The sequence below is a fragment of the Pseudochaenichthys georgianus genome, chromosome 6 (assembly GCF_902827115.2).
Source record: "Pseudochaenichthys georgianus chromosome 6, fPseGeo1.2, whole genome shotgun sequence".
Lineage (NCBI taxonomy): Eukaryota > Metazoa > Chordata > Actinopteri > Perciformes > Channichthyidae > Pseudochaenichthys > Pseudochaenichthys georgianus.
The window spans coordinates 42220689-42292777 of record NC_047508.1 but is presented as its reverse complement, the minus strand read 5'-3'; the positions used below and the strand labels follow the sequence as shown (position 1 = coordinate 42292777).

The window sequence follows — 72089 nt, the reverse complement described above, 5'->3', positions numbered from 1 at the left end:
CGGACGAATGTAATGTTTTCTTATCACACTTTCTTAAGATCTGGGAAGAAACACTCTGATAACTGAAACTGTATAGAAAGTATATCAACCAAACCCAAAGGACCATCTTTTGAATACTATAAAAACATGAAACACAGTATACAAAACAGTTTTTCCATCCTGTTCAGTCTCATGCATCTACGATACATTATGAAACTATTGTAAACATGACATGTCACTTGTTAGACGCTTTTATCCAAAGCAACTTACATACTCAATACTGTGGGCAATCCCCACAGGGGCAATTTGGGGTGAAGTGTCCCAGGGAAACAACGACATGCTGACTGCAGAGGCGTTTGAACCTGTGCTCCCCTGATCCCAACACCAACGCACAACCCATTGCGCCACATGCCGAGATCCCTGCAGGCTCCTTAGTGGGAGGCAGTCAGATGTGTAAACGTTCAATGTTAGACGAGCAAAATGCACCTGACACTAAACTGGTGTGGTGGAATGGAGAGAATGTCCTCGACTGACAGACTAATAGAGTGGAGCTAACATCATGAAAGAGACACGCTAATCAGCCGGGTCTGCCGGGTTCATCTGGAACGCTGGGTGTGGCACAAACACTCATTCATACACACGCATTAGGTGCTAAACTAGTCTAAACCCACGAATAAACACACATTCATGCACGCATTCAGGGTACATACACAGGCACCAAAGACATATACTGTACACCCTATTCACCAGCTCTTCAAGCATGCACTACACAGATTGATCGTGTCCACAGTCGCAGCCTCAACGACCGCGGAAAGACCTACTTTAATTCCTCCTGTGGCTCCATGGTGCTGCGCATTGTCAGCAGATAGGATTTATTACAGCGAGGGGCCGAGTGTGTTCTCCAGCAGCCAGACAGACACACTGAGCCTCCTGTTCGTGTGTCATGTTGGAAGAGAAATGGTGGAGGTTTTACAGTGGAGCGAATAACAACCCCATCTCACACACAAGCATACATCGTGGGAAAAACACAGCGTGAGAGGGACCAGCGCACAACGAGTTAGGTACGTCTTCACATTGAATATCCATCTTGGATGTTACCACTTGTGACATCCCAATGTATCTTGGTTAGGTTAGTCCAAAGTGAACAACAGCATGAGAACTTTTGGTCCTTCCCCATTAAGATATGCTATAAATAGTCAAGATTGTGGAGCAAAGATCGACATTTAGCTATAGGATCATATGATGTACTGTTGTATTTCATAATTTTTAATCTTATGTTGTACTTTATGCGTTTAGGTTTTTCTAAGTGGCTGCGTTTCAATGTCATGCAATCAGTGTGTCCAATTAGTTGAACAACACCGTTGGTATACTGAGTTTCTGCGGGTGGTGCTAATCAGGAAAAGCGGCAACAATCATGGATGACTTTAGGCGCGTTCACACCGGAGTACTTTTCCCGTTTAGTTCCGTTAGAACCCCTGATATCGCGTTCACACCAAAAAAGAGGACTTAGTGCCGGGAACTTTTACCCCCAAAAGTACCAATTTCGATTGGCTGGGCGAATTGCAAACCACGCCCCGTGAAACTCTGAGTTTTGTGAAGCCGCCATTGTATTTGCTGGCATTAGCATTATTAGCATTAGCATTAGCTCCTCGCACCAACGCAGAGAGACTAACTTATGGCAATACAAAAAAAAACATGGGAGCGGTGGAGATGAGGAGGTGTCGGCGTTCTGGCGATTTACTCGGAAGGCTTCAGTGGAAGCTGCTGGGACTCCCAGCAGCTTCGACTGAAGCCTTCCCCAACTCCGGGGACTTCCGGCCGGGGACTTTGGTGCGGCAGTATACGCCGTGAAGTGGTTTGCGGCCTGCCATTAAACCCAAAGCAGAAGAAGACGAAGTGACGTCAGCGGCTCATTTGCGTAATCTTCCGTCAGGGAAAAGTACTCCGGTGTGAACGCGATTGGTACTTAGTGCCCTGGGGTAAAAAGTGCGGCAAAGTACTTGGTGTGAAAGCGGCTTTTGGAAAAAAAAAAGACACTTTGACTGAACTGAAGTCAATACTAACCAACCCCAACATTGTGGGCTGACAGTAAATCATGCTTTTTTATCATGCATTAAATATCTCCTAAATGTGTGTGTACCCTACCCCTACCCCTACCCCTAACACATCACTAATTTCTTGCTTTGTCAATCCATAAATGCAGACTTGGACACTTTCCAGTGAATCCCTTCTGGCAATTAAAACAAGCCGTACAACACTGACAGTTTCTATTTCAGGCTAAATATTCTGAGCATGAATTGAAATGTGTTGAACGTCGTTTTTGCACATATAGGCGTTCATGACTACAGAACCATCCCTCCCCTAATCCCCTAAAAGCCTTGTTGTTATTCGACCGCTGCATACCTTAAGTACCAGAGTAATCCTCTCAACGGTCCTCATAACAGCTGCGTCTTTTCCCCACCACAGCTGGCCACCTACTGATAGTGATATGTTAGGACGTTCCTAATCTACCCGGTCCATCCCTGAAGCGGGAAGTTCACATCCAGTACCACCTCGAGACGGGGCGGGAAAGGGCAACTCGATGGCAGGGTGGGAGCGGGACATTCCTTTATCCTGATGATCTTCTGTATGGATAATGTTTGGCATAGTTTCAGATCCATTAGTCCATCTAGGGAATAACGTTCCTCTCAATGCTTCTTTAGATATAGCACCTTTCAACACAAGGCATTTAGTTGGTTGCAATAGGAAGTCGGATGGTATCGAAGTTAAGACTGAATTACACCCATTTGATTTATAAGCTCAGTAAACATGTTTGGCTGCATCTCACTTCGGTTAAATGGATGCCTTGCGTCCCTCACTTGTGTCGTTTCCCTGCCGCTAGTCCCTCCCACCAAGGAAGCAAGGAGAGACGCAAGGAAACCACGAGAAGCAGGGAAATGAGTTTTAAGAGCAATGGGACGTCCGTTTGTGATGACGCCGCACAGCTGATCGTCTGACAGCAGCCGGATCAGTGTATGCATCCAATCGGTGAGCGATACACAGTAAGGGGGCGGGGCGAGTGTCTGAGGATTTCACCGGAGGATGGTCTGGTAGTTCCTCGATTATCGCTGCTCGGTCCTCCGGCAAAAATAAGGCCACTGGGACCAGATGGCGCAGACAAATCAACTTCCGGTGATACCGAGACCGAGGTGCGAGGAAATAAAAAATAACCGAAGTGAGACGCACCCCCAGACAGTTTCCAGTGTCCTTAAATACAGCATGAAATAGACGCTAAAGCACGCCATGCTTAACGGCATGGCAACCTTGTAATTGACAAGCTTTATGAAAAGGTCAAAGGTATTACAGAGGAATGTTCCGGTGTCAAATAAAAACACAAATGACTGTATTAACGACTCACCAGTTGCACTCAATGTGTTACAGTTTATAACTTCCCAAACAATAACTCTTGGGGATTACGATAAACAAGTACTTTTACTTTGACTTTTTAAGATTATTTTGATGCCATTTTAGTAATAATAATAATTGGTTAAATGTATTTAGCGCCTTTCAAGAGACCCAAGGCCGCTTTACACGGTGAACAAACAAACAAACAAACAAAAGGGGGCAAATAATAAAGTAAAACAACAATTAAATAAATATCTGTAGGAGTGGAAGCAGGCGGACTGTGATGGGTTTGGGATCGAGTATTTTTACAAATAAGTATTGCTAATTGTACTTAAGTATAACATCTGAGTACTTCTTCCACCACTGCTCAACACATGCACACATTATATATCGGTGTGGGATTTCCATGCTCCTGGGGCCGTGCTTTCAAGCCTCAGTGGCTTTAATTGAGTCCAATCGTAGCAGGAGAGCCCACTTCGACATGAATCAGCCCATGACATGGTGGAAAGTGTTGGTCGGCTGAATAGACGGCTGTTTTCAGGGACACCGGGGGGGCTGTAACGGGCTCCGAGCGCTCGCTGTCCGTCTAGACGGCTGGGTGGGAAACACATGACCCAGTCAGAGTCTGCCGGGTCGCCTCGGCGCTGATCTGCGCTCCAGATTCACACGTGGAGCGATTTGTCAACTTGAGTGAGATCCATTTAGAAAAGAGGAAACATTTTCCGCCGAGTGCTCGAGCGATCAACGGCTTTCATACAAAGGAGTGCAAACAACTGCTGAAACACATATGGTGCTTATTGGTAATGATTTTAATTTGTTCTACTTCTCATCCAATTACAATCCTAGCCCTTACCCAGAACATGTTCATTAATCTCAATTATCTCAAGTACTTAGATAAACAGAGTCAACATGAGCTCTGTAGAAGTCGTCCGCTGCACAATAACAGCACCATATTATTCAGAACGTGGTTTTAACTCCCTTGTTTTTCTTATAAGAGATATTCGACACGATTTAGATACAACATCCCACCTGGGGGGCTGAGCCACTCTCAATGTGTCCTTTCCTTGATTCAATGTTGGTATCCATGCTGAGAGGAAGGTCCACATTCATCTTTCTTTTTCTGATCAATATTCAAAATTATAATTATTCATTTGAAGACATTTTTATTTTTTGTTGAATATACAAATTATTACCATGACTGTGGATAAATACTGTATTATAACAATACGGTATTCTGTTTTTCACATTTATTATTTTTTAATCTGTTCGAAATAAAGACTGAAAGAAAGAAAGAAAGAATATATGAGCCAAAAACTTGACTTTGTTCTGCTCATATAGGTTTTCTGTCGAGGGACTTTATTTGACGTTGAGAGAACTTCCCCTAAAACATCTTTGTGGATATTTCTGTACTTCTGTAAAGTAAGTGAGTTTCAAAAAGGGGAATGTTTACTTGTAGATCAACTGTATTAACGTTATGTACGTTTTCATTTTGAGTACGTGTCTTCTGCCAAAGTACAGTTGAGGACCATCTAACTTGTTGAGTTGAAGCCACAGAAAGTTAAAGATGTAGGTTTTGTACGACAAAGGTTTACTTTCTCATGAATTATTTGCAAAGGACCCGAAGTGATAAAACTAATAAAGATGTTTATGTTTCTTCTTGTTTTGCCGCTCTGAATACATTTTGTTTATCTGGAAAATCAACATCGGCCTGTTAGTCAATTCTTAAATAAAGATAAAGATAAATAAATTGCACGATTCCCCTCGTATTGCACGGAAGGCTTATATAACTTAAATATTAGCAGCGTTTAGTGCACATATGGCCCTGGGAAAGAAACTGAATTTGAGTCTGTTTGTCCGGGAAGACATGGTGCGGAAGCGCCTGCCTGAGCGCAGCCGTACGAAGCGCTCGTTACGTTTATCATAACCGCTGTCCTAAGGATGAAACTACTAAAAAAGCCCCCAAAAAAAGCCATAAGAGTGAAATAAATGGTAGTGTGGTAGGGTTAAGAGTGCTTTTAAATAAGCACTGGTAACACATTTGAAAAATAAGTCTGATCTAATTTCTAAATACATTTCGTGCCAAGAGATTTCGCGAGAAGGAGCCATGGATCTCTTCCTGTCGTCTTTGAAACTGTCACGATCACGGGTCCAGATCAGAACCCAATAGCACGACTCAGATACAACCAGTGTATTGCAATGTTCAGTTTATTCAGGTCGGGGACAGGCAGGGTCAAAACCAGGAAATCCGTCAAACAGGCAAGCAAAAGCAGACAGGGAGCAGGCAGGACTCGAGATCCGTAAACAGGCAGGGATCAAAAACCGGGCAGGACAAACATCTAGGCGAGAGAACACTCACTGGAGAGCTTGGCGGAAACGACGAGACAACCTGGCAAAGGACCAGTGATAGTGAGGTGGTGTAAATACTGTGGAGTGATGAGGGCATGAGTCACAGGTGAGGGGAAGGGCTGAGGAGACCAGGTGAGGGGAAGGGCTGAGGAGACCAGGTGAGGGGAAGGGCTGAGGAGACCAGGTGAGGGAGGTGAGCTGATTACCTGGGCCTGGAGGAAGGCGGGATCTGAAAGGACAGGAGAGTTTAGACGAGCCACCAAACAAACAATAATAGAAGTGTCCGAAACAGCAGTTTTACTAAATGAATAGTTAACGCTGTTGTCTGTAAAGCTCTCTTGATGCCTTGAGGAAGTTATGCAGCCGATAAAACTGTAGACAAGAGACACGCTGAGTTCTGCCGATCAAGCCTGAATGTGTCCTGACGATTACGCACAAAGAACGGCTGCTGGGCTCACAACCGGTGCCAAGAGAAAGCTATTGATACGTCTCGCCTTCATCAGAGCAATGCGACGCTGGCAAAGTCCAAGATTTTCCTCAAGGATACACCCTCTATTGTCTCAGATAACTCGTTGTTGTTCTGCCTATTCAGAGGTCAGAGGTCAAACCCAGCCTTCACCCCAGAGAGCTTTCTTCACCTCTCGAGAATGAAAGCTATGCACGAGGAAGCGAACGTTACCCATCCCAGCCCTGACAGCTGATGCAGAGCAGGTTTGTCCACATGTACAGACACCAGCTCCTCGTATGTAAGACGCTTTGTAAACACGAAAGGCATGCTGCGAAATGGGCTCGAATCAACCTTAAATAAATTAATTAATTTGTTTTGTGTTGAGTTCGTAAAGATTATAATAATATGTGAAACATTTATTTTGAAACATAACATTTTGTTTGAAGGGGCCTTTTCTTCACATTTTCATATTTGTATGTCGTGCCTCTATTGTGACATGTCTCCATAATTAATGTTCAAAGCGCTCTTTATTTTTCGTACAATGTGTTGGAGCGCTAGCCAATAGCAGCGCGGAGGATACATAGTGATGTCACTATGTTCAGGAAGTAAATGGAGTCCAATGGAGTCGTGTCAGGCAGGTGGGGACTGTGTGGGTGTAACTTGGGGATTTGAGCATTTCTATGCACAGACACCTATCTGACACGACAGGAAAGAGACATCTCAAAAAGCACAATAGGGCCTCTTTAATAAAGTTTGCATCTCAAAGGCTCCATTCTTTGCATTCCTTGGGGTATGCCAGGGGTTTTTAAGTTTGCATTTAAACAGTTTTACTATTCTGAATTTATAAAAAACATCCATCCAAAAGTCACACGGACACTGACTCCTAGCTGTCGAGAAAAGATGAACGACAACATCCACTTTCTCTGCGCTTGCTGTAGGTCAGAGTTCGAGCATCCTTGTTCACTTTCCTTTCTTTTGGCCTTTGTTTTCCTGATATTTTTTGTATGGAAGGAAAGACCAGAGTGCAATAACAACATTCCCGTGAAGACATTCTTTCAACAAGTATCGACCGGCACACCAAAAACCACACAGACAGAGTCAGACCCAGACGCTGAAGCTGTGTTGAAACAAGCCGATCGTTTTGATGGGATCACATCCTCAAACCGTACAGCAAGCAGTCATGTAAGTATGAGAAATGAAAACTCGTGTTGTGACGGACATGAACCAGGAAGATGTCTAAAATAATTACACCGTGTTTCCCTCATGGGTTGAGGGCGAGTGAGTGTAATCTTCTTATCTGTGGCTACATTTCTCTTTATATGTTTACAAATGATTGCTGAATGAATGATGTATGTTTACTTTGACCCATTGTATGTTAGCTTCCTGCAGCTATCCATCAAAGCACTCTCCGTGGAAATGTTCCCTCACTCCATCGGGAGAAGTGTTGATGTTGGCACTGACCGGAGGCTCGGAGGTCAAAGGTCAGACGTCAAATGGTGAAAGTCGGGCGAGGGCTGAGATCAGACGTTACCATTCGCTCGTGGAAGTTGTGAGAGAGTGTGAAAGGATGAAGGAAAGTTTGTCTTTCCTCTTCCGATTGTGCTCCAGTCAGGAGAAGAACAAATAGATGGATGTGTCTGTGAGTAATGAAAGCAAGACGGGTGTAACTGACACTTCCACATAATGCTAACTGTATCTAACCCTGAAGTACAAGTTCCAAAGTAAGCATGACAACAGTGTACATATACTTACATTTCCAGTTGGTATCTCTTGTAAAAGTAAAATGTTATCGTATTTCTAAAACCTTCAATGTATCCTTACTGCAGTGAGTGAAATGTGAATATACAGATTCACAGATAATGTGTGACAAATCAGGGACTTAAAGGTGGGGTAGGTAAGTTTCAGAAACCGGCTCGAGATACACTTTCTGTTATATTCCATGGAATGCTCTGAACGTCCCGATAGCAATGAATATCTGAAGTGCTTTGACAACAAATCCATAAAAAAATGTCATCTGTAGAAGCCGTGATACTGTAAAAAGTACAACCAACCGATTGGATGGCCTACCTGCCTGTCAGCCTTCCATCGGGGCACACACTTATCTCGTGCCCTCATTGGTCATGTGTGCGTTCGTGTGTGTTGGGGGAGGGGCTCTGTGAGGAAGTGGCAGATTTTCTCCGGTTGTGTATTTTCAAATTCAAGCGATCTGGAGCCGGTTTCTCAAACTTACCGACCCCACCTTTAAGGTTCACTTTATTCAACCCTGAATAATTAGTACAATTTCCACAGCAAGCATTACAACAGTGTACATATACTTAGTATCCAGTTGGTATCGTTTATAAAAGTAAAATGTTATGGTATTTCTTAAGACCTTCACTGTATCCTCACAGCAGTTCATGAGATATAACTAGAGACCCACAGATAATGTGTGAAACATCCGGTGCCAAGATTTGATGGTGCCTGAAGGAAAGAAACAAGACTCTGTAAAAAAAAAAAAGGTTAGTGCATTGCCTATTTACTGCTTCAAATGTTTTCAGGAACATATTTTAATGAACAGTTGAGCTGTTAAAGGAAAAAGTTTGTGGCCCGGTTGCCATGCTGGAATGTCAACAAGTAGACCTTCAAAAACATAATCACGTAATCACTGCACCGGTCTATTTGCTTCGTTTTTAAGAACCATGGGTTGCTTTCTGTTTTGCTTTCTGTTACAAATGAATCGTTTTCTGTAACTAAATAGTGGCTTATTCAATGGCATTTTTGCATTTGTACGCTCACAGATTGCATGGTCTGTGAAGTCCAAAATATTAAGGCCCGGACACACCAAGCCGATTTTGGCCGTCGATGGGCGTCGACACGCCCTACTCAGAATGGTGTGTCCCGCACCGTCGTGTCTTTTCGGCCGAAAACCAATCGGTGGGCAGTCGGCCAAAGGCTGTCGGCAAAAGAAATCACTCTGATTGGCTGTTCAGCTTAGCGAATCAGTGCATGAGAAGCGAAACGGAAGTGAGGGACCCAAACAAACGATTAAGAAGGCAAATGTGAGATTTCATTGAACTCCAGCTCTCGACTCAGGTTCGGGAAAGCCCCGTGAGCTTCTCGCTGTAGAGGGAAAATGGAACGCACACGCTATTTGTTGTTTGTTTACATCACGCAGTCTGTTCTTCTTCTCTCGTTGTATCACGCAGTCTGTCTTCCGGTTGTTGTCTCTTTTGAATGACGAATACACACTACCGCCGCCTGCTGGTAAGGAGAGGTATTGCCACTCACGCATGCGCAGTTCGTACGTGCTTCTTGGCCGTCGGCTGAAGTCTTTGCGGTTCCAGTGCGACACATGGCCAAGACGTGAAGCGACACAACAGTCGGGTCCGTCTGTGTCAGTTCTTTGTTGTCAGATTGGTGTGTCCGGGCCTTAAGAGAGAGAGAGCTATAAATAAACTGAACTGTCCGAAAGAGGCATAAAATGGAGATTTAAGCAAACTTGTTTACAAAGCTCGTCATTGGCCTAAAAGGAGAGTAAAACCAGAGGAGGGGAGTTACAGAGCAATGACCTATAGGACAGATATGTAAATATCACACTCTCATTACCACACACACACACACACACACACACACACACACACACACACACACACACACACACACACACACACACACACACACACACACACACACACACACACACACACACACACACACACACACACACACACACACACACACACACACACACACACACACACACACACACACACACACACACACACACACACACACACACACACACACACACACACACACACACACACACACACACACACACACACACACTCTACAGCTTGGACTCGGACCAGATGCAGCTATTCTCTGATCTGTGGGAGGGTTGATGGGCACGTAAAGGGAGAGAGTGTGTGTGTGTGTGTTCCTGCATTTGTCTATAGTGTAAATAAACCTAATCTATCACTGAGCTTGTTAGTTTAGGTCCAAACCAGAGCTTGACGATGACCATCTATCTAAACCCTCTGGTCTGCTTTCACCCGTTGTTTACTACAGTTTCCATTGGTGGTACGTTCACTTCCTTATCTGTAATAACTGTTTACTTTCCATTGGTGGTACGTTCACTTCCTGTAATAACTGTTTACTACTGTTGGCAGGAGATGTTGTGATGCCCATTCTTTCAAACAAAGGCAAAACAACCAGCCAGGTGATAAAGAAAGAAGCAGCACTGTCTGTACAAGCAGCAAAGAAGAGAACAACAAGTCTGCCTCTTCCACGACACACCAGGACAGGTGTTTTGTCTACTCATACACTGTAAAAACCAACCTATAAGATCTACTCAATAAAATGGGGGTAACAATTTGCACACACTTCTTTTGAGTAGATTTTACCCAATATTTTTGGGTAAAGGTTACACATATTTAATATATAAGACTTACTTTAAGAAATTAAGTAAAATCTAACTCAATTACTTAATAAAACATATTATTTATAAATGAGTAATATTTACTCTCAATCATAGGCAGCTGGGTAAAGATTACTAATATTTAATATATAAGACTTACTTTAAGAAATTAAGTAAAATCTATCTCAATTACTTAAAACGTATTACTTATAAATGAGTAATATTTACTCATCATACTGTAGGCAGCTATATAATTGATCCATATTACACATTAATATTAGTAAGGCTACCAGTAAACAATATATTGCCACACACAAGATTTTATTGATCATGTTTTTTTTGTGCAATATGGTCATACATTGAGATTATTTAAACAGTTAAGTGCATTTCAATTGTTAACACTGAGCAGAATCTTCAAAATAGTCATACAATCACATTGTTTTAACAGTAAAGTGCATGGAAATTGTAAACATAATCTTCCAAGTGCAATTTACTCAACTATTAAAACCTTTAAGTGCCAGTAAACAGTCCACTTTTAACAGAAAAAGGTTTCTCCACATCCATTACATTACATTATTTTGTGTTTGAGTGACTCGGCACTAAAACAAGTCAACATCCACTTCAGAACAAATTGTTTATTTGAGGCTCTGGACCTGTTTGAGCAGCTTGGCTCCATCAAGCTCCAAAAACAGTTTTTAGAATACCTCAAATGTGTATTTGAGCATGTTGGGGTATTCCAGGTTGAGGGCGTAGATGAAACCCATCAACAATGCGCATGCCTTTGTTTGGTTTCCGCACAAAACTCTGTCTCCCTCTATGACAATGGACACATCTGCTGGTCCCCAGTCCCTGGCATCACAAGCACCTTCATAGTTTGGTCCACGACGTTGTCATGCTTCTCCTCCATGTTGAAAAGAAAGAAAGAAAAGCATATTCACATTAAATTAGGCATATTAACAAGAAGCGATTATACAATATAGGCTTTGTGGTCTAGCATTAAGCCTAATCAATAAAAACAGGGATTGACTTTTTTTTTTTTTAAATGATTTGTACACCAAAAGAAGGTTTTTGTTTTTAGGTAGTTTTATATGTTAAGTAGCTAAGCACATCAGTAAATAATCCCTAAATCATTTTCCTGTGAATGCTAAACCATTTATAAAAACAATAAGATGTTTAGAGATTTACAGCAATAAATTGCATATTTATTTGTTAGGTGTCAGAGTGGTTAATCACAGAAATTAAACAATGGTATCAGAGCAACTTCCGAAATAACTCCGTTAAAATCTTGAAGTGATCAGTCTTTAATGACATACCTGCTGTCTTGAAAAAGGTCTTCTTGGCGTCCCCCAAGGTCTTCAATCAGGCACCTGGCCACTGCATCCCTTTTTTCCAATACTCTGGGCCTGTGAGGAAATGCATTTTAGTGAGAAGACTTATTTCTGCATTTTCATATTCTTGAATGAAACATTTAAATAAATGTACCTCATCAATTGTGCTCAGAAGAGGGCGCATCCTGGAGCCGGCATCTCTTCCTTTGGCACATCAGCTGGAGCGAGTGGTGTTAGTGTACCCATCCAGTTTCAGCATCAAAGTCTCTTCCAGTGAAAGAGTTGTTATGTGTCGGAACTCCTCCTTGATCTAATAAAAAGCATAGGGGACAACACTCATTACCAGTGTTGTGCTAGTTACTGAAAACCAGTAACTAGTTACCATTACTAGTTACTTCATTTCAAAAGTAACTCAGTTACTTTACTGATTACTTACACCAAAAAGTAATGCGTTACTGTGAAAAGTAACTTCTTAGTTACTTAGAAAAAGGGCTCCCATTATATTAATGCCCTAAGGCTTATAGTCTTCATTTCAGTACTGTTATGGCATTGGAGAATAATACAATCTGTTGATCAACTTGACATGCATTATATGCAATCTGGATAGCATCGATATTAGCTGGCTTTCCATTTTTGTATATTCTTTCTCCAGGTAGTTGGAAAAAGTTTTCCGTCCCATATGCCGTGTGCCGCCCGGACATGCTATCATGCTAACTAGCTCCCTGAAAGCGGGTGACTCCACTGTAGCAATAGCCTGCATGTGTTCTACAACATACCGTGCAATGGCTTTATGGACTTTTCCCTGGCTAGCAGTCCCTTGGTTAAAATCCAGCCGCTGTTGCTTAGGTGGAGGTGGAGGTGGAGTGGCGTGGGCTGAGTCTCTGTGGTCTTAGCTACTAGCTTCGTCCCAGCATGTTGTTTCTGCAGATGTTTTAAGAGATGTGAATGACTGGTTCGGGCAGTAGATAGGCTCTTTGACCCGCCAGGACACAACTTACATTTAACTAAAACGTTCTTTTCTTTGTGCTCGACAAAAGTGAAACAGTGAGAATATCTCCAGGTGGAGAAACTAGACTTGAGCTCCGCCGCCGCCGCCATGATAGTCTTGTTGGTAAACAACACAAACACGCCCACAGCCCGTCTCCGCATGTGACACAGGAAGTATCTAAGTACATTTACTCAAGTGCTGTACTTAAGTACAGTTATCATCTCTGTTCACCTGGCTGTTGACTATATAAAAAAACAACGCAGCATGTAGTAACGGTAACTGAGTTACTGAATTTAAAAAGTAATGCGTTAGAGTACTAGTTACTGCCAAAAATAACGGCGTTACAGTACTGCTCATTACTCACAACTCTGACAACAGTGAGTTGAAATAATAATAATTAATAATTCCTTACATTTATTATAGCGCATTATCAATGACTCAAAGCGCTTGGAAATGGAAACAAATAAACGTAACGTTCTCACCTGAGCCTCATTGAATAAACCAGGCCATCTCTCCTGGAAGACACGGACACGTGGGCTGAGGTCACTCACCAGCTCCACTCCACTACCAATTGTCTGCAGGATTTAAAACGTATAGGACTTAGGTGCTGTCTCTGAGGATGTTACACTTATATTCACATTTCTTACACTGAACATTACCAACAAAATAACACAATTAAACATTTATATGTTGAACAATCCTAAAAGATATAACAATGAGCTTTGGCTCTGCTCCGTGGTAATCTATCCAGTCCTCACGATAATATACAGTAAGCTTAATGTAAACATAAGTCTATAGGCTATTGCTGCAGCTATACCTAAAAAAAGACAAATGAATCATAAATCATTATTACTGTGGCTTGGCAGAATATACGATGGTTATTTTTCACTAAGAGATAGTCGCAAGATAGTTGTCTCAGTATTTATCGTTTCATGCACGCTCATATGAATGCTCCTTGTTCACGCGCGCCGGGGCTGGAGTTTAACAACACCGTGTCCCATTCATCAAACGGGACAAACGGTATTTCACTCTCACCATTGTTAAGCACAGAGCGACCGAACACAACAATATATATAGTATATATTACCCGGACAGACCCACGAGGAAACTGACGGTCAACGTTAGATAGACTAATTGAGATGCTACAAGCTAGCTTCAACTTAGTTATTAGCCTTGTGCATCATTTGAATGTGTCCCCCGCAAACCGTTACTGTACTCAATACTACTCAACCGGGTCAGAGTTCGTCATATTACTTGAACTGACATGCTATTTAATAAACGGCTACTGATTTTTGCAGTGTGCATCACGTATTCATGTCCATTGGATACTGTGTGGAAAATAACATTGGACAAACACACATTGTATAGAGGACGACCAACTTCAAAGGTTGATTTAAACGAATGCCGCCTTCCACGCGCTGTTCTTGTTGGTACTTAGCTAGCAAACATTAGCCTTCTCTGCTAAGCATGCTAACGTGAAACACAACTTGTCTGGTTAGCATACATTAACATACAACTGTCGCCGTGACGCTTAACTCATTTCAGACGGCATGCCGTCAACATGCACATTATTGCTGTAATAACAATTATTAACAATATGGAGCTAAACATCATAGTGCTTTACTCTTAGCTCCTATGTTAGCTACAGCTATCTAGCATCAGTGACCGACTTCCAGTGAGTAATAGTCGAGAACAAACTTAAATTCCTTTGTCTAACAGTGAAGCAAGCAGACAACAAGTCTTGTGATGAACCTTAAAACATGTGAACATTTATATGTAGGACATGATAGACACAGTAATATCTTACCTTCCAACATTTCCACACACCAGGAGGAGGGAGGCGCGAAAGAGAACCGTTCCTCTGGCCTGCAGCCAAGAATCGCCGCAGACGCATGCGCAAAGGGGCAGTGTGGGCCTAATGTCTTCAAGTAGATTTTACCCAGTTGTTTGTGTTTCAGTTGGTACTGTCAGAAATTAGGTAGTGTAGGTAGAATTTACCCATTCATGTATACTAACAATGCTCACTTATATATCTTGAGTACAATTTAAATGATTTGCTTGGATAATATATACTACCCTCCAAAATCCTTTTTTATAGTGTACCCACCTGTGAAGCATATGACCTGAATTACACTAATAATTTAGTTATGACATGAACATGACGATTTGTATCCCTATTATGATTTACTGTAACTTACCGTACCTTGTTGCTGATTGGCTAATGGTTACACAAGCAAAATAATCGTTGTGACATCATAAGGTGGCCAAAATCTGATCAGCTCATTTTCAGACAGGTGTTTATAGAAATGGATCAGGACAAAAAGAGAGAGAATCTTTGTTCCTGAAACTTTCAGAGTCTCTTTCCACAGAGGGGACACATGTTGATGTAGAAGAGACATGAAGAAGAGGGGACACATGTTGATGTAGAAGAGACATGGAGAAGAGGGGACACATGTTGATGTAGAAGAGACATGAAGAAGAGGGGACACATGTTGATGTAGAAGAGACATGAAGAAGAGGGGACACATGTTGATGTAGAAGAGACATGAAGAAGAGGGGACACATGTTGATGTAGAAGAGACATGAAGAAGAGGGGACACATGTTGATGTAGAAGAGACGTGAAGAAGAGGGGACACATGTTGATGTAGAAGAGACATGGAGAAGAGGGGACACATGTTGATGTAGAAGAGATGAAGAGGGGACACATGTTGATGTAGAAGAGCCATGAAGAAGAGGATTTTGCATAACAGGTGACCTTTAAGTTGCTGCATTTCTTTTTAAATTCCTATTCATAAACAAGGCTGCGAAAAAGCTCTCAGAATGGCAGTTTACCTAAATACTTGGCATGCTCTTTCTGAACGTCTTCCAAGAAGTCTATTCACATTGGTATCTAGACATGAATCCTCAAGCTGAGCAAACGTAACATTTAGTTTCACCAGCATTGATAACAGCAGAATACTATTTCCTGCTTAATTTAGTTTTGTTTTAAAAATCTGTGTCATGTCTGTTTTCCCGCCTTTTTTGGTCTTTTAAGTTTCACCTGTTTTCCATCAGCCTTACAACCACCTGATGTTCTCCTTGTCATCGTCAGATTCTTGTGTTTGGTCTATTGGGAATTCCTGTTCTGTTTTGCCTCGTCTGAACCGAGCCTAAAGTAAAAGGTATTTTCCGGTCTCCTTGATCTGCTTTCCGTGACAACAAATATGAACTTTAATAAACCTGTTGAATTCAGTGGATTCCAATACGTACGTAAGTTGGGCCATTTTATCCATAGATATATATAAACACTAGATGACTCACCCGCGATGCTGGCCAATGGAGACCGACGTTGCCACATGGCGGCCATCTTGCCACAGGCAGCTCGCGCATTCATAACATTATGTCTCTGGTGCACTATTGAAATAACCGTAGATTGCTCAATTCTCAACCAATTTTCAAACGGTTTGGTTCGTTATAAACATCAAAGATGTAGTTATGATACTGCATAATTATAATCATGAACTTGTTTTTTTCAACATGTCTTGTTGTCTCCTGTATCATAGCCATGATAATAACGTTTATAATAAAGCAAACCGTTAACCTGTAAATCAGTCAAGATTTCAGTGAGTTAAGAGTATTTTTGTGCAGATCACTCACCTCACAACAGCTGTAGCAGTAGTTGTTGACTGTGGCAAGATGGCCGCCGGTGAGCTACGCTGGCGACTCCCCCTTGAGCCATCTAGTGTTTATATATATCTATGATTTTAGATATCTCATAGGAATGAATGAGGCCCCGCCTCCCACGCTGTATCCAGTTCTTATTATACATCCATGACTGGAACACACCGCAAAGACTTCAGCCGAGCACGTACGAACTGCGCATGCGTGAGTGGCAATAACTCTCCTTACCAGCAGGCGGCGGTAGTGTGTATTCGTCATTCAAAAGAGGCAACAACCGGAAGACAGAGAAGAAGAAGAACAGACTACGTGATATAAACAACCAACAAATAGCGTGTGCGTTCCATTTTCACTCTCGTCCATCGAAAACATGTTTCGTGCGGTACTGGAGCTATCAGCCATTGGACTGTTGCTTGTGGAAGACATTCTCAAGCAACCGTTTCGCTTCTCATGCACTGTTTCGCTAGCTGAACACCAATCAGAGTGATGTATTTGTCCGACTGCCTGTGGCCGACGCACGGCCGATTCAACATGTTGAATCGGCCGTGTGTCACCCAATAAGGTGTGTCGCGGCCGACGGTGCGGGACACACCAAATTGAGTTTGGGCGACAGGACACGCTTCGTCGTCCGACTAACGAAAACGGCCGATTTCGACCTGGTGTGTCAGGGCCTTAAAGTAAAAGACAGAGAATCAGCACTTTGGAAACAGGGCTGAAACAGAGGGGATTATGGGATGCTGCAATGATCTGTTTGGTGTTTCAGCCAATCAGAGACAGGCTCTGTATATATCTGAGAGCTATAATATATTGATGAAAAACAGTATGATAGGGGACCTTTAAGGTTGTGTAGAGGAACTGGTCTTTAATCTGAGCTTTCACTTGATGAAATAGAGGAATGGTAATGACAGATGTATCGTCCATTTGCCGTCTATCACCCCAACCTCTAGACCTTAAAGGGAGTATTCAGGAACCCCACCCTCTATCTTCTTCTCCTCCTCCTCCTCCACCTCCCTGTCTCTGTTCTCCTGTGTGAAAGTGAATCAAAACAAGCCTAGATCCTCACAGGGAGAAAACAAATACATGAGTGAGTATAAAAAAAGAATCAGCAGTCAATTCTTATGACCATACAAGGCAGCCTCACATTCCTGCCTGGACATTTACAGGCCTCTTAAACTCGCTCGCCAAAACTCTAGGGAGGGATTCTTATCTAGCTGCAGTACAAGAGACATTTATTCATCCTCTTTCAACTGTAATGGAAGGAGTTATGGGAGTATGGTGGAAGGAGGGATGAGTGTATGTAAAAGGATAATGGGAAGAAATCAGGGGGGACACTAATGTATGAGAGTGTAAGTATGGAATGAGAAGTTTCCTCTTGACTCTGATTATTATTGGATTGAGTGGAAACATGCTAGATGATGATATTAATCTTATTTTGTGTGAAAAAAAACGATTGTCAACTTCTGCTAACGGCAATGCGTCCACACAAGGGGAGTTTGGCATAAAGCGGGATTTAGAAAGGATTTGAACACATAAAAAGTGATTAAACTGGCATTACAGAATATTTATTAGGTGTTTGTCCTACCCATAAAGTTTGATATCATCAAGATTTATCTGAAGGGGCCCTATTATGTTTTTTTTTTTTTTTTTCCTGTAGTGTGTTATATCGGTTTTTGTGCATGTAAATTCTCCATTGGACTCCTTTGTTTACTTCCGGAACACAGTGACATCACTATGTAACACTCACTTCTATTGGCTAGCGCTCCATCACATTGTACGTGATAGACTAAGGGGCGGGACATCTCTAAGCGGTTGACCAATCACAACAGAGCCGGCCAGCTAACCAATCAGAGCAGACATGGGTTCTGGTTTCAGACAGAGGGTGAAAAGAGGTGCTGCAGCACAGGCAGTATGAGAAAAATAAAGACCTTTTTGAACATTAAAGCATGGAGACATGTAGAGACACTACATACTGATATACACCTGAACATCAGCAGGAGAGGACTCTTTAAAGTAGAGACACTACATACTGATATACACCTGAACATCAGCAGGAGAGGACTCTTTAAAGTAGAGACACTATATACTGATATACACCTGAACATCAGCAGGAGAGGACTCTTTAAAGTAGATACACTACATACTGATATACACCTGAACATCAGCAGGAGAGAACTCTTTAAAGTAGAGACACTACATACTGATATACACCTGAACATCAGCAGGAGAGGACTCTTTAAATTAGAGGCACTACATACTGATATACACCTGAACATCAGCAGGAGAGAACTCTTTAAAGTAGAGACACTACATACTGATATAGACCTGAACATCAGCTGGAGAGGACTCTTTAAAGTAGAGACACTACATACTGATATACACCTGAATATCAGCAGGAGAGGACTCTTTAAAGTAGAGACACGACATACTGATATACACCTGAACATCAGCAGGAGAGGACTCTTTAAAGTAGAGACACTACATACTGATATACACCTGAACATCAGCAGGAGAGGACTCTTTAAAGTAGAGACACTACATACTGATATACACCTGAACATCAGCAGGAGAGGACTCTTTAAAGTAGAGACACTACATACTGATATACACCTGAACATCAGCAGGAGAGGACTCTTTAAAGTAGAGACACTACATACTAATATACACCTGAACATCAGCAGGAGAGGACTCTTTAAAGTAGAGACACTACAGACTGATATACACCTGAACATCAGCAGGAGAGGACTCTTTAAAGTAGAGACACTACATACTGATATACACCTGAACATCAGCAGGAGAGAACTCTTTAAAGTAGAGACACTACATACTGATATACACCTGAACATCAGCAGGAGAGGACTCTTTAAAGTAGAGACACTACATACTGATATACACCTGAACATCAGCAGGAGAGGACTCTTTAAAGTAGAGACACTACATACTGATATACACCTGAACATCAGCAGGAGAGGACTCTTTAAAGTAGAGACACTACATACTGATATACACCTGAACATCAGCAGGAGAGGACTCTTTAAAGTAGAGACACTACAGACTGATATACACCTGAACATCAACAGGAGAGGACTCTTTAAAGTAGAGACACTACATACTGATATACACCTGAACATCAGCAGGAGAGAACTCTTTAAAGTAGAGACACTACATACTGATATACACCTGAACATCAGCAGGAGAGGACTCTTTAAAGTAGAGACACTACATACTGATATACACCTGAACATCAGCAGGAGAGGACTCTTTAAAGTAGAGGCACTACATACTGATATACACCTGAACATCAGCTGGAGAGGACTCTTTAAAGTAGAGTCACTACATACTGATATACACCTGAACATCAGCAGGAGAGGACTCTTTAAAGTAGAGACACTACATTCTGATATACACCTGAACATCAGCAGGAGAGGACTCTTTAAAGTAGAGACACTACATACTGATATACACCTGAATATCAGCAGGAGAGGACTCTTTAAAGTAGAGACACTACATACTGATATACACCTGAACATCAGCAGGAGAGGACTCTTTAAAGTAGAGACACTACATACTGATATACACCTGAACATCAGCAGGAGAGGACTCTTTAAAGTAGAGACACCACATACTGATATACACCTGAACATCAGCAGGAGAGGACTCTTTAAAGTAGAGACACTACATACTGATATACACCTGGACATCAGCAGGAGAGGACTCTTTAAAGTAGAGACACTACATACTGATATACACCTGAACATCAGCAGGAGAGGACTCTTTAAAGTAGAGACACTACACACTGATATACACCTGAACATCAGCAGGAGAGGACTCTTTAAAGTAGAGACACTACACACTGATATACACCTGAACATCAGCAGGAGAGGACTCTTTAAAGTAGAGACACTACATACTGATATACACCTGAACATCAGCAGGAGAGGACTCTTTAAAGTAGAGACACTACATACTGATATACACCTGAACATCAGCTGGAGAGGACTCTTTAAAGTAGAGACAGTACATACTGATATACACCTGAACATCAGCAGGAGAGGACTCTTTAAAGTAGAGACACTACATACTGATATACACCTGAACATCAGCAGGAGAGGACTCTTTAAAGTAGAGACACTACATACTGATATACACCTGAACATCAGCAGGAGAGGACTCTTTAAAGTAGAGACACTACATACTGATATACACCTGAACATCAGCAGGAGAGGACTCTTTAAAGTAGAGACACTACATACTGATATACACCTGAACATCAGCAGGAGAGGACTCTTTAAAGTAGAGACACCACATACTGATATACACCTGAACATCAGCAGGAGAGGACTCTTTAAAGTAGAGACACTACATACTGATATACACCTGAACATCAGCAGGAGAGGACCTCTTTTATTCCTCTTGATCAAAGCATCATCATAATATTTGTTATATTTAAAACCAGCCTATATTTCTGCACCTTCCATTAAAATAACTTGTTTCGAATCAACAGGGACCTCTCTCTTCTGTGCGCGTTTTAGATATCGGCTTTTTTTGTCATGATGTCAAACAGGTTGTGATTTCATATGTGCATGTCAGCAGGTTAATTTGTGTTAGCTTAGAGAAAGACATTGGCATGTCGGCTGAAACTCCCCCACACACCTCTGAGTGATTTTTCCATTGCTCTGTTCTGCTCTGCCTGGCACAGCAGTGGAATCCCCTCATTAGAAACAGATGTAAAAAAAAAATACAAATCCAACAGCCGGTCACACACACACACACACACACACACACACACACACACACACACACACACACACACACACACACACACACACACACACACACACACACACACACACACACACACACACACACACACACACACACACACACACACACACACACACACACACACACACACACACACACACACACACACACACACACACACACACACACAGTCACGCACATGCTTACTTCTGACCATACATGTCTACGTACACCTCGTCTCATTAGGATGTGCGTGGGACATCTCTTTCACTTTCCTGCTGCACCTGTTGCTGGAAGACACATCATTCCTTGTTGCACCCTTCTCAGTAAATGTATATCCTTTTCTCTAAAACCCCTGAGCTGCCTCTAGTTCTAGCCTTTATGTAAATGTGAAATTGAGAATGTGTTTCTCTCAACACTTAACAACTAATGAATGTATACTATATTCACTATATGCTTTAGTTTTACTATTAAGTTCAATTCGAGCCTTCTTATTACACTTGCTGGTTCTTCTTCTTCTTCTTCTTCTTCTTCTTCTTCTTCTTCTTCTTCTTCTTCTTCTTCTTCTTCTTCTTCTTCTTCTTCTTCATAACGTCAGAGGTCCAACTCGGTGTCGTGTAATGTAGCCATGCCCGCATCTCTGGTCCTGAGTCGAGGAGGCTGGCTTCCGAGGGCGGTCTATATAAAGGGCAGGTGGGGAATATGTGTTCGGCAGTCTGTTCAGGGTCACCGCACTCGCATGCAGAACTGTCTGCCTGGCGCCACTTCTTCATTGATGTTTTGAAGCGACCGACACCAGTTCGTAGGCGGTTTAGTGTGTCCATTGCCGGCGTGGTAGGTCGTCTCCTCCCATGGCGCCATCGCCTGGGTCCCAGATGTAGCGGTGGATGCGGGAGGACCCGGCTAGCTCCCACTCCTGCGTCCAAGCAGCCGCCAACCATTCATCTCTGGAGAGGTCCTCAGAGGTGGAATTGAGCATCTCTTGTGCTGCCTGGTTGAAGGGGAGGCGGGACCTGAGCCTAGAGCTGCTGCTGTCGTTGTAGTGTTATGCAGGATGTGCCAGTCATGGGCTTTCCTGGCGAGGGTGGCAGCCTCCCCAGCTATTCCCGCGAGGACTGGGGAGAGGGACACAGGGGTAGGCTTCAGGCATCCAGTCCGGAGGGCGTTGTTGATGACCACGTCAACCGTACTTGCGTGAGGGCTGCAGCTCCAGCCTGGGAAGAGAGACCAGGGCTTGGGTCGAATCGCAGCGTCTTTGCGCAGGCTCCCCAGGTTGTTCCAGCGAGGCGGCGGATCAGCGCGACCCTTGATGTTACCTTGGCCTCGACTTCTTCAAGGTGTTGTCTAAGGTTGTTGACCGTGTGCGATCCAGACGCACGCCGAGGTACTTCGGCGCTTGCTGGACCTCCAGACGTTTGTTATTGACGCACACCTCAAGTTCCCTCCTAGCTTCTCTGGTATTCCGCTGCTCCTGTCTTTCCGATGTTGAGCTGTAGACGCCACCTTTGGAAGGATGCTACCAGGGTGCCCATGTCGTCGTTCAATGACTCGCTAACGATCATATCAATTACATTATTGAAGAAAAATCAAAGCAAATTCCTTTGAACTTTGCCCCAAAAATACTCATGAACATAAAAGCAAATGAGGTGAACACATTTGCCTTGGTCTCTTGGGGGCAGCAACATCAACTGTTAACACAACAGATACAGTATTATCACCTTGTAATATAATAAGGTGCACTTGTAAGCACACTGTTGCGTACTTTACCACATCAGTGTGTATTACAGTTGCAGGTAATGGTGAAACCGAAACAGCGTATAGTCGTGGCTGAAACAAAGCTATTGTTCATGAAAAGGAAAATAGAGGAAATAAGGAACACGGCATGTTCAGGTGTGGCCAGATTTTCTCAGCTGATTGTTTACCATCATTCTATAACACATAGGTGTGAGCAAGCTCTCTGATTGGTCAATAGGCGTGTTTGATTCCACGATCAAACAACGGTCAAATAGAACGTGTATTTTCACAACAAGTCAGTATCCCTCCGCGTCTGAGAAAAACGGTATACCGTTGGGCCGAAAAGCAAACTGCAGGCAGTTTGCTTTTCAAACTGGAACAAGAAAGCAAATGCCCGAATCAGCAAAGGCTTTCTACCACCATCCAAGGAAGTCGGTGAAGCCTGGGGATGCGGTGTGGTATAGCATGGAGCCCTTGGGGGTGAACAGCCTGGGGTCCATGATGACCCGCATTAGTGAAGAGGCTGGCACTGCGACGCGTTACACAAACCATTGCGTCAGAAGCACCTGCAGACAGCGGCTGGCGGAGGCCGGGTTGGAGGCCAGAGACATCGTGTCCGTTAGCGGGCATACAAATGAGTCATCGCTTCGCAGCTACTGGGCTCCATCTCTAGACAATAGAAGGATGTGGAGCAACGCGCTTTTTGCCGGTCCGGGACACGCCATGAAACGGCCACTGGAGGAAAGCTCTTCCGATGACCTACCCGTGAACACCACGGCACCACCTGCACACAGTCTGGCATGGAGTTCATGGAGAGCTGTTTAAAAAATTGCACTTTTAATGGCAGCATGAACATCCACCTTCATTCTGAAGCCAAAATGTTAAATATGTAAATAAATAAATAAATAGCCTAATTCAAGAATTGTTGTAAATAAATTGTTTTCAATAAATTGGTTAATAATATATTATTTATTATAATTATATCAATAACTGTAAGCGGGGAAGCAGGAGTGTTCGATTGATCGGCTAGCGTTACCAAGGGAACTACTTTATAGGAACTACTTTCTGACGGAGATTAACTCAAGCAGAAAGCGTAGGTTTGGGAGCAAATTAGCCCACATTATGAAATTATTTTACGATATTGTTGATTACAATGATAGTTTGTGTTATAGAATCGCAATCATACACGAGAGGCCGTTCTTGAACGTCATTATTGGTACCAATAATGACGTTCAAGAACGGCCTCTCGTGTATGATTGCTTAAGTGCAGAAGCCACTTTTAAAGACTTGAATTACTAACAGGAGCTCTGAAGTGTCCAACTAATGTGCCAAGCATGTGAATCCAGTGTATGATGTGGCTTTCAAGCAAAGGTGGATTCTGTATAAGTTATGCGTGCTCAAATCAGACCATTAAGTTCACAAAACCTCACCTTAAAGAATATGAGTACATTTTATCAGTACTTAAAATGTTAAGTAATAAGTAATGCAACTGTTTTGTCCTTGCTTGTGAGATTTTCATTTCCGTCTTGCACACTCCTCGGTTTACTTATTACAGATCCTTATGCAACAAAAACAAAACGTTTAGAACAACCAAATAAAGCGATGTTTATATATGGGTCACATATCGTCAACTGCTGTTCATTAAGCTAAGTTGCTCAATTAAACTAATACACTAATGTTAGTGGAACAAAAGGATATGTGTGAATGGTCTGAATGACTCACGCACTTAGAGTCATGATGCATTCAGGGCCGGATACTAACCCCTTTGTTCTCTGAATGCTGTTGTTGTTATCCTAGGGTCGATTACACATTCCTCAACGATACTTTTTCCAAACAACCTGGAACACACACTGTTCCAGTTGTGGAAAGAATATTCATAATGCTCTGCAACGAAAGCCTTTAAAACATCATTTTGTTGCGTGCCCTGTAATCCAGACACCTCGTAGTATCACCGTCCTCATGCCATCTTCGGTAACCTTGAGCGGTGCACTAAGTGCCTCTGTGAGAATCCAGCTGCAGATTGTTCCAGCAGTGAAAAGAGGAAGAGTTTTGACAATGGCAGGAAAGGGAAACTTGTAAAGAGAAGTGTGTTGGTAGCCAAGACGATAGCGGTGAGGACAGTGCAGTGGAAATCATTTGCACAAAGGCTTATTCGAGATTACATAAAACATTTGGATGCCATGCAAATATACTGCAAATGAAGCTTTCTAATGATGGTGCTAGTAGTAGTACTTTTATTATGTCTTATTATATCCATGATTCTTTGTTGCTGCAATTATGCTGTTTCGGCAGGTTTCATTTCCTTAATTTGAATATAAATCTAGATTACAATCTTCAAAATACTGGGTGTCATGCATATGGCTTTATTTGAAGGACAAGACCCATCAGCTATGTCAACATCCTCAACTCTCTCTTTCCAGGATTACTTTAACCATGCTTTACAAGTAGAAGTACTGACTAAACTTCTTTACTCAAGTAAAGAGCTTTGAAGTGTACTTCAGTAAAAAGTACCCATAGCTAGCAGCTGCTTTAAAGAGTACCTGACCTCCCTTTATATTAATAGAACAATAATGTCATTGTTAGCTAATGAATGTTTCCATGCTGAACAACGGCAACATGACAACGTTTCCATTGGTCCCTCTTCTTTAGAGAAGACCAGGAAGTGATGGATACACGGATCGTGTTCCAACCAATAGGCACGCAGTGACTCTGAAGAATAATGATCACGCACCAAACACACATTCAGACTAAAGGAACCAGCTGTTTGGAGAATGTAGGAAGTAGAAAGTCAAAAGTCGTCAGAAAAATAAGTAGTGAAGTAAAGTACTGATGCCAACATTTTGTACTTAAAGGTCCCATGCCATGCTTTTCCGGTTATTAACCGTCCCCTTGTGTGTTATAGCTTTTATGCATGTAAACGGTCTGCAGACTCACAAACCTTAAAGTACACCAATCTTTTCTCAGCTGGAGCTCCGCGGATTTCCCAGCCTGAACTCAGCCTGACGACCAGACGCGGCGGGGCTCGGCCTGGGCTCGGCCTGGGCTCGGCCTGGGCTCGGCCTGGGCTCGGCCTGGGCTCGGCCTGGGCTCGGCCTGGGCTCGGCCTGGGCTCGGCCTGGGCTCGGCCTGGGCTCGTTCTGAACACACACGCAGACTCACAGCCAGGCTGCAGGTGTGTGCGTGCGTGCTGGGTTCTGGCTGGGTTTCGCTGTGTCTCGCTGTCTCGCAGATCCCCCACAGCAACCAGTAAGCCAACACGGCACCCAGACCCAGGGGCGGACTGGCCATTGGGAATACCGGGAGTTTTCCCGGTGGGCCGGTGCTGTGCCTGGGCCGGAGGGCCAAACAAAAAAAAAAAAAATAAATAATATTTTTTGCTTACCTAAATCCTACTGGCCCACATTTGTAAGTGTTCCGGCCACTCCCTTGAGGCTGATGGGCCGTTTGGCTACCTATGTTCTATCTATCAGATCACACATCAGGCCCGTAGCAGCTGTCACTGCGCAGTGAACGATCAGGAGTGAGTGACTGAGAGACCTAGCTGGCAGTTGCTTACAGATGGATAAACAAGCTCCAAAGCGTAAAGGTGTTTTTGTATAGTTTGTGTATACAGTATACTGTACAGTATGGTAGCGAGCCCTGGGTTCAGAGGGAGGGGCTTGCATAGGGGGGTTGGCAGGGAAACAGGGTTCAGGGGGAGTGGCTGTACCCGTAGGATAGAAAAGTGACGTCTGACTCAGAGGTTGCGCGGCTGTGGAGAAGAACGTGTTGCCCACATTCTGTTACTGAGTTTAGCTAGCTAGGTTTATTGTTTTGGGTGCAGTCACTTTTGCCTCCACTTGCTGTTCAAATAAATGTTGAAAGAAAAAGTAAATCTGTTCATATGGGTGTTGAGAGATGTATCCATAGATTTAGTCCCTCATTTTGCTCTCAAAGTGCACCAGATTGATGCATTTAACTTCAACATTTAAAAAAAAAAAAAATCTTCCCGGGGGAACATGCCCCCGGACCCCCCTAGAGAAAGTTAGGTCCCCCACCTGCCCACACCCCCTGTTAAATTGTCTCATTGAGGATGCTTCCTACGCCCATGTTTTATTCCATGTGTCAAGTCAGGCAAATTGGGTCAAAATATTTTTGCATCAAAGATCTGTTAACATTAAAATCACTAAATATATGCCGTAACTATTTTGCTGTAGGCAACTCAAGGGCTCAGGTAATGTGATTACTATATGAATAATGGTCCAAAATAACATTAAAGGCATAGGGTTTTTTGTGAAGTTACATACTTTCGTCGCCGGTCGGCCGATACATGCCGCGCATTCAGTGGGCCTGTCTGTCAATTAATCCCCGGGCCACTTTTTCCCCCCAGTCCGCCCCTGCCCAGACCCCACGCAGCATTCTCATCTGTTTGTCATTACTGGTGTCATTTTCTGGTTGCTAACAAACGCCATGGTAACACATAATCACTGATGTTCCGCTGTAACGGTAGACTCATCGGAACGAGTGGGCGAGCTGACCAATCAGAGCACAGTGGGCTCACAGTGAGGGGGGGGGGGGCAGGAGCTCCACCAAGCCGTGTAGGACAGAGAGTGAATACACATACTCCAGAGATGCTGTTTGAGAAACCAATGTGAGTTTGGAACATTGAACAATATAAATCTATTCTCGTCGACCTCAACAATGGAGTTATGATCAGTAGAAATGGCCGTGACATGGGACCTTTAAGTACAGTAACGAAGTATCTCCACTACTTCCACCCTCTGCTTGACTTTATGGATGGCTATCTCAACATGAGATAGCCATCCATCAGGGGTTTGATTCCAGGTGGTAAAAACAATGCAAGGTGGTCTGTATTCATATTTCAGATGGCTCTAAACGTGGCTCGTACTGCCAGGATGTTTAACTGAAGCAAATATTGCCACCTGTGAGACGGAGTCATTGACTGATGAACTTTTCACGAACTGCAAACAGTAACCAGGAGACGTAGAGTCAACATGACGAAGGTTCAGGTCAATAAAATACTGCTCTACCCAGAGAGAGTGCAACACAAGGAGTCTTTGCAAAACAGACTAATGCAAAGATAGGAGTACTATAACTTTTCCTCAAGTACAAGTAAAATTACTTTGATACAAGTAACCAGTGATAGTAGTGATAGTGATGTTTCTTTCCTACAGACCACGGGTGTCCAAACTACGGCCCGTGGGCCAGACGTGGCCCGCCCGCCATTTTGAATCGGCACTCAGCTAATTAAAAAAGTACAATGAAATATGGCTCATAAATTAAACGTGTGCTTGTTATGATGTACTTCTTAAATATATATATATATTAGAGAGTATTCACGTGTTAATAAGACCTCTTTCCAAATAAATTCAGTCAATTAAAATTGAAAACATTTTCTAACAAATCTGAGTTGATGAGAAAAAGCCCAATAACTTATTTACATAACGAGCCTTAAATATACCCTTCCTTTTTTCTCTTATAAGGAATCTGAGGCTCCTGTTTTAAGAAATTAGCTGCCAACAAAATTAATTAAACCGTATGGAGAGAGAGAGAGAGAGAGAGAGAGAGAGAGAGAGAGAGAGAGAGAGAGAGAGAGAGAGAGAGAGAGAGCTGTGGTGTAGGCTGTTTTCAGTATCAAGCATACGTTTTGTACATTTGATTGATTTTGCTTTTGATATCTTAACTGATATGGCAATACACCTCACCTCTATGAGGGGCCCAGCCCTTCGTATATTTGTCTGTGTTTGGCCTTCGGAGGAAAAAGTGTGGACACCCCTGCGTATGACCACTCTCTGCTGCCTGTGAATATGACTACAATTCAAAACTAATACAATAATTATATTTATGTTTATGAGCACTTTGGTGGTGCAGCAAGCATGTTTAAGCCATTGCAGCTAAATGTCTCCTTATCTCAGCTTATCAACATTTGGTAAATGGATACAGATTGTAATCTCCAAACTGGGATCGCAATGTTCTGTTGGCTCAGGGTTATTTCAGGCTGAAGAAGAAAGGGGAAATCTGGATGCCATGTGATCCAAACCAACAGATCTCTGGCCCCGCAGTGTTTTATATTTAGGTTTATTCCACGTGTGTTTGGGAGAGATCAGGGACGCACACGTTACCCGAGGAAGATGTACACGCAGAAAGTAGGCAATGGTGATGAAGAAGTGAGTACAATGAAATGATGTAATTCAAATCAAAGCTCTTCTGTAAGGACCAGACCATGTTAGGGTTAGGGTTTGGAAAGAGATGAAGATGAAAAGGACAGATGCAAGGAATGAATATACAAAGGTGTACGGGGGGGGGGGTGAAGGATTTCAAAGGGAGAAAATGGAGAATTGCAGACAAAGAAGAAATGCAGGAAAGGAACATTTAAACTGATATGGAGGATTTGGACGAAGACCAAACTTGTGGTAGAAATGGTGGATTTTGTAAGACACTAAATCTTGACTGGCAGTTCTTTGACGAGTCTTTGTTGTTTGGCGAGACTTGAAGAAAGACTGTGAGATCTGATGTTGATCCGTTGCATTACGCACGCACGCACGCACGCACGCACGCACGCACGCACGCACGCACGCACACACGCACACACGCACACACGCACACACACACCACACACACACACCACATACACCAGCATCACACACACACACATCACAACACACAACACACACAACACCACACACACACACACCACACACAACAGCACACACACCACACACCACACACACACACACACCCACACACCACACACACACACACCCACTACACAACACACACCACCCACACACACACACCACACGCAGAACACACCACTCTCTGCTGAAATGGGGTGGTGAGTTATCGAGAGATGCCTGTCGTGGCTGAAGACGTAACGAGGGTTAATGGATCCTAAAGAACGAGATACATCTGGAAAATAATTAACATTTTTAATCTGAACAATAGCGTTTCTTATGAGAAGGTTAATATTTGGAGTTCGTCCTTAATACATGTAATACTCAAAGACGGAGGGCTGAATGTTGAACGAAGATCTTTCAATGTGTTCGGTACACTCTGAAGTGCATCACAGTCCGACTGAAAGCTACTTCACTTCAATGTCTCCGTCCTTGCATACCTGAATATAATCAACTTTTTTCATTTAATCCGACGTCATAGGATTTGATAAAAGAAAAGAAACTCCCTTCCACTTTTCTCTTTGCATGCCTGAACTGATCTAAGGTGTTTCTTATGTCAAAGTGATGTTACCAAGGCGCTCTGTCTCTGTTCTTTAATCCCTCTAGTCGCTGAAGCATATTCTTAAGTTAAGTGTAATCACTGATTTTGATTCAGCAGCCCGGACTTGATCTGAAGAATGTGGGGTGAGATCATCTTCAGGCACCTTGCCAAAAAACGGTTTGAAGACATTTCTGTCAAGCTTAAATCTAGCCTTTGTGTACAGCAGCTCGGCAATGTTTGTTTTGAACGTGCTCACTGCCCCTAGTGGCCGTTTGTTAAAACACACCCACTATGTTTTCAACCCTCCGGGCCGAAGGTAGCAGCAATGAGACGATTTGTTTGGCGCACCATGAGGCAAAGAAGCCGCAATAGAAAACTATGACAACTTCTTTGGCAAGAACCGAAAAGATGAGATGAGGAACCTTTACCTGCGCAGAAGCATGCTGAAGAAAAAAAGTGTTTTCCTCTTAAGAAATACAGCTGAAGACACTCAACAACTTCTCTGGCAGTATTACTCTTTTATGATAAGCATTTAGAGATATGATTCCAAGTAATACTCACCCTACAGCCTCTACCGTAACGGCCCTTCCACACGGCAGAAGCGTTGAAGCTTCAACGCTTCTGCCCATTCACTTTGAATGGGGTGACGTCACGCTTTGCCGAACTGCATTGTGGGAGCTTCGCTTGCTTTAAAAGTAGAGCAATGTTCAACTTTTGAAGCTTCGACGGAAGCGTCAGCCAATCAGATCACATGCCAGTACAAGCTCTAGCCCAGGGGTGGGGAACCTCCGAGACCATTTGGTACGGCCCTGGAGGTAATTTATAAACACACGCAAAACAATTAAAGAAATCTAGACCGCAAAAGAATTAAACAAGCAAGTGCCTGTTTTTCCTGGCCAAGGTCAGGGTCCTTGAACACAACACGAGCCTAAAGTGTCATCACGTGGTATATGTCTCGTCTGACAGGGGTGCAGTTCGGACGGAGAGCACCAGAACGCCGCTCCGGCACTTCCAGAAATTGCAGTACCGATAAGTCCATACACATGCCGCAGTTTCTGCGTGGCTGTGTCTTTAGTTGAAAGCCCAGTGGCATCTGTTCATCTGTCACACTGATCATACAGTCAGTAACGTTGTTGTTATTAGCATCTGGTTAGCTAGCTATGCCACAACCGTGCACGTGAATGCATGTGCGAGTCATGGTAAGATATCTGGATTCAGAGGTTGCTTTTTCTTTGCACAGAATGAAAGAAAGGCGAAATTAATGTGCTGTGGTTTTAGTATTTTTAAGCAGAGGTCAATCATTTGTACGGCCCTCGGAGGATGTTGAAAACATTGAAATGGCCCTTGAGAGGAGAAAGGTTCCCCACCCCTGCTCTAGCCAATCAAACCGCGTGCTTGTGTGTCCGGGGCGGGAGATTCATGTGATTGGTTGTTGGTCGAGCTTCAGACACGCCCACCTTCAACGCTTCAACGCACGCCGCCGTGTGGACGCTGCGTAAGAATGTGCAGTTTTTAGACACTAAACATGTGATTGGTCTATCAGCAATCTTTGCTACAGGACAAAATGGAACAATTCAAAGATTGGCATATTGAACTTTTAAAAATACATAAGTGTATGAATATAAAACCGTTTCTGTTCCGAAGCTGATCAACAGCTAATTGTGTTGCAAACAATCATGAAACTTCTCCGTTGTGACCAGTCTCTGTTTGATGTGGCGTCTCCGCAGAGATTACTGTATCTTAAAGCAATGGAAACAGAAAACTCACATTCCTAATCAATTACTGAATCGTATCTTTTTAATCTCTCATATCTCTTCGTGTGATTCTGACTCACTGGAAACAGGTTGCATTGATGCTGCCCTGCCGTACATTCATGCATTCATGACTTGGATTTATGTCGTGGATTTGTATGGTTATGACGTTTCTAAAGAACCCTATAAAGACTCCATTCGACCTGTTTTTAGGCAACTATACTCATAGAGTGTACTTATGTTAAAATAGTTGCAAGAATGTCTCTGTGAACAGCAAAGCATGGGATAACCCAAAGAGCACTCACTGCAAAACATCCAAAATTGTATTTAGGGAACAGGCGAACATTTTATACAAAATGTAAGAAAGTAATGGCGCGTTTCCACTGCAGGCCTCGCTCGGTTTGGTTAGGCCTTATTAGGCCCGGCTCACTTTAATGCTGCGCTTCCATTACAGTTTAGGAACTGGGGCAGTAACTATAGTAACGCAGTGTAGGCGGAGCCGTGACATCATCTTTAATGAGAGCCCCAGAAAACCAACATCAGCCGTTAGCCGTTAGCCCTCAGAGCTCACAGCTCCTCATATCTGTTCAGAAACTAGACAGAAGTGAAACAAGTCCAAACCACAGACTGCCTGTGTCATGGAGGATACAGTCGCTGGTTTATTTATGTCTGTAGGCCGTTGCTGTGAGTGTGGACGGTCGGAGCATATACAACGTTAGCTTAGCCAATCTCCATTCGGAAAACACGCATTTTAAAGGTTTTTCGCCTGCCGTCTGTTTGCAGACTTGTTAAAGCATTAATTCATGGTTTTTACTATCCGGTATCAGTATGTTGTTACTTCGGCATATTTTGAAACGTGTATTACAATTAAATCACGGTCAAATATGTTCATCTTGTTGTAGTTGTAGCCCCGGAGCCAGCGATTCTCTCTCTAGTTTAGCATACTCAGCCCGACTCAGCCTGGTTGTTCCTGGCCCTAGAACCACGATTTAGTCGGGCCAGAAAAAAGGTGAAAAAGTAGCCCCGGGCCAAAACTAGGCCACGTGGAAACGCAACCAAACGCGCCATAAGACTGCTCAAGTTATAGTTCGTAACCAAGGCATTTTTGCAAAAATCTTCACTGTTTCGGGTGTCCTTTAAACATGCTTAAAAACACCTGTTCTCCAAAAACGGAGAGCCCTTCTTTGGCTGCTTTGGGTGCCACCAACCTCCTTCGCTTGGGACACACATATCCTCGTAGAATCACCCAACATAACAGCATGGCAACAGCACATGACTCAGGAAGCCGCATTTGCTGGCCGCTGCTTTTGCGCTAAATGTGAACTCATTTCAAGTCTGATCCCACGGAAGTCTTTGAAGGGGTCGAAATCTACTGTAAACTCTACATTGGGATTGTTCTTGGACATCTTGTAACAGCCAGAATGCGAGGTCTCTTGTCTCAGGTTGCACGATGAAGAACATTGGCAAATGGTCTAGCTTTTCATATTTCAATGACATCTCTCCCCGACCAAATGAGAGCACCACAGACCGTGGAGGCTTTTAAAAAAGGCCTCAAAACCCATCTCTTCAAAAGAGCCTTTGCCTAGACATTTTTATCACCCTTTTGTATTTATTTTTTGTATTGCTTTTTTTTATTAATTCTATCGTGTTGTGTAATGTTTATTTATACTGTTCATGCTCACTACTTGTAGCACTTCGGGATTTGCATTCAAATATGAAGTGCTTTATAAATGGAACTCATTATTATTATTATCTCACGCCTAGACTACTGCAGCTCCCTCCTGGCTGGTCTACCTGCATGTGCATCCGACCTCTGCACTCATCCAGAATGCAGCGGCTCGTCTGGTCTTCAACCTTCCTAAATTCTCCCACACCACGCCGCTCCTCCGCTCCCTCCACTGGCTTCCGGTAACTGCTAGAATCCACTTCAAGACACTGGTGCTTGCGTTCCATGCTGCGAATGGATCTGGCCCTTCCTACATCCAGGACATGGTTAAACCGTACACCCCAGCACGTGCACTCCGCTCTGCATCAGCCAAACGACTCGCTGCACCCTCGCTGCGAGGGGGACCCAAGTTCCCATCAGCAGAAACACGTGGGTTTGCTATCCTGGCTCCAAGATGGTGGAATGAGCTCCCCATTGACATCAGGACGGCAGAAAGCTTACACACCTTCCGGCGCAGACTGAAAACTCATCTCTTTCGACTCCACTTCGAGCGATAGAACTACTAACAGAGCACTTATATACTAATAAAGGACTGGCTTACCTAAAGCCAGTTGAGTAGCACTTGAAATGTTTGGCTCTATGAAGCCTGATGTACTTTATGATTCTGTTTTCTTCAAGTTTGTATTTTGTTGGTCGAACGCACTTATTGTAAGTCGCTTTGGATAAAAGCGTCAGCTAAATATAACGTAATGTAATCTGTAAAACAATGTAAGCCATTATTCTTGGAATTCGTTTTTGCCTGGAACCCAAACAGTACCATGTAGGTGGAGCGAACTGCGTCAGACATCATTGACTTCCCCACAGTATGACTGGCATCATGTCTCCTTTCTTAACTACTTAAGAACCAAGGAGTTCCTCAGGTCCAATACAATTGCTGCAGTCACTCTACAGCCTGTGAAAGCGGAGCATGCTGCCGTTGTCTATCCTCCATTATCTGCCACACGTCAGCCTCGCCCCGCGGTACCAGAACCATGAATCATTTCTGCAGTATTGGTGAGGTAAGCCACAAGCCAATCAACACCTCAACACCTCAGCTGCATTTCTCCGTCGGTAAGCATGGCGCTAAGGAGCAGAACAAGCTCCTCTTTACTGAGCAGACGGTGGGATGTGCGCTGGAGTCGAGGCAGGACTCGTGAAGACTTCACCACGATGCAAATTCAAGAGGGACGAATCACCATGCAAAGTCCAACGAGCACACGAGACGACAGGAAGGCCTCGCCCTTCTGCGTCGGATGTTTTAAAGGTCACCTGTTATGCAAAATCCACCTTTCCATGTCTCTTCTACATCAACATGTGTCCCCTCTTCTCCATGTCTCTTCTACATCAACATGTGTCCCCTCTTCTCCATGTCTCTTCTACATCAACATGTGTCCCCTCTTCTCCATGTCTCTTCTACATCAACATGTGTCCCCTCTTCTTCATGTTTCTTCCACATCAACATGTGTCCCCTCTTCTTCATGTCTCTTCTCCATCAACATGTGTCCCATCTTCTTCATGTCTCTTCTACATCAACACGTGTCCCCTCTTCTTCATGTCTCTTCTACATCAACATGTGTCCCCTCTTCTTCATGTCTCTTCTGCATCAACACGTGTCCCCTCTTCTTCATGTCTCTTCGACATCAACACGTGTCCCCTCTTCTTCATGTCTCTTCTACATCAACATGTGTCCCCTCTTCTTCATGTCTCTTCTACATCAACATGTGTCCCCTTTTCTTCATGTCTCTTCTACATCAACATGTGTCCCCTCTTCTTCATGTCTCTTCTACATCAACATGTGTCCCCTCTTCTTCATGTCTCTTCTACATCAACATGTGTCCCCTCTTCTACATGTCTCTTCTACATCAACATGTGTCCCCTCTTCTTCATGTCTCTTCTACATCAACATGTGTCCCCTCTTCTTCATGTCTCTTCCACATCAACATGTGTCCCCTCTTCTTCATGTTTCTTCCACATCAACATGTGTCCCCTCTTCTTCATGTCTCTTCTCCATCAACATGTGTCCCATCTTCTTCATGTCTCTTCTACATCAACACGTGTCCCCTCTTCTTCATGTCTCTTCTACATCAACATGTGTCCCCTCTTCTTCATGTCTCTTCTGCATCAACACGTGTCCCCTCTTCTTCATGTCTCTTCTACATCAACATGTGTCCCCTCTTCTTCATGTCTCTTCTACATCAACATGTGTCCCCTCTTCTTCATGTCTCTTCGACATCAACACGTGTCCCCTCTTCTTCATGTCTCTTCTACATCAACATGTGTCCCCTCTTCTTCATGTCTCTTCTACATCAACATGTGTCCCCTTTTCTTCATGTCTCTTCTACATCAACATGTGTCCCCTCTTCTTCATGTCTCTTCTACATCAACATGTGTCCCCTCTTCTTCATGTATCTTCTACATCAACATGTGTCCCCTCTTCTTCATGTCTCTTCTGCATCAACATGTGTCCCCTCTTCTTCATGTCTCTTCTGCATCAACATGTGTCCCCTCTTCTTCATGTCTCTTCTACATCAACATGTGTCCCCTCTTCTTCATGTCTCTTCGACATCAACACGTGTCCCCTCTTCTTCATGTCTCTTCTACATCAACATGTGTCCCCTCTTCTTCATGTCTCTTCTACATCAACACGTGTCCCCTCTTCTCCATGTCTCTTCTACATCAACATGTGTCCCCTCTTCTTCACGTCTCTTCTACATCAACATGTGTCCCCTCTTCTTCATGTCTCTTCTACATCAACATGTGTCCCCTCTTCTTCATGTCTCTTCTACATCAACATGTGTCCCCTCTTCTTCATGTCTCTTCTACATCAACATGTGTCCCCTCTTCTTCATGTCTCTTCTACATCAACATGTGTCCCCTCTTCTACATCAACATGGTCCCCTCTTCTCCATGTCTCTTCTACATCAACACGTGTCCCCTCTTCTTCACGTCTCTTCTACATCAACACGTGTCCCCTCTTCTTCACGTATCTTCTACATCAACATGTGTCCCCTCTTCTTCATGTCTCTTCTACATCAACATGTGTCCCCTCTTCTTCATGTCTCTTCTACATCAACATGTGTCCCCTCTTCCTCATGTCTCTTCTACATCAACATGTGTCCCCTCTTCTCCATGTCTCTTCTACATCAACATGTGTCCCCTCTTCTTCATGTCTCTTCTACATCAACATGTGTCCCCTCTTCTTCATGTCTCTTCTACATCAACATGTGTCCCCTCTTCTTCATGTCTCTTCTACATCAACATGTGTCCCCTCTTCTTCATGTCTCTTCTACATCAACAAGTGTCCCCTCTTCTTCATGTCTCTTCTACATCAACATGTGTCCCCTCTTCTTCATGTCTCTTCTACATCAACATGTGTCCCCTCTTCTTCATGTCTCTTCCACATCAACATGTCTCTCCTCTTCTTCATGTCTCTTCTACATCAACATGTGTCCCCTCTTCTTCACGTCTCTTCTCCATCAACATGTGTCCCCTCTTCTCCATGTCTCTTCTACATCAACATGTGTCCCCTCTTCTTCATGTCTCTTCTACATCAACATGTGTCCCCTCTTCTCCATGTCTCTTCTACATCAACATGTGTCCCCTCTTCTTCATGTCTCTTCTACATCAACATGTGTCCCCTCTTCTTCATGTCTCTTCTACATCAACATGTGTCCCCTCTTCTTCATGTCTCTTCTACATCAACATGTGTCCCCTCTTCTACATCAACATGGTCCCCTCTTCTCCATGTCTCTTCTACATCAACACGTGTCCCCTCTTCTTCACGTCTCTTCTACATCAACACGTGTCCCCTCTTCTTCACGTATCTTCTACATCAACATGTGTCCCCTCTTCTTCATGTCTCTTCTACATCAACATGTGTCCCCTCTTCCTCATGTCTCTTCTACATCAACATGTGTCCCCTCTTCTCCATGTCTCTTCTACATCAACATGTGTCCCCTCTTCTTCATGTCTCTTCTACATCAACATGTGTCCCCTCTTCTTCATGTCTCTTCTACATCAACATGTGTCCCCTCTTCTTCATGTCTCTTCTACATCAACATGTGTCCCCTCTTCTTCATGTCTCTTCTACATCAACAAGTGTCCCCTCTTCTTCATGTCTCTTCTACATCAACATGTGTCCCCTCTTCTTCATGTCTCTTCTACATCAACATGTGTCCCCTCTTCTTCATGTCTCTTCCACATCAACATGTGTCTCCTCTTCTTCATGTCTCTTCTACATCAACATGTGTCCCCTCTTCTTCATGTCTCTTCCACATCAACATGTGTCTCCTCTTCTTCATGTCTCTTCTGCATCAACATGTGTCCCCTCTTCTTCATGTCTCTTCTACATCAACATGTGTCCCCTCTTCTCCATGTCTCTTCTACATCAACATGTGTCCCCTCTTCTTCATGTCTCTTCTACATCAACATGTGTCCCCTCTTCTTCATGTCTCTTCTACATCAACATGTGTCCCCTCTTCTTCATGTCTCTTCTACATCAACATGTGTCCCCTCCTTATTTTCATCTAAAGTAACAGACAGAGAATCAGCACTTTGCAAACAGGGCTGAAACAGAGGGGATTATGGGTAATGCTGCGATGATCTGTTTGGTGTTTCAGCCAATCAGAGACAGGCTCTGTATATGAGCTATAATATATTGATGAAAAACAGTATGATAGGGGACCTTTAAAGGAGGTGATGATTGAGGGATCCTGGCGCTGGTCGGGCGATTAGGTCGCCTCGTGTTTGGGGAGTGGTGCTTCACAGTTGGGGGAAATAGCAGCACAGAATTGGGCCAGCTGCCATTTAAGACAATAGGGCTTCTCAGAGACGGAGCTTCCTTGAATTGTGCAGTGTTTCCACTCGGTGAATGGACATACGAACCCCTCAGAGGTGCTTTTTCCATCATGGCCGACCTGCTGTATAGTTCCCATCAGAGGGTAGCGGCTAACACGTCAGAGAGCACTCACCCCTGTACTCATAATAACAAGTGAAGGGATTCTTGGAAGGGAAAGTCTTTCACCTACAGGATGGAAAATGTGAGGAAGTGCTCGCTTGAGGCTTACTATGTCTTGTGTTTAAGCCATTTCCAGTTTAGATTAACTTAAAGGTCCCATGTCACGGCCATTTCTACTGATCATAATTCCATTGTTGAGGTCGACTAGAATAGATTTACATCGTGCAATTTTCCAAACTCACATTGGTTTCTCACAGCATCTCTGTAAAGTATGTGTATTCACTCTCTGTCCTAAACGGCTTGTTGGAGCTCCTGCTTTGAAGAGTCCTCTCCTGCTGATGTTCAGGTGTATATCAGTATGTAGTGTCTCTACTTTAAAGAGTCCTCTCCTGCTGATGTTCAGGTGAATATCAGTATGTAGTGTCTCTACTTTAAAGAGTCCTCTCCTGCTGATGTTCAGGTGTATATCAGTATGTAGTGTCTCTACTTTAAAGAGTCCTCTCCTGCTGATGTTCAGGTGTATATCAGTATGTAGTGTCTCTACTTTAAAGAGTCCTCTCCTGCTGATGTTCAGGTGTATATCAGTATGTAGTGTCTCTACTTTAAAGAGTCCTCTCCTGCTGATGTTCAGGTGTATATCAGTATGTAGTGTCTCTACTTTAAAGAGTCCTCTCCTGCTGATGTTCAGGTGTATATCAGTATATTGTGTCTCTACTTTAAAGAGTCCTCCCCTGCTGATGTTCAGGTGTATATCAGTATGTAGTGTCTCTACTTTAAAGAGTCCTCTCCTGTTCTCCTGCTGATGTTCAGGTGAATATCAGTATGTAGTGTCTCTACTTTAAAGAGTCCTCTCCTGCTGATGTCCAGGTGTATATCAGTATGTAGTGTCTCTACTTTAAAGAGTCCTCTCCTGCTGATGTTCAGGTGTATATCAGTATGTAGTGTCTCTACTTTAAAGAGTGCTCTCCTGCTGATGTTCAGGTGAATATCAGTATGTAGTGTCTCTACTTTAAAGAGTCCTCCCCTGCTGATGTTCAGGTGTATATCAGTATGTAGTGTCTCTACTTTAAAGAGTCCTCTCCTGCTGATGTTCAGGTGTATATCAGTATGTAGTGTCTCTACTTTAAAGAGTGCTCTCCTGCTGATGTTCAGGTGAATATCAGTATGTTGTGTCTCTACTTTAAAGAGTCCTCTCCTGCTGATGTTCAGGTGTATATCAGTATGTAGTGTCTCTACTTTAAAGAGTCCTCTCCTGCTGATGTTCAGGTGTATATCAGTATGTAGTGTCTCTACTTTAAAGAGTCCTCTCCTGCTGATGTTCAGGTGTATATCAGTATGTGGTGTCTCTACTTTAAAGAGTCCTCTCCTGCTGATGTTCAGGTGTATATCAGTATGTAGTGTCTCTACTTTAAAGAGTCCTCTCCTGCTGATGTTCAGGTGTATATCAGTATGTAGTGTCTCTACTTTAAAGAGTCCTCTCCTGCTGATGTTCAGGTGTATATCAGTATGTAGTGTCTCTACTTTAAAGAGTCCTCTCCTGCTGATGTTCAGGTGTATATCAGTATGTAGTGTCTCTACTTTAAAGAGTCCTCTCCTGCTGATGTTCAGGTGTATATCAGTATGTAGTGTCTCTACTTTAAAGAGTCCTCTCCTGCTGATGTTCAGGTGTATATCAGTATGTAGTGTCTCTACTTTAAAGAGTCCTCTCCTGCTGATGTTCAGGTGTATATCAGTATGTAGTGTCTCTACATGTCTCCATGCTTTAATGTTCAAAAAGCTCTTTATTTTTCTCATACCGCCTGTGCTGCAGCACCTCTTTTCACCTTCTGTCTGAAACCAGAGCACAGTCTGCTCTGATTGGTTAGCTGGCTGGTTATATTCCATGGAATGCTCTTAACATCCCGACAATAAATCCATAAAAAAATATCATCAGTGGAAGCCGTGGCTAAGAACCTATTAATGTGTTATACCAGATTAACGGGAATAATCTCAGCTAACTGACGATACAAACCATGTTTATCAAAACAAAACACAAGTCTCATAAGAAGCATCTAAATGACCCCTGAGCGAAAAATGCTAACGGACATTGGCAAAGAACTCAAGATAAAATGTACCTTTATTACTTATCGTAGCTGCACATACAAGATATCCGATTAAAGCTGAGGTTCCACAGATTATTTAGGTATATAGTATCATCACTGAGTGATCCGAACCTGCGACAGGGGAAGCAAACACAGACATCACAACACGTACCTTTACAGAGCTTCTAGGGAGATCGTCTCACCGTAGCTGTCAATCTGACCAAAAGACGTGTTTAATGGCATTACAACGAGAAAAAACGCGGCTGAATCGGTTAATCCATAGGTTGATAATGTTTCTGGGTAATACTTTTTTTAATTTATAATGCATAATTCCATTTTTATGTAAAAATCGGAGAGTTAAAGTTAGCTGCTAATGGTAGCCACCAGAGTTATCGCAGCTTCCGGTTTTGGCTATGCGGCAGTCTCACATCCACATGACCAAATAAGGAGTATATGGGAGTTCCCCTCGATTCCATTGGCTCTGACGGTTAGAAAGAGATGTCAATCAGCAAAATCGAGCAAGGGGGGCCAGAGATATGGAAAATCCACCCAAATGACCCCAGAAGTGTTTTTCTTTTGCTAAACCTCTCTAAAAAAGTCAAATTTCACTTGTTTTGCTTCAATCTTGACACAGGGTACTTATATGTTGTAGTTTGGATTCCTAAAGCTTTTAGTCTACCATCCCATCATTCACGGGTGGTTTTCACAATAAGTAATCTTTTTTTTTTGGACGGACACTATCATTTACATTTTTTTTACTGTGTTCAATCTGAATTTACTTTAAAATAAAAACATCTATTGATTCTTGCTTTGAGAAAACAGATTATTAATGTAACCCTTTTAGAAGGGAAGATATGGTCGAGCCTGAGACCTGAAAAACAGGCTCGGGTCTTTTAAGATACATCTTGATGATACCAAACGGTATGGGTATGACAAACACCTTATACATATTCCAACTGATAATTAAAGCCGAACTGAAATGCTTTTTACGTGTTCTGTCTCCATACCTCTTTAAATGCCAAACTGCCCATGTGTGAATGCAGATTAGCTGGCCTGTGGCCTGCTCTGTTGTGATTGGTCCACCGCTTAGAGATGTCCCGCCCCTAAGCCTATCACTTACAATAAAAAAGAGAATTACGTTTATTAGTAGCGGCATTTTAAATGTTCAGTGTGATTGGCATAGGCACACGTCTTGCATCATTCCCTGTTACTGAACAACACAGTAATGGCCTGTTCGTAAGGGAAACCTCTCGTTTCTCAATGACCTGAATAAAGGCGCTTCACATCCACACAGGTGTTGTTGGTTACGCTGATTACATCCCAGCTCAGGCTGAAGCATGATGGGAAACACATGATGTCATCACAAACACAGATGTGGGGAAAGCACAGGTGTAATTACTAACACGACCACTGGCTGTCTTCACCTTAAGGTCAGTCTGTTCCAGTGCGTTGCGTGATGTAATGGTTCACTGGGAAGAGTTCATGTTGTTACAGTAGCTTCACCTGTGCTTTTTCCACGATGTCAAAGAGGGGGATCGCCTGTTTCCTCGGTACACTGCTGCTGACATTAATCCAAACTCCACTGTAGCTGCAGTGTACAAATAAAAAGTACCATCAGTCACAACTTTGGCTGCACCAAATCGGAGTAATAATGTAGATATTTGACATTTTAGCAGTACTTTTTCCATATTTTCCTCCATTCTTTTATGTATTTTTCTTAATATCTCTACATATAACATGTAAGTATATTGTTTGTTGCACTGTTGGATGATCATTTGAATTGTCATTACTCTGTAGCTATTGTGCATATGACAAAAGAAAACTAAAGTATGTTCATAAAAAGTATGTGTGTAAAATATTAGACACAGAAAAGCGTTTTGAGTGCAGTTTTCCGTGGCATTTTTATACAGAAACAGTAGAGCTTGGATTTGGTGATCTTTCATGTTAAGCTGTTTGTTACAGGTGCAAACACACTGAGCGGCAGAGTTGGGAAAAGTACTCAGATCTTGTGCTTGAGTAAAAGTAGGAGTACCAGAGTGTAGGAATACTCTGTGAGAGTAAAAGTCCTGCATTCAAAATGTTACTCAAGTAAAAGTACAAAGTGTTTGCATTAAAATATAGTTAAAGTACGGAAAAGTAGTCGTTGTGCAGATTGGTCCATTTCAGAATAATATATATGATATGTTTTATAATGATTGATCATGAAAGTGTTCTCAAAGCTGGTGAAGGAGCAGCTAGTTTGAATGACTTTGTAGACTGCAGGGTAGCTGGTGGATTTACTCCAGGTGGAACTAAAGTCTGAGTTAAAGGGGACCTATCATGCAAAATGCACTTTGTGATGTCTTCTATACATCACTATATGTCCCCGGTGTGTCGGGGAACTCACGCAGCGCCAGAAAATAAAACCCTCTCTCTTTTCCTCCGTACCCAAATCTCTAAAACCGGGGAACAACGGAGCTGATCCAGATTTGCGTCCGATATGACGTAACATCTGAAATGTGGACCCACGGGCCAATCAGAACGTTGCTATCAGAAACAATGCCCGACTGTTTTGGACGTAATATGGTCGGCGTTTACATTAGCATCGCTAACACTCAGAGCTAACCTGTACTGGAGAGCATGTGTGTGAAGAAGCAGGAAGTAAAAAGGAACTCACCTTGTGGTGTAACCGGCAAGAGAGAAAGCCTTTGAGCTCCAGACTGTTTCAGATCCTTGATAATCCATGATATGGAGTTTCATCACGGCAGCATTTAGTTTAGACGGTAGCTGCCGGGTCCCGCATGAGCTCAGACCCCTCCTTTGTTTTTTAATACATTTTTAAAGCTTTACATTTTTAAAGCTTTATCCCCAAATCAGCACTTTTGAAACAGGAAGTGAAACAGAGGGATATGAGGCGTGGCTAGAACGGGTGATCTGTTCGGTATTTTGAGCAAACACTTATATATCTATTCTGAGACCTATGATTTTGCCTAAAAATAGCGTGATAGGAGACCTTTAATACTTGATTATATTTCAAATCATTAATCCAAATCTGTAAAGTAACTAAAGGTATTACATACATGTAGTGGAGTGAAAGTATAACGTAGCATAACATGTAAATACTCAAGTAAAGCACAAGTACAACTCAGTACTCGAGTAAATGTACTAAGTTACTTCCCACCTCTGCTTAGCAGGAATGCCTAATGAAGCATAAGTGAAAACACATGTGGGGGGGGGGGGCGGACCAAGGCTGTGAAGTGACTCCAATCGGCTGCTAAAACACAACTGTATTATTATATAGCAGTGATGGGTTGAAATGTGTCAAATGCCATTTATTGCACGATTGGAAAAGTACACGGCACAAAAGAACAATAAAGAAACTCACGTCGTTTTTATTTATGGGAATGTCCAGTGATTTCCTGATGTCATCAAGTGTGTGGGCCCCTTGTCATTATTCTATACAACACATGTTCAGTGTTTGTATTCACCAGTGGATGATCTGGATGAAAATGTAAAACCAAACATATGTTCTGCTCTCATTGGTTCGTTCAGCCTTTTTATTTGTACTCTGATATATTTTTAGTTAACGAAGATCCAACAACCAAAAGCAGTTCAACTTTTCTTCAAGGATATATCTTGCAGTATCATTGGATTGAACTCGGTACACAGTTCATGGGACAAAAGCTAATCTAACATCCTTACAATAAAAAATATCTCTGTGCAAGTTCTTTATCCACATCAACATACATAAATACCTTACCTGTAGGAAAGCAATATGTGTACCTAGTGGTGCATCATGGGAGGTTTTCAGTTAGCGTCAACCCAAAATACTATTTAATACTGCAATATACACGCACCCTATTGGATGATGTGTAAACGAACATATACCGTTATCAGTGTTGGGATGTTTCATTTCCAAAATCTCTCAAGTTACATTTCCTCAGAGTTTTTAACATCAAATATCATTTTATTTCAGTTTGATCTGAAATACAGTGTTCAAGAAGCAAACCTGGCACATATTGCTCACCATAGTACTGCAGAGAGGAGAGATAGTATCAGTAGTTATTTTGTAGCACGAACGCTCGAATGGTGGCGAATCAACAGCCGGTTCAATAGGAGCAGCACATTCAAAGACACAGGTTCAACATCAGAAAACTGACAACGCAAATCTCATCGGAAGGAAAACAGTGCAAGAAAAGCAACAATGGAATAGTTGAGAGGAAATGACTGACAGACTTTGAAGTTTACATGACCAGAAACAATGTCATTGGATATCTCACTGGAGCGCTACTTAATTATAAGCTTTGTTTTCTGCTCTACCACTTCAGATACCATGGTGTTATCTGCCTTTTCTCTATTTAAACTGAATTAGTTGAGAAAAGGCAGATAACAAACTGGAAGGAAGACGTTTGGGTGATTTATCAATACTGCGATCTCCAAGAACCGAAGGGTACGAGCAGCCTAACGTCCAATGAACTCCTCATTACTACACGCCTCAATATCAGACGTATCAGGCACTGAATGGTAACACAACCAACGTCCATTTGGAAACGTAGTTATCGTAAAGTTCGGAATTTGTATCATAAAATATGACGTCATTGGATAACTCAAGTGAACGCTTTTTAATTATAAGCTTTGTTTTGCTGTGTTTTATTTGCCTTTTCTCTTCGTATTTATTTAGTTGAGAAAAGGCAGATAACAAACTGGAAGGAAGACGTTTGGGTGGTTTATCAATACTGTGATCTCCATGAACCGAAGGGTACGAGCACCCTAATGTAAAATGCATTATTATTATTATACGCCTCTATATCAGAGGTATCAGGCACTGAATGGTAACACCACTCCATCTCTTCCCGCGTGCAGCCATGTTTGTTTCTGCTCCGACTCCATCTGGTTTCACCAGTGGTTTTTGGGGAAGACGGAGGGCCGCTCTAAACCACGATTTTCTTCTTGCAGTCCACGGAGCAGAAGAGGAAGTTCTTCACGGCCATGAAGCGCTGGCCCACCAGACACTTGGAGCAGCCGGAGCACTTGAAGCACTGCGGGTCGGCGTGCCAGTGGAAGTCTCCGTAGGAAACCCTCTGGGCCTCGGGATCAACTAGGAGCTGGCAGGAGGAGCATTTCTGGGGCAGAGGCGGGTGAGATGAGGTTAGGGGGACAGGTTGTGTTTATGTTTAATGTTGTTATTCTCAATAGTTTTTAGATAACAAAATACACTTCGGACAAAACATTACAAAAACCAAATTACAAAACAGGCAACAACAACTACCGTACTTTCCGGACTATAAAGCGCACCTGCATATAATCCGCAGCAGCTAAATTGTCCGTCTGTCTTGCTCTCGTTCTGTCTCTCGGTTCCACTTTTACTTTGGCGCTACCTACTCTTTTCCGGCCTCCAGCTTTTGCCCGCCGCTTACAGGTGGCGGGCGCGGACCGGTCCTAGAGCCCATAGAGTTAAAGGTGGGTAATTTTACCTGTAAATCCATAGATTCAGGAGGTTCCCTAGTGGCCGTTAGCGGTAAAAAAAAAAATGGGGGAAAAAGTCGCGGCTTATAGTCCGAAAAGTACGGTAAGGTAGTAGGAATCAAACGATACAATTAAAGGCAACAGTTGAGCTGTAACCACACGCGTGTTGTTATATCTGTGAGCCACATAACGTCGATATCTTTACGTCTTTGCCAAATGTTACTATATTTTGAATTGTGGTAAAGCTTCCATAAACACAACAACATATTCTACTTGTATAAACAAACTCCCAGAGCAAGTCGGTCTCACCACAGCGTAGCTCTTCATGTAGCACGGCTGGCACACGGGTTTATCGTTCTCCATCACGTACGTCTCTCCGGCGAGGATACAGTCGCACTCGAAGCAGCAGAAGTGCTTCAGATGCCAGTTCTGACCCTCGGCCTGCGTGTACTCATTGCTGAAGATCAGCTGTGGACAGACACAGGACATGGGGACTCAAAAAGTGCTATGAACCGAAAAACTAAAAATGAATACATCCAAATCTCACGATAATTCTGCTGCAAGGAAATTCTGCTCAACAAATACCTTCTAATCTAAAGGCAAGTTTATTTATACGGTCACAAATTACAGTGAGTTATGAATAGTGAGGTGAGACTTCTAGCAGAATGTATTTTGGCCTTAGAATATACCGTGCTTTATGAACCAGCAGAATTATTTTAAATTAAATTCTTTGACAGACAGGACATTGGTGTAAAGGTCCTACAACTTGAATGGTTTGATCCATTTTGAAAGTGTTAGTAAGGGCTGGAGCAGCTCTGTACCACCTGCAGGGGTCGAACAGAAGCTTTAGTGGGTCCTGCTAAGTATATTTTAAAGGTCCCTATCATACTGTTTTTCATCAATATATTACAGGTCTCACATATATACAGAGCCTGTCTCTGATTGGCTGAAACACCAAACGGATCATTGCAGCATTACCCATAATCCCCTCTGTTTCAGCCCTGTTTCCAAAGTGCTGATTCTCTGTCTGTTACTTTAGATGAAAATAAGGAGCCCCTCCCCACGCCCCTCTGAGAGACATTTGGTTACAAAGAACTCAATGGAGCTCTAGAGGAGATTCAGCTGATAAGGGGGGGGGGGGGGGGTACCTTGGTTGCTGATTGGCTGATGGCTACACAAGACAACACATCGTTATGACATCATAAAGTGGCCAAAATCTGATCAGCTCATTTTCAGACAGGTTTTTATAGAAAAGGATCAAAAAGAGAGAGAATCTTTGTTCCTGAAGCTTCCAGAGTCTTTTTCCACAGAGGGGACACATGTTGATGTAGAAGAGACATGAAGAAGAGGGGACACATGTTGATGTAGAAGAGACATGAAGAAGAGGGGACACATGTTGATGTAGAAGAGACATGAAGAAGAGGGGACACATGTTGATGTAGAAGAGACATGAAGAAGAGGGGACACATGTTGATGTAGAAGAGACATGAAGAAGAGGGGACACATGTTGATGTAGAAGAGACATGAAGAAGAGGGGACACATGTTGATGTAGAAGAGACATGGAGAAGAGGGGACACATGTTGATGTAGAAGAGACACGGAGAAGAGGGGACACATGTTGATGTAGAAGAGACACGAAGAAGAGGGGACACATGTTGATGTAGAAGAGACACGGAGAAGAGGGGACACATGTTGATGTAGAAGAGACACGGAGAAGAGGGGACACATGTTGATGTAGAAGAGACATGAAGAAGAGGGGACACATGTTGATGTAGAAGAGACGTGAAGAAGAGGGGACACATGTTGATGTAGAAGAGACATGAAGAAGAGGGGACACATGTTGATGTAGAAGAGACATGAAGAAGAGGGGACACATGTTGATGTAGAAGAGACGTGAAGAAGAGGGGACACATGTTGATGTAGAAGAGACATGAAGAAGAGGGGACACATGTTGATGTAGAAGAGACATGAAGAAGAGGGGACACATGTTGATGTAGAAGAGACATGAAGAAGAGGGGACACATGTTGATGTAGAAGAGACATGAAGAAGAGGGGACACATGTTGATGTAGAAGAGACATGAAGAAGAGGGGACACATGTTGATGTAGAAGAGACAGGAAGAAGAGGGGACACATGTTGATGTAGAAGAGACATGAAGAAGAGGGGACACATGTTGATGTAGAAGAGACAGGAAGAAGAGGGGACACATGTTGATGTAGAAGAGACATGAAGAAGAGGGGACACATGTTGATGTAGAGGAGACATGAAGAAGAGGGGACACATGTTGATGTAGAAGAGACATGAAGAAGAGGGGACACATGTTGATGTAGAAGAGACAGGAAGAAGAGGGGACACATGTTGATGTAGAAGAGACATGAAGAAGAGGGGACACATGTTGATGTAGAGGAGACGTGAAGAAGAGGGGACACATGTTGATGTAGAAGAGACAGGAAGAAGAGGGGACACATGTTGATGTAGAGGAGACGTGAAGAAGAAGGGACACATGTTGATGTAGAAGAGACAGGAAGAAGAGGGGACACATGTTGATGTAGAAGAGACATGAAGAAGAGGGGACACATGTTGATGTAGAAGAGACGTGGAGAAGAGGGGACACATGTTGATGTAGAAGAGACATGAAGAAGAGGGGACACATGTTGATGTAGAAGAGACATGAAGAAGAGGGGACACATGTTGATGTAGAAGAGACATGAAGAAGAGGGGACACATGTTGATGTAGAAGAGACAGGAAGAAGAGGGGACACATGTTGATGTAGAAGAGACAGGAAGAAGAGGGGACACATGTTGATGTAGAAGAGACGTGGAGAAGAGGGGACACATGTTGATGTAGAAGAGACGTGGAGAAGAGGGGACACATGTTGATGTAGAAGAGACATGAAGAAGAGGGGACACATGTTGATGTAGAAGAGACAGGAAGAAGAGGGGACACATGTTGATGTAGAAGAGACAGGAAGAAGAGGGGACACATGTTGATGTAGAAGAGACGTGGAGAAGAGGGGACACATGTTGATGTAGAAGAGACATGAAGAAGAGGGGACACATGTTGATGTAGAAGAGACGTGAAGAAGAGTATTTTGCATAACAGGTGACCTTTAACGAGTAGCAATGTCCTCCCCACCTCATCACAGCCTCCGCAGCGCGGCTTCTCGCTGTCTCCGTAGTGGCGTCCGCAGTACAGCTTGCCTTTCTTCCAGAAGTAGATCATGTCCACCAGCAGCTCGCTGCAGTTACAGCAGACGAAGCAGGCGGGGTGCCACATCTTATCGTACCCGGCGCGCTCTGCGTACACCGCCGGCTCGCCAACTCGCATCGGCTGCTGGCAGTGATTGCACGACTACAGAGGAGAGAAGAAGAAGTGAATCAATAACACGGCACTTCACCAGGTGGCAGTAAATACAGTTGGTCTATGAAAGCCCAACATTTAAGGATTAAGTATTGCTCAATTGTTTATCATATTTTTGATATTATTAATACATGAAGTTGTTTTCGTTCCCTTTACTTGTACCTTAAAATTGGGCTGTTTTTTTTTTACTTTTTCATAACCAAAAGGCTCAAGTCGTGTAATAATGAAATAAAAATAATATTTATTAGCGCTGTTATTAGTTCCAAATTGATGTTGTTAAAGTGAATGTTATAGATGTTTGATACATTAGTTGAATTAAAGGACTTGATGTTGATTGATTATTCTATAACACATAGGTGTGAGCAAGCTCTCTGATTGGTCAATAGGCGTGTTTGATTCCACGATCAAGCAACGGTCAAATAGAACGTGCCTTTTCACAACAAGTCAGTATCCCTCCGCGTCTGAGAAAAACGGTATACCGTTGGGCCGAAAAGCAAACTGCAGTTTGCAGTTTTTTTTTACTCCAGTACAGGCGTACGGACCTCGGCGCAAGCGTCGTACCAATAATGACGTTTAAGAACGGCCTCTCGTGTACGATTGTTTAAATAATCAATTACTGCAAATTATTCACTATCATAATTGAAAAGATGGAAGGAGGGATTGTTTAGGATTATTTCACTATTTTTCTTTTTGTATTTACTTGCACTATTTGTTCTGTTTTTCTGTGTTGCATTGTGGGAGGAGCCTGTGACCTAAGATTTTCATTGTCATAACTACACTGTAGCTACAGTATGTACACATGACCATAAAAGCCTTTAACCTTGAAATGACTTCAATTAAATGACTTGATTCATAATTATTTAAACTGCAAATTAGGAGTTTGTATTCCTATTTGAATACATTTAATATGGAGCAACACTATCCGGAAAATTGCATGTAGTAATTTTCGGACTATAAGCCGCGCCTTTTTCCCCATTTTTCGACCCTGCGGCTTATATAACGGTGCGGCTAATCTATGGATTGTTACAGCTAACGGCCACTAGGGGACCTCCTAAATCTATGGATTCTACAGGTTACAGTCCACCACCTTTAACTCTATGGGCTCTATGGCGGTCCGCGCCCGCCACCTTTAAGCGGCGGGCTCCAGCAGGAAAAGCTGGAGGCCGGAAAAGCGTGAGACAGGTAGCGCGCCAAAGTAAAAGTGGAACCGAGAGACAGAACGAGAGCAAGACAGACGGACATTACGAGAGCGAGACAGTTTGTGCAAAGGAAGTTTTCATGCCCAAACCCTTCGCTCAGTGGGAGGCGTGGATGACTAGCGGCGATAAATCATTCACCAAAACTGGTCGCGTGTGAAAAGCAACTTTCGCTGAAGTTTGCGAGTGGATCCTGACGGCGTGTCAAAACATCCACGATCACCAACGGGTTCCGAAAGGCTGGACTGCTTACATACGGTAATTAAACATTAAAACACCTGCAGCTTATAGTCCAGTGCGGCGTATACATGTACACATCATTCAATGTAGCTGCTGCGGCGTATATTCAGGTGCGCCTTATAGTCGGAAATACGGTACATAAAATAACACGGTGTTAGACAGTAGCATCCTGTCCCCAAAATACTTCTTTCGTCCCCTTTAATCATTACAAAGGATTTGTATGTACTTCCTGTAGACAAAGGCCAGTGTCCTTCACTTTGAGTCCATTTCAAAGTCATGAAGGCCTCGTTTGATCTGACATATCACATGTTATAAGGGAGCATTTGAAGTATCTGCACTCTATGAATGAAAAGGCCATGTTACTGCTTAAAGGCCGGATGTCCCCATTACTATAATACAGAAGCCCACAGCGACCCTGGTGAGGTTCATCAAGACAGCATGGTAGCTGGTGGAGCTCAGGGGAGGGTAGAGATAAGTAAATACATGTTGTGTTCAAGGAGAGAAGAGAGTGTTCCTGAGATTGAGCAGTCACGTATAATGTGAGGAATGAATAAGAGGGAGGATATAGAAAGTAGAGAAATATCTTAAGACTGCTCACAGCAGGGTCTAACAGGCGGCACATGGTGACTCTGCCAGTGACTCATGACCCAGAGTGAGAGCTGGTCTTACAGCTCCCCCTGGTGTTGAGTTCAGGAACATCTTTGGGGTGATTCAGAGTGGCAGTAATGCATCAGGTTTACTGTTCATCTCCGTAATTAAAACCTGGTTGTAAAGACATCTCAAAAGCATGTATTGGACCGAGAGTGAAGTGCAACTATGCATCGTCAACTTGGTAAAAACTAAAATAGTTTATTTGAGATATTTCTATTTATTAATTGTATATTTGTTTGTATGCATATATTGTAATGCCATATGTGATGTTTTTAAAAAATTTTTTGCTGATTGTAAATATATATATGTTTTGTTTTCCTGACAAAGCAGACGTCTAATTCAAATACATACAAATATTCAGTTAAAATAACAGTCATTACATTTAATCTGGTTCTTATTATTTCCAAATGCTACGGCGTGTTTGCAACCAAGTGCAAAAAGATCCCCATTACCTACAATTTTTATTATTATTATTATTTTATTTCGTGGATCCACTTCAGCACAGCGCCCCTAGAGGTAAGGAAGGATTGACTGCTTCCTACTGAACTGTAGCCTCAAAATAAGATGGTGTGTCCTCGCAACTTATTTTCATTGGTTAACTCATTAGGCGCTTTCACACCGGGGCTGAAGTCGAATCGTCCATTTAGCTTAGGAACCTTCCTCACGGAGTGAAATGACCCGGAAGTCCCTCAGTGGCAGCCATGATAAGTGCCGTTCCAATTCTCTAGATGAAAGGAAAGGAGGTTTCAAACTTCCTTTATAACCTCCTTTAGCTTAGGAACCACTGGACCTCCCTCACCGAAAGGAGAGGAGAAAATGCTGCCCCACAATGCATTGCAGCCGCAGCATTTGCCGTCACTCAACAGTCGGCCGTTCACGGAAACAACCGATTATGACCGAGAAATGATATCATGAAAGTTACGGTGCTTATTAAGCTTTTTAAAACATAGGTGGTAAGTTGCCAAAGTGCTTTGTTTTGAACGTTCATCAGTATTATAATCAAAAAGAGAAATATGAACGTTAGTTTTCACTGAAATTATCAAATAAAGTCAACATTTCACAGTCTTTACTGAGCTGTGTGGGGTTTGTTCAACTTCTAAAAGATGTTTGAATGGTGATATACACAGTGATAGATGTTAAGGACTAACGTTTATAATAAATACATCTGGATTGATTTAAAGATCCTTTAGTTCATACAATCATACGTATTGGGATCATTGGTATTAATGTGGACCGGAGGGAGAGGGGGACGAGCATAAGTTTCACTTTCCTTTTTTATTTCAATTCCAACTTTGGTCGTGAAGAATATGTTTCTCTGTTGTCCACGTTCATAAAGCAAAGCAGCAGCATCAGAGCACGGAGCAGAGTCTCTAGATGAGTTTACAGTCGTCCCTCGTTCTTATTGAACATCCATGTTGTAGTCCGCTGTATAGAAAACTGTGGTTTCCATGGTTTCCCCACAGCAGCAGACGCACACAATGACGTCCGCTGGCGCATCATAAACACGTCGGATAGTGAAAGTGCATTCGGATTCTCAAAGTACCGCAGTCTCTTCTCCTAAGTCCTTTTGAATTCTCCTATCCACTATCCACTATCCCTTAACCCCGTGACCTTTCACTCAGAGGTCAAGGGATAGGAGATAGGGTTAGAACTTAAGGAGCTGATTTTTGGATTATCCGAACGCAACCCAAGTACTTTGCCGTACTTCTTCTGCTTTGGGTTTACTGGCAGGCCGCAAACAACTTCACGGCGTATACCGCCACCCGAAGTCCCCGGAGTTGGGGACTGGCTTCAGTAGAAGCTGCTGGAAGCAGGGCCGTCCCTCCCTACAGGCCGATCATGCAGACTGCGTGGGGCCTCACCTATGCGGCGCAATTAGTGTGGTATCGCCGCTGCGAGGCTCCACTAGCACCCCTCCCCCCGTCGACACTCGTAAGACAGAGGGCCTCATCATATAACTTTGCGTGGGGCCTCCAGTTGGCCAGGGAAGTCTTCCCAGCAGCTTCTACTGAAGCCTTCCGAGTAAATCGCCAGAAACGCCGACACCTCCTCATCTCCACCGCTCCCATGTTTCCTTTTGTGTTGCCATAAGTTAGTCTCTCTCTGTTTGTGCGCTGGGCTAATGCTAATGCTAATAATGCTAATAATGCTAATGCGGGGGAAATAAAATGGCGGCTTCATAAAACTTGTTGGTAGTTTTACGGGGCGTGGTTTGCAATCCGCCCAGCCAATCAGAAATAGGAATCTTTTTCTCCCATGAAAGTCCCTGCTCTCTAAAGGGGGGAAAAAGGTTCTCGTGAACTAAATTCTAGGTCCGGATTTTTTTGGTGTCAACGCACATTTTCGGAACTATACTGGGAAAAGTACTCCGGTGTGAAAGCGCCTATTGTTTAATAAACAGGAATGATGTGGTCGTAAAGAAGAATAATAATTGTTCCCTCTCTCTTTGGTTGTTATCAATATTAAACCGTTTGAAAGAGTCCATTCAGTTCAATGATGGCACTTAGCTAGAGTTTCACTAAAGCTAAAGTAGTGAAGCCTGGCGAGTCAAACGGTATCAAGTTAAGACGATACGCCCATATTCAGGAATCCGTACAAAATATAAAGTTGGGCAACTATTATCTCTGAACACGCTGTGAAGGGAAGGTTGAAAAAAGACGATGGGGGAAACGTTTTTTAGGCCCTTTTTTAGAAGTTGTAGAATCTGGAGGTATTATTTTTAAAAACGTTATAATAATTGCAACCAATTATCCGTCCTTAATGTTTACAGTTTTATTTAAAGTAGCAACGTGTTTGAAATAAATGATCGACTTACGAAGGCCTGCTGTGGGAGTCCAGCCTGCTGAGATCCAGGAGCGCCCATCGCTCCTGAGCCGGGCCCTGGGAGGGCACCAGCGACACCAGAACCAGGAACACCGGCAACACCAGCATATCCAGGAACACCGGGAGCACCAGCAGAACCAGGAGCACCAGCAGAACCAGGAGCACCAGCAGAACCGGGAGCACCAGCAGAACCAGGAACGCCAGCATATCCAGGAACACCGGGAGCACCAGCAGAACCAGGAGCACCAGCAGAACCAGGAGCACCAGCAGAACCAGGAACGCCAGCATATCCAGCATAACCAGGAACACCGGGAACACCAGAAACCTCAGCATAACCAAGAACAGCGGCAGAACCAGGAACACTAGCAATACCAGCAGAACCGGGACCACCAGCATATGCAGCATAACCAGCAACACCGGGAGCACCGGCAGAACCAGGAACACCACGAAGACCAGGAGCACCAGCATAACCAGCAGAACCAGGAGCACCAGCAGAACCAGGAACACCACGAAGACCAGGAGCACCAGCATAACCAGCAGAACCAGGAACACCAGGAGCACCAGCAGAACCAGCAGCACCAGGAGCACCAGCAGAACCAGGAACACCAGGAGCACCAGCAGAACCGGGAGCACCACGAAGACCAGGAGTACCAGGATAACCAGCAGAACCAGGAGCACCAGCAGAACCAGCAGAACCAGGAACACCAGCAGAACCAGCAGAACCAGGAACACCAGCAGAACCAGCAGAACCAGGAGCACCAGGAGCACCAGCTCCTCTACCTCCTGCTCCAGCACCAACTCCAGGACCTGCATTCCCTGGCCCATAACCAGCTCCAGGACCTCCAGCTCCGGCCCCGACTCCTCCCGGTCCATACCCGGCCCCTCCAGCACCGTGAGCCCCTCCAGCTCCTCCCCCGGCCCGAACCAGAGCCATCTCCTCGGGCAGGATGACGTCTGCCACGCCCAACGCCTCGTCCTTGTACTTTCTGACGAACTGCTGCATCTGCTTGACCTCGGCGGGGCTCAACTCGTGGCACTGGGCCGGGTCCTGGTCGTGTTCTGGCAGCTGGCGGGCCATCTGCTGCCGGCGGTACACGGCTCCCTCGGTACCGGCCACCGGACGCTTCTCTGCGGGAAGCAGCTCGATGTACCGCGCCGCCTGGAAGAGAGAGAGGGGGAAGAAATGGGAAGAATCAGAGACTGTGGGTGAAGGGCTCAAACAGGAAGGTAAGGACCAATCAGAAAGAGACTGAGAGGAAATACTTGAACAACAACGTGTGCAAAACAAGAGTACTGCAGATTCAGTAGCAGACTAAACAAACAGATACAGGACTTCCAGACGGACAGTATTGCCATTGCACATTTCTTTCAAAATCTTGCAGCCCTATTTACTTTCTAAGATATTTTTCTTAAGATATTTAAAATGGCACTGTCGTATACATTAAACATGTAATCAATGTAGGCACCCCTCCCATCAAAAAAAAAAGAAATTACAATATAAATATTCATAACTCATATTCGAATACCTGAATAATTTCAAACATTCGATGAATCGTTCCCATCCCGTCACTTCAGCCCACAGTTTGAACTCTTACCAGGTACTTATTGGCGACAGGTGGAGCCCACTCGTAGGTGACGGACATCATGGGCACGTCTCTGGGCACCGTGTTGGCCGAGGCGAGGCTGACGCTGACGGGCACTCTGTTGGCCTTCAGGGGCGTGAGGCTGGCTGCTGGAGGACGAACACCCCCTGCTGGACCTGCAGCGCCCCCTGCTGGACCTGCAGCGCCCCCTGCTGGACCTGCAGCGCCCCCTGCTGGACCTGAAGCGCCCCTTGCTGGACCTGCAGCGCCCCCTGCTGGACCTGCAGCACCCCCTGCTGGACCTGAAGCGCCCCCTGCTGGCTGCACAGAACCAGCGGTGGCAGGCGGTCGCACCACAGAAGAAGAGGAGGCGCTGGGCGGCACGATGTACGCGGTGCCGCTGCTGGGCATGGAGATGGTCACCATGTTGCCGCGGTAGCTGGGGACGCCGTCCGTCTTCAGCTTGGCGATCAGGCCGGTGTACTTGGTGTCCTCGAACAGCTTCCCCACCTTCTTGTTCTCCTCAGAGATCATCTGCACGTTGTGCTCCGTCAGCCCACATTTACAGTTCCTGCAGATTTTCCTACGGAGAAAAAGTGTAAAATGTTAACGATTTTTTAAATGTTGACCGATATGTTCAGTAATTTTTAGTGTGAGAGAATAATAATTTACATTTTTTATAGCGCCTTTCAAGGACGCTTTCCAATGGGAAACAAAACAACAAAATAATAATAGTCACAAGGATACACAGGTTAGAACAAATACATTTAATATGTAAATTAACACAGGTTACAAAGTACAAGCGCAAACAACAACAATCACAAACAGACGCATACACAAAAGTAATAGTTACTACCCAGATCATGAAGTTTTATTCTTGCATTGAAGCCTGGTTAATTGTAGAAACCTGTGCTTTGTCTGTGTGGAATACGCCTCTAACCCCTGAGGCATCTTTCAAACAAGCATGCTTTTCTTATATATCTTTCCTAACTTTAGAAACAACAATCCGTCTCAACGTTGCGACATCATTAACACCAACGCAACACGCTTAGTGTTAAATTAATATTGCAATATCTGCCCTTCTCACAAGCCTCAACACACCGAGCTCATATTTGCAGAGTAACGATGACATCATTTATGACTGCTGAGCATGCTTCAGCTTGAGCAGGAACACAGACAGCGTTTATGTTCATGGTAAAAATCTGGAACATATATTTAAACACTGAGGATAACATATGAACTGATAAAGACTATTATTTTATTTAAGGCCTTTACCGTTTTATTCTAGCGATGTTAAAGCAGCCCTGTGAAGTTTGTATACACTTAAGTGCTGCTATACAACTACTATTACTATTATCTACAACTACTACAACTACTATCTTAGCATATTACACCACGTGATGATCTATTGAGACACCATGTGCTTCCTCGTGTACGATATATTCAAAGTAGGCAACCAGTCATGACAACAGCTGTACTATACGGTAATTTATTCGTGTGAAATTATGAATAAGCAGCAGTTTTACAGTTTTGGAGATGAGGAAAGCCTTTGTGTCGCTGTTGGACTGTAACGGCTCCACATTCCTGTCCGAGTGTCCCACCGTGTGCTGGGGGGGGCATCAGGGCACACGTGTCTGCCTTCAGGGCCGATGCTCAGAGAGAACAGCAAGCCATGAGCCACTGGTCCTAATAATTGAACGTATTGTGACAGAGGAAGCAAGACAGAGGACTCTGGGTAGTCTGGCTGCAAGTAGTACACAGTCCAAGGTTTTATTACTAACTGTCCACTGCCTTCAGATTATTATTGGAAATCTTTTTTTAATTGATTATGGTGGGATTATTTTAAAAGGATTGGTACCAAACAAGTTTTTATTAAGTATGTAGAATAGCAACACTTATTTCTTTGTTTTTATTCTGTTGTTTACTTTATTATATATACACATATATATTTATTTTGTTGTTGTTGTTTAGTTTCAACCATTTTACTCACACTTTGAGTTTTGTTTACTCAAATTAAAAGTGCGCCTGTAAATACAATTGATTATAATTATTATGACTTCTTGCAGCGTCACAACAGCCTCAATGTTGCACTCGTCCATATTGCGATTTTGATAACATTAGGCGCTTTCACACCGGAGTACTTTCCCCAGGAACAGTTCCAATAGTTCCTGGGATTTTGCGTTCACACCAAAAAGATCTGGAACTAGAACTTTTTTTTGCGAACCTTTTCACCCCTTTGTAGTGCCTCCTAGAGAGGTGGGACTTTCCTGCGGAGAAAAATGTTCCAATTTCTGATTGGCTGGGCGAATTACAAACCACGCCCCGTATAACTAACGTAAGGTTTTGTGAAGCCGCCATTTTATTTGCTCACATTAGCATTATTAGCATTAGCATTAGCCCCGCGCACCAACGGAGAGACTAACTTATGGCAACACAAAAGAAAACATGGGAGCGGTGGAGATGAGGAGGTGTCGGCGTTCTGGCGATTTACTCGGAAGGCTTCAGTAGAAGCTGCTGGGAAGACTGCCACATGGTTCAGTGCTTTTCTCCACAGGACCCTTTTCACCAAAGCTGCTGCCAGGGCTGCACAATTACTCAGTATTTCATTGACTAGTGCAATATCAAAAAAAACAGAAAGCGCATCATTTGGGAAAGGCCAAATATGTGAACATATCTGAATGAAGTGCTGCAGAGAAGTCCTGACCTACAACAGACTTGATCAAAAATCTAATATTCTCACTTATTTTATTGATCAATTTTTATATTTTATTCTCTTTAATACCTCAAATCATATTACAACTGCATTATAATTAGGGATGCACGATAATTATCGGGCCGATAATTATCGGTCCGATATTAGGAATTATGACATCATCCCGATAAACCCGATACCAGTATTAATAGCCCCGATAATATACAATATATTTTTTGGGTACAAAAAAAAGAAAAAAATACTGCGGTGTGGGTGGATTGGGATGAGGGGCGCTTGTTTTTCACTCGGCTCCTCCCGTTTTGCCAGTACTGTGGTGTTAGTGGTTTAGGAAGAGGGGAGTTCTTCACAAATCCAGCGCTCCCTAATACTTCGAACCTGATCAGTCACCTGAAACATCGCCATCGCTACGATGGTGTGTTAAAAGCGTACGAAGACAATAATACAATACAAAGTGTGTGTGTGTGTGTGTGTGTGTGTGTGTGTGTGTGTGTGTGTGTGCGTGCGCGCGTTGGAGCTATGTGCAACTCAAGGCATATGCTCGAACCGGAGCAGCCTGGACGCTGCAATCATGTTGCTGAGTGTGCTGACTTCTCCTACAATGTCCCGCTGTCTGCTTCCTGCATCAAGTCAAGTGCTCGGCGCAGTTGTGGCGAAATGTCGCTCCTCAGTTTTCATTTAAACAGCTCCTTATATCCGTTAGCGCAGCTAGCTAGCACCAGATGCTAACAACAACAATGCACGTAAGGTCTCTCTCTCGCTCGCTCGGGCCACACACACACACACACACACACACACACACACACACACCCTCCCGGTCCTCCCGATGGCCAGTCGGTGCCTGCCGGTGAGCGTGGAAGTGTGGTCTGCCACAAGCGGGCGGCAGGAGCGGGGCTGTCAGCATCAGCTTGTAGACGGTATTTTAAATTCGATGCGCTCTGAAACTACGGGGCGGCCGAGAAAAAAAAATACACATGCGTTAAAATAATTAGTGGCGTAAACATTTTTTTATTATCGATTATCGGTCTCGAGAAGCAGGAAGTTATTGGTATCGGTTTCAAAAAACATATCATCAGATCATAAAATAAGATAAAATGGACCTTTATTAATCCCTGTGGGGAAATTCAAGATACATTTTTTTTGAGACAAGACAAGAAGAAGTAGAAACAAAGGAGAGCTGCCAGGACTAATGAGCAGTCAGTCAATATAATCTCAATTAGTCTAATCCGCCCTGGAAGCTGCTCGTGTGAAATTGGGATTGAGAGTGATGAGCCACCGTCACACGTATATTTCATGCTGCTTGAGAACAGCTGCACTCACCTCCAGAAATGCAGCTCGAAGCCTTCACACTTGTCCTTGCATTTCAAACAGGAAGCTCCAGCCCCAAACTCGTGGCCGAGGGTCATCTGTGAACAGAGAACACGAGGGAGATTAGGAGCCATCACAGATGAGACTGCTTCACTGCACAAAAGGAAATATGAGCTTCCATTCGAGCAGCTGGGATTATGAAAATATAAACTTCAAGAAGCTGCAAAGTAGAACAACTTCAGATTTAGAAGCATGATGTTAGAAAAGCACGATCATGTGTGTGTTCGTTTTACCTGGTGAAACTAGGGCTGCTGGATTGTGGCAAAAATCATAATCACGATTATTTTGGTCAATAATTGATATCACGATTATTAAATACGATTATTCATTGACTTTGAAAACATCCATTTATTGAACTTTAAAACTAATTAAAATAATAATTTGAACATTATCTGTTGATTACCCTGAACGTATAATTCAACTGAAAAACCAATAAATAAAAGATACATTTATATTTAAATAAATAATATCAAAATAATAAATACCAATAAACAAGATCAACAAATATTAAAATACGATTAATTGCGCAGCCTAGGTGAAACCATTGCTCTGTTTATGGGTTGGATTTTGGATTCTTGGACAAAATGAAGTGAACGAAAAAACGTTCTGGACAAACACCACCAGTTCTATAAAGTGCTTCCATAAACATGTGTCTGTTTGCATCCAATTTATTTATCTAATATATCATATTTCATTTATTTTATTTGCATTTACTTACACATCTTACAACATTTTCTTGCACCATTTTATTTCTGTTCTGTTATTTCTTGCACTATTTTTATCGGTGTTATGTCTTATTCATGTTGCACTGTTGCAGGAGCCTGTGACTTACGTTTTTCATTGCCATATCTACACTGTAGCTAATGTGCCAATGACAATAAAGCTTTGAATCTTGAATTGTATCTTCTTGCCTGGACATTGGATCATTATTCCCCGCGTCAGATTTGCTCTCTGGTGCCTCAGCGGCAGTTTTAGTTTGAGTTATCATTCGGTTATTTCTATATGTTGACCGCTACACAAAGAAATCTACATAGTAAATTAAAGTGGAGGGAACATTGAAATGGTAGAAAAAGTCAAATGACATCTGAAAGGGACTAGCAGAAAAATAAAAGTCACAAGATCCAGAGACGTTTTAGTAAAAATAGCCAAAAGTGAAAGATAAACTTGGTGGAAAAACGAAATTAAAAGTCACTCATCATTTGGGCTGGGAGGATTTGTGATGAAAGCAAAAATGCCATTCGAGACATTTTTAAATTTCTCTTCAATTCCTATGAATGGAGTCAGTTTTATGATCCAGTTTCTATCTTCTGTCCTGCATTATGTTCCCAGTCTTCAGAGGCAAGAAACGTCCGGCCACCTTAAGCCCTTACGGCTGTTTACGACCATATATGGACATCTATTCAAAGCTGCTGAAAGCCTCACGGGACCCCAGCAGGCAGCGCTTTGTCGGAGACGTCTTGACCCAAAAGACTCGTCTCACTACTGAGGAATGCAGACCGTGACTCCCGTTTCTAACGGCAGCGTCCATATTTCAGGCTCCATGACACCTCCTTTCCTCCTGGGGGCCATGCAGGAGCAGGATAATGGAGGCGAGCAGCTACTTTTGTCATGGTAAATGAAGTCGTAGACACAGAGAATTTAACGATCATTTATCGTCCTGATGCAACACAGGGTTGCACAACAAAATGCAGCTCAACAAGAAAGACAAGACAAAACAGTAGCTACTGCATTCCTGAAGTGCAATATTTAAAATGGCATCGGGGGAAATACATCCGAGTGAATTTGCACAGTTATTAATACTTTCACTTTCACAGGAGCTTTAAATAGAGTTTAAAAGTAAAAAAAAAAAGCTTAATTTATTCTAGTCTTTAAGACCTCAAGAAACCATCATTATCTACTTTAATATTCAGCCTAGGGATGCATACCGGTATCACCGAAATACCGGTTACTGGTGGCTACGGTATACCGTAGCGAAATCAGATCTGTTTTTTAAAAAAAAATTATAAATGTTTTCAATTTAATTTTAAAAGTGAGTCCGTGGCCCGTGATGGCGGGTGTTATAAATTAGATTGCATCATCGTTTTTCTTCATATCTTTAATGTATCTTTCATCGTGTGTTCAGCACTGAAAGGTCCAAGAAGTCCCACAATTGAATTTAATATTCATTTGACATGTTAACTATATCGTAAAGCGCTTCATGGGAGTAATTGTGGGATGATACATTTTCAAAGTATCACGATATGTATCGGTTGAGTATCGGTATCGTTCAGTGGTATCGGTATCGTAAAAAAGTCAACGATATGCATCCCTAATTCAGCCATCTATTCATTTCTTATGGTTGACACACAGTAAGTGATATCCTTTAATATACAAGTATATCACTTCTATATGGAATGAAAGATAATAAATGCACTGACCTTCCCTACAGTATGCTGTTATAAGTGGAATCAGCTTAAAATGTCCTTAATAATATTCCTATTTATGCAATTTGTTTAAGTGATTAAACAGAAGTGAAGCAGCTGACCATTTGCTAGATCAAGTCCAGGCTGTCCTTATTTCCAAACCTTTTCTTGACAGTTTTCGATCACACACTTGGGATATTTTCTGTTTATGATCCTGATCTGATACTAACGTTTTCTAGCGAATCAAAACAAGACATCCTATTTTTGATTTATTGTATAAAATGGGCTAAATGGAGTCATTAAAGGTAGGGTAGTTAAGCATGGAGAAACTAGCTCGAGTACGCTAGAATTTGAAAATACACAACCCCGTCCTTCAGACTTCCTCACAGAGCCCCTCCTCCAACACACACGGACGCGCACATGACCAATGAGGGCACGAGATCAGTGTGTGCCCCGATGGAAGGCTGACAGGCAGGTTGGCCATCCGGTTACTTTAGCCGGCTCAGATGATTGGTCGTGCTTTTTACAGCGCCACGGCTTCCACAGGTGATCTTTTTTATGGATTTATTGTAGGGGTGGGCGATATGACGATATATATCGTCGTGACGATATTAGGTCTCCACAATATGCTTTTTCAGAGATATCGTATCTATCGTGATAAAAGAAACTGAAAAGAAATTGAAAAAAAAAAATTGAAATAAAAACTATAAAAAAAAAGATTTTCCCTTCAGTTATGCTAAAGTCTTTTATTGCACTTCAAGTCTAAAGTTTACATTTTAATTGTTTGGCACTGACTTTTCCTCATTGATGTTTTACTTAGTTATGTTTTACCCTCCTTTTCATGTTTATTGATGTTCACTGCTAGTGCTACCTCAGAAAGTTCACTTGTATACTGAGAAACTGCCTTGAAGCCATATCAAAATGTTGAATTGTTCATTCAGGGATTCATTTCTGAAATAAAACCTGCTTGAAATGCTATTCTGGTCTGTTACTCCTTTTTGTTTTAGTTTCTGTTACCTTGTAGGTGCTTGTACTGTTAAGTAACTTGAAAAATAACCATAATAACCGACATGTAAGGGATAATGTGCTGCGACGCGGTCATTATGGGGAAAAGAACACCGACAGGCTGATCAGGAGCCCGACGCGAAGCGGAGGGATCTAGATCGGCATGAAGGTGTTCTTTTCCCCATAATGACCGCGTCGCAGCACATTATCCCGCTTATTACACATGGCCACATTCTCAACAAAGTAACGTTATGACTCCCAATATTAATTGAAATGCTTTTATGGATTTAGAAAATGATTTTATTGATTTAAAAAATAGTTGTATGTATTGATTTAAATTGACATGCATCCGCGAAGAAAAATAGTCCGTTGTTACTGTTTGAACTAACGGAGCAACGGCAGGAAGGCGGAGCTTTTTGATTACAGATTTGAAAACATCGCTGCTTGCTTTAAAAGTAGCACAATTCATGATGTCAAACCTTGGAAAGTATCTCGATATCCCTGCCCTGATGCCAAAGGAACTGCACACTGTATGTTTAGCCATTTGATGTATATGTCTGGACCGCTGCGTACAAAGGAGGGTTTCTGCCCGTTACTTCTCCGCTGTTTTCTTGTCCCTCTTGTCTTTTTCTTTTCTTCACTGGGGACTCATCAGCCACTAACCATTACTCCAAATTACTGTGCTCTCCAAATATATTAAAATGAATGTTAAAATCCTCCATGTTGCTATCACACGACAGCGGAAAACTAAAGACAATCAGACAGTTTGCTTGCTTTTCAAACTGTTACATTTGAAAAACAGTGAGAGCGTCTCTTGTCAGTTTGAAAAGCCAACGGTAGGACCTGCTTGCGTTTTTGAGGAGCTTTTTGATTACAGATTTGAAAACATCGCTCCTTGCTTTAAAAGTAGCACAATTCATGATGTCAAACCTTGGAAAGTATCTAGATATCCCTGCCCTAATGCCAAAGTAACTGGTTGATGTCTATGTCTGGACCGCTGCGTAAAAAGGAGGGTTTCTGCCCCGTTACTTCTCCGCAGTTTTTCTTGTCCCAGTTCCAAAAGCAAACTGCATGCAGTTTGCTTTTCGGCCCAACTGTATACAGTTAAATCGACCGGACTTCTTTCTGAAGATGTGAGCGTCCTTAACAACGGTCAATAAGTCCTTGACAGCGGTCTGTCTGTTCGGTATTAACAACGTGTCACGTGTTCTGAATTGACCAATCAGAATCGAGTATTCAACTAAGCCATGTAATAAGAAAAAATATCGTGATATATATCGTCTATCGTGATACTGCTTGAAAAATATCGTGATAATATATTTTTCAATATCGCCCACCCCTAATTTATTGTCAAAGCATTTAATGTATTCATTGCTATCGGGGTGTTAAGAGCATTCGGGGTGTTTCTGAAGTGAATTACCTACCCCACCTTTAAATCTGGACATTTGTGATAAAATATTTTTGTGAACAAGATTAGAAATGAAAACTTTAGGTGCTAGGAAGACTTTGATTCGTGTTGCAACAAATGTTAAAGTCTTGAAGTCCATCTTGTTTGCAAAGCCTGTCATTAGCCATCTTCAGAGAAAGTACCGTGTTCATTTGACGACAGATAAAAACCTCACATTCAAAAGGAAGTATTTGGATTTCGAGCCAGCCGAGCCAAGTGTCGGACTGGAAGTCTAAATATTTGTCTCGGGTCTGAAGACGCCTGCCCATGTTTGGCTGAGGTCACTCGGGGTGTGTGTCTCCTTGGAACTCAGTTTCACAAACTGCACGAGAAGCCGATATTAATCAGTGACTTTGTATCGTGACTAATAGGATGAATGATTACAGTGACTCTGCAAAGACGTTGCTCAGACACACAGCTGCGGTCTCGAGTCACTTTGCTGCAGAAGGCCTGCTCTGCTGGACACACTTTGGAGACGTTTTCATTGTATGTCAGTAGGCCACCTGAACTCCGACCACAACACCTAATGTCTACAATAAAAGAAAGGAAGCCAAATCACCCATTTTGGAACTTTTACTTTTCTAACTAGTGTCCTTTGAGTATGCAATGCCGACATCGTTTTATTTCAAGCAGAGTATAGTGGTATCAATCCAGCCCAAGAATGTAATAACCGTTGTTTCTATATTTTAAATAGCGCGTCCTTAGTTTGGTTTTATTTTAATACTCATAAACGTAGAATTAAATCATCTAAACAATGAGAGCTACATTATCTCTACAATACATAGATTCAATAGATTTTACTTACTAATACATGACATCGTCTTTTATAATAATAACACAATAGGGCTGTCCAGAATACCATTTATCGGGCTCCGGATATTCGGTAGTAATCAGCAGCGAATATTGTTGATATATAGACATATTGGAGATTTCAATACATTTAATTTGAAAAAAAAACGGGGAAAAAACGAATAACGAAATGGAAACCCGAATAGTACTCCAACGAAAGAATATTCGTCCACTCTACAGCTTCGACAGCTTCAAAAACGGTGTCCAGCGCGTCTGCCCATTCACTTTGAATGGGGTGACGTCACTTTTCGCCGAACTGCATTGTGGGAAGCAGAGCGGAGCTTTCCTGGCGTTTCAGGCTGCAAAAGTTGAGCAATGTTCAACTGTTGAAGCTTCTGAGGCTTTCGGTGGAAGCGTCAGCCAATCAAATCATATGCCAGTACAAGCTCTAGCCAATCAAACCGCTGCTTGTGTGTCAGGGGCGGGAGATTCATGCGATTGGTTGTTGGTCGAGCTTCAGACACGCCGAGCTCCAAGTTTTTTTTGAAGCTGTAGTGTGGACGGGCCGTTAGACTTTTTGTGACTGTTTGCAAAAAAAGGTCCTACAGTCCAACAGTTACCCAAAGCAAACACAATTAGATCACCCTTCGCTCATTTTACCTCAAAATTAAGAATATGGCAACCTTAAGTGTTAAGAGTTGGACTATAAAGCGCACCTGCATATGAGCCGCAGCAGCTAAATTGTCCGTCTGTCTTGCTCTCGTTCCGTCTCTCGGTTCCACTTTTACTTTGGCGCGTTACCTGTCTCGCTCTTTTCCGGCCTCCAGCTTTTCCTGCTGGAGCCCGCCGCTTAAAGGTGGCGGGCGCGGACCGGTCCTAGAGCCCATAGAGTTAGTGGTTAATTTTACCTGTAAAATCCATAGATTTAGGAGGTTCCCTAGTGGCCGTTAGCTGTAGCTTATAGTCCGAAAAGTACGGTAGGTTAAAAAATGGGAGGAAATGTACCAAAAAGTGTTTTGGAGTTCCCAGCCTGTACAGTGCGCTCCTTGTCTGAACTCATTACCTCAGCCTTGTTTTTGGAAGCAGCGTGAGCCTAATTGAGCATAATATTACCTAAACACAGATGGCGCTCGTCTGGTTACAGTTCGACAGTAATTGCACCCCCCAACGCTTCTCCCCTCAGGGTCGCCCGGGTGATCAGACTCACTCTCCAGCAGCAGATTCATGTATATAGTAAACACGCGATGTTTGGGATCTTATTGGGGTTGACTTGATTAAGTTAAAGGCAGGCTTCACTGACCGGCATCCAAGTATTCAGATCCTTTACTCAAGTACCAATAATTTATTATAACAATTCTCCCTTATAGTAAAACTCCTCATTCAAATGATCAGTCAAGGAGAAGTACAGAAGTATTATCAGCAAAATGTACTTAAATGAACAAAAGTAAACGTTTATCATATATTTTGACTTAAGGTATGATATTACTAGACGTGTAATATTGTTGCATGAAGTAGTGTTTTATTGCTGTAGACAAACAAAGGTCTGATACAGTTTAAAGAGTCCTCTCCTGCTGATGTTCAGGTGTATATCAGTATGTAGTGTCTCTACTTTAAAGAGTCCTCTCCTGCTGATGTTCAGGTGTATATCAGTATGTAGTGTCTCTACTTTAAAGAGTCCTCTCCTGCTGATGTTCAGGTGTATATCAGTATGTAGTGTCTCTACTTTAAAGAGTCCTCTCCTGCTGATGTTCAGGTGTATATCAGTATGTAGTGTCTCTACTTTAAAGAGTCCTCTCCTGCTGATGTTCAGGTGTATATCAGTATGTAGTGTCTCTACTTTAAAGAGTCCTCTCCTGCTGATGTTCAGGTGTATATCAGTATGTAGTGTATCTACTTTAAAGAGTCCTCTCCTGCTGATGTTCAGGTGTATATCAGTATGTAGTGTCTCTACTTTAAAGAGTCCTCTCCTGCTGATGTTCAGGTGTATATCAGTATGTAGTGCCTCTACTTTAAAGAGTCCTCTCCTGCTGATGTTCAGGTGTATATCAGTATGTAGTGTCTCTACTTTAAAGAGTTCTCTCCTGCTGATGTTCAGGTGTATATCAGTATGTAGTGTCTCTACTTTAAAGAGTTCTCTCCTGCTGATGTTCAGGTGTATATCAGTATGTAGTGTCTCTACTTTAAAGAGTCCTCTCCTGCTGATGTTCAGGTGTATATCAGTATGTAGTGTCTCTACTTTAAAGAGTCCTCTCCTTCTGATGTTCAGGTGTATATCAGTATGTATTGTCTCTACTTTAAAGAGTCCTCTCCTGCTGATGTTCAGGTGTATATCAGTATGTAGTGTCTCTACTTTAAAGAGTCCTCTCCTGCTGATGTTCAGGTGTATATCAGTATGTAGTGTCTCTACTTTAAAGAGTCCTCTCCTGCTGATGTTCAGGTGTATATCAGTCTGTAGTGTCTCTACTTTAAAGAGTCCTCTCCTGCTAATGTTCAGGTGTATATCAGTATGTAGTGTCTCTACTTTAAAGAGTCCTCTCCTGCTGATGTTCAGGTGTATATCAGTATGTAGTGTCTCTACTTTAAAGAGTCCTCTCCTGCTGATGTTCAGGTGTATATCAGTATGTAGTGTCTCCACTTTAAAGAGTCCTCTCCTGCTGATGTTCAGGTGTATATCAGTCTGTAGTGTCTCTACATGTTCTAATGTTCAAAAAGCTCTTTCTCATACTGTCTGTGCTGCAGCACCTCTTTTCACCCTCTGTCTGAAACCAGAGCCCAGTCTGCTTTGATTGGTTAGCTGGCCGGCTCTGTTGTGATTGGTCAACCGCTTAGAGATGTCCCGCCCCTTAGCCTATCACTTACAATGTGTTGGAGCGCTAGCCAATAGGAGCGTTACAAAGTGATGTCATTATGTTGCAGATGAAAAAAAAGGAATCAAATGGATGCTTTTGGGCAAAGGGGGAGTGTGTGGGAACTACAGTAAACCTTTAGTAATGCATCGTGTTAAGGGTTTATCCTAAAGTAAGAAATATAACAAGGAATATGAATACATGTTGGCTTTATTTGAGAGTTCCTTCACTTTGTTGTTTAGTGCCCCTGACAATAAATGACCGCCTAAAAAAGATCAAATAAGTCACAATGGCCGGTTAAAGCCTTAAATGACACACATTGTGAGTGGCAAACTATATATTAGTGTCATGCCACACATGCGAGTAGGCATCATTGTGTGCTTCACCCACTTTTAATAGACAGTTTGGCTCTAGACGTAAGCAAGACCCACTGCTTGAAGTAAACTGTAAACTATCACACACACACACACACACACACACACACACACACACACACACACACACACACACACCACACACACACACACACACACACACACACACACACACACACACACACACACACACACACACACACACACACACACACACACACACACACACACACACACACACACACACACACACACACACACACACAACATCTGAAAGGGAACTGGCTCTCAAAACAACAACTTCACAGGGAACACGTAAAGCAACTCTTCAAGTAGATACACTCTAAAAATCATGGTCATAACAGACAAAGCAGATCAAATATCTGATCTTAAATGCATGAACATCCAAACTCTGTAGCATGTTGCTATATAGTAAGTTAAAACCAACACTTTCATAGAACAACAGTCACATTTCCACATTGCAGACTAGATAACTTGTACTCCTACCATGCATGACCAAATCCCATTAAATATTCGCCTAATTGTACATCCTGTTGCTTAAAAGCTCAAGTTTATGAAGAGAAATACATTTATTCAAATCTTACAAGCATTACTGAGAGTAGGTCTACGATTCGGCATCTGTATGATACAAACAGCACCTCTCAATCTTTGGTAAATTGACTTTTGCTACTGGTTGCATTTCACCGTCAATATGAATCAGTGTCCGGTCTTGAGCAATACGCACTGATACCAAAACACTTCACTTCACATCACTTTTGTATAAACTGCAAGATTTTCGTGTACAACATCCGTGCCGAAGTGTGCCATAGCTTAAACTGTTTTGCTCAATAAGATTTAAAATGTCTAAAAGCGGATGAGATTTGTTAAAACGCATTGTGACACACAGTAGTCCACATTTCCAATGCAGTTTGGTGTGAAGTTTGTTCAAGTGGGAAAAGTACTTCCCCTAAAAAGGGAAGTAGGTTTGCTAAGAAAGAAGGGAACAACTTAAGTTTTGCTAACCAGTCAACCAGTTATTGTTTATCTTATAAAGATGTAGTGGATACGTGTTGTTTGGAGTATTTAAAGGTGAGTTTAATCAGTGAAAATTCAAAGGCTTGTCTGTGGAAAAAGTTCTAAATGAAAGAGGAAAACTAACGTAGAAAGTCTCTCTGTGACAAATCTTACAAGCACTGTCACTTTTCTCGCCACCTGCCCGGGTTCGGCACACCTTTTCAGGGCGTTCCCCGGTCAGAGAGAGATACGGAGAACACCGGGGGGAATCTTACCTTCTTCACTTCCTTCTCTATCTCCATGTTTGTGTCTTTTCTTCCAGGTGTCCACTCGGTCCAGAAGAGGAGCCCAGACGAGCCAAAACTAAAACAAATGTCAAAATCTTAAACTGAGAGAAAAGGGAGCAGAAATCATGAAGCGCCCGGTTCACTCTCCGGTTTTCCTCGGAGGTCCTGCTGCTCCGCACTGGTGTCAAGTAAACTACTTTAACAGCATGGCTTCCGGTCAAAGCTTTCAACATAAAACCATGGATGTATAATAAGAAAACTCGTGTTCGGATTGTTTACATACGGGTACCTACAGTCAATGTAATGACACATGTGACGGTGTAACAGCCGTAGCAGACACAATGTTTATATCGTATGAACATATGTATTATATGTATTATTACAAATTAGCACATATGTACGGTGGCCCTGAAGTGCAAGACACCACAGCATTTCAGAAAACACCACAGCATTTCACAAAACACTACAGCATTTCACAAAACACCACAGCGAAATATGTCCCAACCATGGTCCCACAACAACACATCAGCCGTTAGCACACACTCAGATCTCACAGCTCCTCATATCTGTTCAGGAACTGGACAAAAGTTAAACAAGTACAAACCACAGACTGTCTATGTCATGGTGAATACAGTCGCTGCTTTATTTATGTCTGTATGATGTTGTTGTGAGTGTGGACGGAGCGGCTACAGGTTAGTTTAGCCTGATGGACCCGATTCAGAAAACACGCATTTTAAAAGCTTTTCGCCTGCCGTCTTGTCTGCAGACTTGTCAAAGCGTTAATTCATGGTTTTTACTAACTGTTATCAGTATGTAGTTACTTCAGCACCACTTTGAAACGTGTATTACAATTAAATCACGGTCAAATATGTTCATTTTGTTGTAGGATTTACATGGAGATACGCCCCGTCCCCTCTCCAGCGCCTCTTGTTTGAATGACAGCATTGACAGGAGCAAACACAGCTGACAGCCGCGGCAAAACTCGAGCGATTAGAGCGATGCGAATATTGGGTGGTCTACCATAGTATTTACATGGAGATAAGCCCCTTACAAACCATGAGTTAATAAAGCATTAATTCTGTGTTTACTCCTGTCATTCAAACAAGACGCTGGAGAGGGGGCGGGCCGTATCTCCATGTATCGGAATCGGATCGATCAGGCTAAACTAACCTGTAGCTGCTCCGTCCACGCTCACAACAACGTCATACAGACATAAATAAAGCAGCGACTGTATTCGCCATGACATAGACAGTCTGTGGTTTGTACATGTTTAACTTTTGTCCAGTTTCTGAACAGATATGAGGAGCTGTGAGCTCTGAGTGTGTGCTAACAGCTAACGGCTGATGTGTTGGGCTAATCACGAAGTGTAATTTCTTGACTGGCAGCAAAAACAACCAATCACAGCAGTGCTTCTCTGGCTGCTCTGTCCAATCACAAACAAGAAGTGTTCTCCCTAAGGAATACCCTTTCCGTCCAATGTGAAATGCTGTGGCGTTTTCTGAAATGCTGCGACGTTTTGTGAAATGCTGCGGCGTTTTGTGAAATGCTGTGGCGTTTTCTGAAATGCTGCGGCGTTTTCTGAAATGCTGCGGCGTTTTGTGAAATGCTGCGGCGTTTTCTGAAATGCTGCGGCGTTTTGTGAAATGCTGCGGCGTTTTCTGAAATGCTGTGGCGTTTTCTGAAATGCTGCGGCGTTTTCTGAAATGCTGCGGCGTTTTGTGAAATGCTGCGGCGTTTTCTGAAATGCTGTGGCGTTTTGTGAAATGCTGCGGCGTTTTGTGAAATGCTGTTGTGTTTTGTGAAATGCTGTGGTG

At 42.9% G+C, this 72089-nt stretch overlaps 1 protein-coding gene across 1 annotated transcript; it reads right to left on the bottom strand.

The window, feature by feature from the left end:
- Positions 1-44085: 44085 nt before the first annotated feature.
- On the bottom strand, positions 44086-70455 carry tes (testis derived transcript (3 LIM domains)). Its single transcript, XM_034085039.1, has 7 exons — positions 70264-70455; positions 60064-60149; positions 56046-56616; positions 54443-55609; positions 49316-49531; positions 46489-46647; positions 44086-45836 (listed from the first exon to the last, which is right to left on the bottom strand). The coding sequence occupies exons 1-7, from the start codon at positions 70288-70290 to the stop codon at positions 45645-45647; spliced, it is 2418 nt and encodes an 805-aa protein (XP_033940930.1). The 5' UTR covers positions 70291-70455; the 3' UTR covers positions 44086-45644.
- Between the last annotated feature and the right edge of the window lie 1634 nt (positions 70456-72089).

Bases quoted from the DNA above. Each gene is read 5' to 3' on its own strand.
- tes (XM_034085039.1), bottom strand. From the start codon at position 70,290: ATGGAGATAGAGAAGGAAGTGAAGAAG. The intron at 56,617-60,063 runs GTGAGTGCAGCT...TTTTCTCCGTAG, and splicing joins TTCGAGCTGCATTTCTGGAG to GAAAATCTGCAGGAACTGTA. The intron at 45,837-46,488 runs GTGAGACCGACT...CCTCTGCCCCAG, and splicing joins ACATGAAGAGCTACGCTGTG to AAATGCTCCTCCTGCCAGCT.